The following is a 72089-nucleotide window of genomic DNA, read 5'->3' on the forward strand; positions in this document are numbered from 1 at the left end:
CTAAGTATTTTATTCTTTTCAATGCAATGGTAAACGGGATTGCTTCCCTAATTTCTCTTTCTCATCTTTTGTTGTTAGTATATAGAAATGCCGTCGATTTCTATGTATTAATTTTGTATCCTGCGACTGCCGAATTCATGGATGAGTCTAACAGTTTTCTGGTAGAGTCTTTAGGATTCTCTAGGTATGGTATCAAGTCATCTGCAAATAGTGATAGTTTTACTTCTTCCTTTCCAATTTGGATTCCTTTTATTTCTTTTACTTCTCTGATTGCTGTAGCTGGGACTTCCAAAACTATGTTGAAGAGTAGTGGCGAGAGCAGACATCTTTGTCTTGTTCCTGATCTCAGCAGGAATTCTTTCAGCTTTTCACCATTGAGAATGATGTTAGTTCTGGATATATCATATATGGCCTTTATTATGTTGAGGTAGGTTCCCTCTATGCCCACTTTCTGAAGGGTTTTTATCAGAAATGGGTGTTGGATTTTGTCAAAGGCATTTTCCGCATCTATTGAGAGCATCATATGGTTTTTATTCTTCAGTTTGTTAATGCAGTGTATCACACTGATGGATTTGCAGATATTGAAGAACCATTGCATCCCTGGGATAAATCCAACTTGATCATGATATACAGTCCTTTTAATGTATTGCTGGATTCGATTTGCTTATATTTTGTTGAGGATATTTGCATCTATGTTCATCAGTGAAATTGGCCTGTAGTTTTCTTTCTTTGTGGTATCTTTATCTGTTTTTTGTATCAGGGTGATGGTGGCCTCATAGAATAAATGTCCCTTCCTCTGCAATTTTTTGAAATAGTTTCAGAAGGATAGGTGTTAGCTCTTCTCTAAATGTTTGATAGAATTTGCCTGTGAAGCCATCTGGTCCTGGACTTTTGTTTGTTGGAATTTTTTAAATCACAGCTTTGATTTCAGTACGTGTGATTGGTCTGTTCATCTTTTCTCTTTCATCTTGGTTTAGTCTTGGAAGATTGTACTTTTCTAAGAATTTGTCCATTTCTTCTAGGATTTCTGTTTTATTTGCATATAGTAGCATGTAGTAGTCTCTTATGATCCTTTGTATTTCTGTGATGTCCATTGTTACTTCTCCTTTTTTGTTTCTGACTTTATTGATTTGAGTCTTTTCTGTCTGTTTCTCAATAAGTCCAGCTAAGGGTTTATCAATTTTGTTGATCTTTTCAAAGAACCAGCTTTTCATTTCATTGATCTTTTCTGTGGTTTTCCTCATTTCTATTTCATTGATTTCTGCTCTGATCTTTATGATTTTTTCCTTCTGCTAACTTTAGTTCTTGTCTGTTCTACTCTATCTAGCTGCTTTAGATGTAAAGTTAGCTTGTTTATTTGAGATTTTTCTTGTTTCCTGAGGTAGGCTTGTGTTGCTATAAACTTCTTCTTAGAACAGCTTTTGCCACATCCCATAGGTTTTGGAGTGTTGTATCTTTGCTGTCATTTGCTTCCAGGAATTTTTTAATTTCCTCTTTGATTTCTCAGTGATCCATTGGTTGTTTAGTAACATATTGTTTAGTCTTCATGTGTTTTTGTTTTTTGCAGTTTTTTTTTCTTGTTGATTCCAGTCGTATAGCACTGTAGTCAGAGAAGATGCTTGATATGATTTCAAATGTCTTAAACTTACTGAGGCTTGATTTGTAGCCCAGGATGTGATCAATCTTAGAGATGTTCCATGTGCACTTGAGAATAATGTGTATTCTGTTGCTTTTGGATGGAATGTCCTATAAATATCTATTAAGTCCATCTGGTCTAATGCTTCATTCAGGGCCTGTGTTTCCTTATTGATTTGCTGTCTGGATGATCTGTCCATTGCTGTAAGTGGGGTGTTAAAGCTCCCCCCCGTTATTGTGTTTTTGTCAATTTCTCCTTTTAAGGTTGTTAGCAATTGCCTTATATTGTGTGATCCTATTTGATAATATTTAAAGAACTTGTTGCCTGAGGGGGGGGGGGGGGGATGGGAGCTTGGCTATCAGACAACTAGAATATTATAAGATCTGCTGATAGCATGACTATGTCTAGATACTCATTCGACAGAAAAGTGGAAAAACTTACTGCATTATACATCTAAGATACCTTGCTTACAGTGGAAATAATAATAAAAAAAAATTCTTAACTAGAATTCTAAAAATGATTCATAACACATTATACAATGAAATTCTTTTATCACGTTAAATAAATTACAACTCAAAAAAAAAAAATAAATAAATAAATAAAATTGTTATATCTTCTTCTTGGATTGATTCTTTGATCATTATGTAATGTCCTTCCTTGTCTCATAAAATATTCTTCATTTTAAGGTCTATTTTGTCTAATGTGAGTATTGCTACTCCAACTTTCTTTTGATTCCCATTTGCATGGAATATTTTCTTCCATCCTCTCACTTTCAATTTGTATGTGTCCCTAGAAATGAAGTGGGTATCTTGGAGACAGCATATATATTGGTGTTGTTTTTGTATCCATTCAGCCAGTCTATGTCTTTTGCTTGGGGCATTTAGTCCATTAACATTTAAGGAAATTACTGATATGTATGTTCTTATTGCCATTTTATTAATTGCTCTGGATTTGTTTTTGTTGTTCCTTTTCTTCCCTTCTTCTCTTGTTCTCTCTCTTGTGGTTTGATGACTATCTTTAGTGTTGTATTTGAGTTGCTTTTTCTTATCTGTGTGTGTATCTGTTGTAGATTTTTGGTTTGCAATTACCCTGAAATTTTTATATAGGAGTCTATATATATGTACAAGATTGTTTTAAGGTATTGGCCTCTTAATTGCCAGTTCATCTCCAGCATGCTGCATTTGTACCCTCCTCTTCTCATGAACTCTGATTTTGGTAGCATAATTGTGCATGGATGATTTTCTGTCTTTACTGTTTAGATGCCTTTACTGGTGAGCCTTGTCATTTGTGGTATTTTGTTTCTGGTTGTGGCCTTTTCTTTTCTGCCTAGGGAAGTTCCTTTAGTATTTGTCATAAAGCCAGTTTAGTGTTGCTGAATTCTCTTAGCTTTTGCTTATCTGTAAATCTTTGATTTCTCCTTCAAATCTGAATGAGAGCCTTGCTGAGTAAAGTGATCTTTTTGGAGGTTTTTTCCTTTCATCACATTAAGTATATCATGCCACTCCCTTCTGGCCTGCAGAGTTTCTGCTGAAAAATCCCCAAATAACCTTATTGGGGTTCCCTGAAATGTTATTTGTTTCTGTTCCCTAGCTGCTTTCAATATTTTCTCTTTGTCTTTAATTTTGGTGAGTTTGATTAATATGTGTCTTGGGGTTTTCCTCCTTGGGTTTATTTTATATGGTACTCATTGTGCTTCCTGGATTTGTGTGAATGGTTCCTCTCCCATGTTAGGGAAGTTTTCAGCTGTTACTCTTTGAATATTTTTTTCTGTCCCCTTCTCTCTCTCTTCTCCTTCTGTCACCCCTATAATATGGATGTTGGTGTGTGTAATGTTGTCTCAGAATTCTCTGAGTCTCTCTTCATTTCTTTTCAATCTTTTTTCTCTTTTCTGTTCCATATTAGTGATTTCCACTAATCTGTCCTCCACCTCACTTATTTGTTCTTCTGCCTCCTGTATTCTGCTGTTGGTTGCTTGTAATGAATTTTTTATTTCAGTTATTATATTTTGCATCTCTGCTTATTTAAGTTTTAAATCTTGTAATTCTTTGCTCAGTGTTTTCCTGCAAATTATCCATCTCTGCCTCCAGTTTCTTTCCAATGTCTTGCATCATCTTCAGCATCAACAGTCTCAAGTCTTTTTCCTGGAGGCTGACAACCTCCAGATAACTTTGCTGTTTTTCCAGGATTTTTTCTTTCTCCCTTATCTGAGTTATAGTTCTCTGTCTTTTCATTTTCGTAGGTTTTTCGTGTGGTGACCTTTTTGCATACTAGAGTTGAGCCTCTCTTACTTCTGGTGTCTGCCCCTTCTGGCTGAAGTTGGTATGGGGGTTTTCTGTAGGCTTGCTGATGGAAGGGACTGGTCCTGCCCACTGGTAGGTGGAGCTGATTCCTATCCCTCTGGTAGGTAGGGCTTTGTCTCTGGGTGAGATTAGAGGTGGCTGTGTGCCTAGGGGGTCTTTAGGCAGCCTATTTTCAGATGGGTAGGGCTGATTCCATCTGGATTATTATTTGGCCTGGGGCTTCTCAGCATTGATGGGTGGGGCCAGATTTTCCCAAAATGGCCACCTCCGAGAAATGCACACTGATGAATATTCCCGAGAGCTTTGCCTCCAATGTCATTGCTCCACAATGAGCCACAGTCAACCCTTATTTTCCCAGGAGATACTCAAGAACTACAGTCAGGTCCAACACAGATTCCTATGGAGACTTTGCTCTGCCCTGGACCCAGTGCACATGAATATCTGTGTGTGCCTTTCAAGAATGAGGTCTCTGTTTCCCTCAGTCCTGCAGAGCTCCTGCACACAAGCCCCACTGGCCTTCCATACCAGATGCTCTGGGGGCTCTTTCTCCCAGTGCCAGATCCCCAGGTGTGGGGATTTGACATGGGGCTCAGAACTCTCACTCCTGTAATACAGTTACTGTCCAGTCTGTGGGCTCCCCACCCAGGGTGTATAGGGTTGCTTATATCACAATTGCCCCTCCTACCTCTTGATGCAGCCTCCTCTTTGTCTTTTGGAGTAGGATATCTTTTTGAAAGTTTCCAGTCCATTTGGTTGAAGGTTGTTCAGCATTTTATTGTAATTTTGTTGTTTTTATGAGAAAGTTGAGCTCCAGGCCTTCTATTCTGCTGTCTTAATCCTGTCTCTTCTCAATGATTTCTTGAGAGAATGTCCTTACTTGGGTGCAGGGACCTGGTCTTGTAGCAATAATAGAGTCATAGGTGCTTCAAATGGCAAGTGATCTTATGACCATTCAATTTATCTTGTGCTTTAGAGAGGAAAACCTTGAGACCAAAGAAGCTAGGTGGCTTCCTTGAGATGACAAAGCTAGCTAATGATAGGGTGAGGATTAGAATCCAAGTCTCTTTAAATGATTTACCCTTCTAAAAAATATTATTTGAACAGCTATATGTTCCAGGCACTGGCATAGAGTTGTACTATAAATATGCAGAAGAGTCTCCTGTATCTATCTTGCCAAATACAAAACACTTGTTTCTAGTACTTATAGTTAAAAAAATTAGGAGGCCCACTGTGGACTAGCAGGTTAAATGGCTCAGGTGGCTGCTGAAGTTTGTATTCAGTCTCCAGCCTGGTGCAGTGGGTTAAGGATCCACCATTGCTGCAGCTATGGTGTAGGTCTTGGCTACAGCTCAGATCCAGTCTCTGACCTGGGAACTTCCGTGTGATGGGGTATGGCCAAGAAAACCTGTGTCTTTTAATGTACATAAATATATGACCAATATTTAATTCTTTTCGGTATGTTTTACTTTCTCCTATAGTATTTTCTTCTACTACCTACAGCCCATGCCCATCTGCATTGCATTATGCATTTGACCTGAATTACATGGGGTCAGGGCCCTCTCTTCAGGGATCTAAACCACACCCCTCTGCCAAAGCTCAGATTATTAGCAGAGATGGGGCTGCTTCTGGCTCATTGTCCTCAATCCATGGGCTCACTTATGGCTGTCTTCCAGCCATTCCCTTAAATCATTGGCAGTAGTAGTCTCTAGTTAGATCTTTGAACTTCAAGTCTTGAGTCCAGACCAGCTCTGCAGGATTCAATTACTTGAAGTTTGTTCACAGCATTTCACCTTGGGGGAAATCTGTAAAATACTCTTTAAAAAGGAGGGAGTTCTTGATGTGGCTCAACAAGTTAAGGACCTGACACAGTGTCCCTGAGGATGCTGATTCAATCCCTGACCTTGCTCAGTGTGTTAAGGATCTGGCATTGCCCCAGGCTGCAGTGTAGGTTGCAGATGAGGCTCAGCTATGGTGTTTCTGTGGCTGTGGTGTAGGCTGGCAGCTGCAGCTCCAATTCGACCCCTAGCCTGGGAACTTCCATATGCTGCAGCTGCAGCCATGAAAAGAAACAAAGAATTTGATATAAGGATTTTTTTTAGGATTTACAGAGACTAGCTTGGGCCAGTACATACCTAACCTAATCTCCAAAGGTATCCTGTTTACAGCTATGCAGTCATGCAATTAATCTGTTTCTCAGCTCAAATTGTACCAGAAAACTCCTAAGTATAAAGATTAAATATATACAGGGATATGTGCAAGAAACTGTGATTTCTCTTCTCATCCCTCCTTATTCAGTTTAAGGAACAGAGATGCAGGTGTTGGAATTGCTGATCATTAGAAAGTTCTCCCTGAAAATTGAAAGAGTAGCACACACTTCTCTTTTTGACAACCCAGTATCTGAAGGACTCCATTATGCAATGTGTGCAAAGTTCAGTGTCCTTTCAACATTTCCTCTGTATCTCTGCATTTTAGAGGCCCCTTTATTTCCAGCACATCAGCAACATCAGTTTAGAAAATGAGCAATAGTGATGGATCACAGTCCTACATGATAAAAGATTAAATTGACTAATGTCTACAGCAGTGAGAAAAATTAGCAAATTCATCATCTCACTTATGCTTCTAATACCAGAACCTGTCAAGTGTTGTGTAAAATAAACCTGCCTTCATTAAAACCCATAGAACTAGATTGTGAGTTCTAAGTCTTTAAAGATCTATATTTCCTTCTAGGGGATTAGAATTAGGCAAATACTGAAGATTGGTATAATCAATTAAAGGACATTTAATTTTAAGCTATTTCTTCTTTAAAGAAAGATCCATGCATTTGTAGTTACTGTTTTCTGCTATGGAAGTTAGTTAAAACTTGGTCTTTAGCTACATTCTCTTATGCTTTTTCCATGCATTTAAAAAATTCAACAGGGAGTTCCCACTGTGGCTCAGTGGAAATGAATCTGACTCTTGTCCATGAGGATGCAGGTTTGATCCCTGGCCTTGCTCAGTGGGTTAAGGATCTAGCATCAATGTGAGCTGTGGTGTACATCAAAGACATGGCTCAGATCTAGTGTTGCTGTGGCTGTGGTGTAGGCTGGCAGCTACAGCTCCGATTAAACCTCTAGCCTGGGAACTTCCATATACTGTGGGTGTGGTCCTAAAAAGACCAAAAAAAAAAAAAAATCAACAAATACTTAGTGAATAGTTACAATGTTCTAGGCATGATTCTAGGTGTTGGGGAAACCCCAGTGGATTAATATATTCCTGGCAGTGCAGGAACCAAGGGTGTATCTTTGAGAAGACAAACTTATGGCAGAAGTGATGAATGGTGAGAAAGCATAAATGGAATAAAAAGGGAAATACAACCACTGATTCTACATTTATTTAAAAGATAATGTTTTGTAGACCCAGATGTCATGAGATTAGGAAAAACTAGGTAAAATATGTGAATTTTTAGAGAAAAATAATAAAATTCAATAAGAGATAAAAAGTCTAAATGATCCTATAACTAGTAAAGGATTTGAACCCAGTATTTAAAATCTCCTGCAAAGAAAACATCAGCCCCAAATAATTTTAGAGGTGACTTCTACCAGTAATCCAAGGAACAGGTCCTTCTAAACTTTCAGATAATAAAAAGGGGGAATATTCTCTAAATTGATCTCATGAGGTAACTAAAACCTTGGTGGTTATACCAGACAAGGACATATAAGAAAGGAAAACTACATGGAGGTTTCACTTATGAACAAAGATAAATAAATGAAAATGCTAAATGAAAATGTTTGCAAACTGAATCCAGCAGCATATTAACAAAATATGATAAATTACGACCAAGTTAGATGTTTTTCAAAATGTGAGTTAAACATTAGAAACTATATTATTATAATTCACCATTTAGAAATTTGAAGTGAATAAAAATATGGTAACTTTGATAAATGTAGGAAAAACATTTGATAAAATCCAACAAACATTTTTTAAATAAAAGTGTAGAGCTAGCTACAAAAGTAAGCCTTCTGAACCTATTTAAGAGTAGCTATGAATAGACCTACAGCAAACATATTATTGGCAAAATTTAAAAAATCTCATCCTACTTAAAATCAGGAACATGACAAAAATGTCTGGTTATCACTGCTCCAAAGCAAGTGATAAAGCAAGAAGTAATAAAATGTATAAGGATTAGAAAAAAGAAGCTACAGCGTTATTATTTGCAGATGAAACAAATTTTTGAATAAAAAATATACAGAAAAAATCAATCTATAGGTATACCTCAGAAGTAATGCAGATTCTGTTCCAGACTAACACAACAAAGCAGATGTCACAATAAAGTAAGTCACACAGTTTTTTTGATTTCCCAGTGAATATAGAAGTTATGTTTACACTATACTGTAGTGTATTAAGTATGCAATAGCATTATATTAAATAACTTACATACCTTAATTAAAAATCCTTTAAGATGTTAACCACCATCTGAGCCTTCTGTTTATTATATTTTTTTATGGCGGAAGGTATTGCTGTGATGTTGATGGCTGTTGACTGATCAGGGTGGTGGCATGTAATGCTGTTTGATAGCATTTTATTCACAGTAGAAAATCTTCCAAAATCTGAGTCATTTCTCTCAAACCCCACCATTGCTTTTATCAACCAAGTTCATATAATCTTCTAAATCCTTTGTTGTCATTTTAACAATCTTTATAGCATCTTCACCAGGAGTAGATTCCCTCTCAAGAAACTACTGTCATACACTTCCCTAAGAAGAAACTACTCATCCATTCAAGTTTGATCCTGAGTTGCTGCAATTTAGTTACATCTTCAGGTTCCACTTCTAATTCTAGTTCTCTTGCTGTTAAAACCACATGAGCTGTTACTTCTTCCACTGAAGTCATGAACCCTTCAGAGTTACACAGGGTTACTGGATATTCAAGGGTTGGAATCAACTTCTTCCAAACTCATTTTAACATTGATAGTTTGACCTCTTCCATGAATCGCAAGTGTTCTTAATGGCATCTAGAATAATGAATCCTTTCCAAAAGGTTTTTGATGGATTTTGCCCAGATCCATCAGAGGAATCCCTATCTATGGAAGCTATTGCCTTCAAAATGTGTTTATGAAATAATAAGACTTGAAAGTCAAAATTACTCCTTGATCCACAGGCTGCAGAATAGATACTGTGTTAGCAGGCATGAAAACGTTAATCTTGTTGTATATCTTCATCAGACCTCTTGAGTGACCAGGTGCATTGCCAATGAAGAGTAGGTCTCAACAGTGGGCTTAAAATATTCAGTAAACCATGTTTTAAATAGATGTTTTGTCATCCAGACTTTGTTGTTTAGAGTGCAGGCTGGGTAGATTTAGCATAATTCTTTAGGGTCCTAGGGTTTTCAGAATCGTAAATGAGCATTGGTTTCAACTTCAAGTCACCAACTGCATTAGCCCCCAGCCAGAGTCAGCCTGTTGTTTGATGCTTTGAAGCTGGGTATTGGACTCCTCTGTTAAAGTCCTAGATGGTGTCTTCTTTCAGTAGAAGGCTATTTTGTCTATACAAAAAATCTGTTGTTCTGTGTAGCCATCTTTATTATCTTAGGTAGATATAGCACTTTTATCTTATGGAGACAGCCTCTTTCCTTCAACCTCATGGACCAGCCTCTGCTACTTCACGCTTCTCATTTGCAGCTTATTTACCTATCTCAAGCTTAAGTGGAGACAGGGCTTTGCTCTGTTTTAGACTTTTCACTAAAGGGCATATTGTGGCTGGTTTGATGTACTATCCAAACCATTAGAATTTTCTCCATATCAGCAGTAAGACTGTTTGGCTTTCTTAATATTCATGTGTTCATTGGAGTACCACTTTTAATTTCCTTCAAGAACTTTCCTTTTGCATTGAAAACTTGGCTAACTGGTCCAAGAGACTTAGCTTTTAGCCTATCTTGACTTTTGACATGCCTTCCTCACTAGGAAGGTTTTGATTTAAAGTAAGAGATGTGTGACTCTTCCTTTTACTCGAACACTTAGAGGCCACTATAGGGTTTATTTGGTCTAATTTCAATATTATTGTGTATTAGGGGATAGGGAGCCCTGAAGAGAAGAGGGAGATGGGGAAATGACAATTGGTAGAGCTGTCGGAACATGCAGAACATTTATTGATTGTTTGTTATCTTTGATGGGTGTAGTTTGCCTCCTCCCTCCAGTCACAATAGTAATATCAGAAATCATTAACTGCAGATTACCATGGTAAATATATTAATAAAGAAAAATTTGAAACATTGTGAAAATTATCAAAATGTGACACAAAGACATGAAGTGAACAAATGCTGTTGGAAAAATGACACTAGTAGCCTTGGTTGACACAGGATTGCCACAAATCTTAAATTTGGAAAAAACACAGCATCTGTGAAACACAATAAAACCCAAGGTTCATATATGCTGGACCTAAGCAGATGTCAGGCTCAGTGCTAGATGGTTTATCATTATTATTATTACTACTATTGCAGCTACAATTTATTGATCACTAACTCCTCAGCCAAGAACAGGTTTGATTCTCACAGTAAGGTAATTTAAGTTTGTACAGCTATAAGTTCTCAGAACTGGGATTTCAATAAGGGTCTTTTGGACACTGAACCTATGCACTTTATGACAATACAGGCAGCTCCCCTGAGGTACAGAGCTTGTGTTCTTTGAGATCCTAGATGCTCAATATCTAGGGGCTATTTCATCTGGAGCCTAGGTCAAAATCTTGTCTTACATGGAGTTCCCATCATGGCTCAGTGGTTAACGAATCCAACTAGGAACCATGAGGTTTCAAGTTTGATCCCTGGCCTTGCTCAGTGGATTAAGGATCCGGCATTGCCGTGAGCTGTGGTGTAGGTTGAAGATGTGGCTAGGATTCCGCATTGCTGTGGCGGTGGCGTAGGCCGGCAGCTATAGCTCCTATTGGACCCCTAGCCTGTGAACCTCCATGTGCTGCAGGTGCAGCCCTAAAAAGATAAAAAACCAAAAGAGAGAGAGAGAGAGAGAGAGGGAGAGAGAGAGAGAGGAAGGAAGGAAGGAAGGAAGGAAGGAAGGAAGGAAGGAAGGAAGAAAAATTTGTCTTGCAAAAGGATTGATACTTGTTGTATTTACTTATTTATTTATTTGGTCTTTTTGTCTTTTTAGGGCCACACCTGAGGCACATGGAGGTTCCCAGGCTAGGGGTCTAATCGGAGCTGTAGCTGCCTGCCTATGCCACCACCACAGCAATGCGGGATCTGAGCCACGTCTGCGACCTACACCACAGCTCACAGCAATGCCGGATCCTTAACCCACTGAGTGAGGCCAGGTATCAAACCCACAACCTCATGGTTCCTAGTTGGATTTTTTAACCACTGAGCCATGATTGGATCTCCATAAATTCTTGCCATCAAAATTTTTCTTTTTAGGGCTGTACCTGTGGCATATGGAAGTTTCCCAGGCTAGGGGTTGAATCAGAGATTCAGCTGCTGGCCTATACCATAGCTCATGGCAATGCCAGATCCTTAACCTACTGAGTGAGGCCAGGAATTGAACCTGCATCCTCATGGATGTTAGGTTCTCAACCCACTGAGCCACAATGGACACTATTTCAATACTTTTTAAAGATCAAGAATCTTGACCATTACAGCAGCAATCTCTATTCCAGGATTATTTTGATGACTTTGCTCCTCCCCTTGGGACCAGAAGGGACTTTCTAGGAAATTTATGCTGTTCAGGTGCTAGAAAGAATAAAGGACATCTGCATTACCTTGCTAGGGCTGCTGTAATAAAATAGCACAGACTGGGTGACTTAAACAACATACATTTATTTTCTTACCATTCTGGGGGCTAGAAGCTGAAGAGCAAGGTGTTGGTGGATTTGCTGTTTTTTGAGGTTTCTTCCCCTTTTTTTGTAGAGAGCTACCTCCCTGTTATATCCCTCATATAGTGGTTTCTCTGTCTCCTCTTCCTTTAAGGACAGCAGTCATATTGGATTAGCACCCACCCTAGCAACCTATTTTAACTTAACTCTTGAAAGTCTCTGTCTCCAAATACAGTCACTTGCTGAGGTACTGGGGTTTAGGACTTCAGCATAAGAATTGGGAGGAAACACAATTCAGCCTGTAAAGTCATCCAAGGAGAATAGTGTGGTGGATTTGCAGTCTCAGAGAGGTTGATATTTTTAGGGTATGTATGGTAATGTATCCTTAAAGGCATTTCTCCCTGGACAAAGAACTCCTCAATCCTTGGGCAGCCCTCCAGGCTCCTAGGCAGTTAAGAAGAGCGAGGTAACTCACACTTCAGATCCAGAAAACCACTCTCACTGGACTCACTGAAGAAAAGGCAAATGCAAAGTCAGCTCTCCATTGAGAAGAAACACCATCAACAGGATATCCCTCCCTCCTTGTTTTTCCTTCATCTTTTAGGGACCTGCCAAGGCCTAGTGAGTGGGAGCTTCAAAACACCCACCCAGCTGGCCTTGCATTCAGTAATTCATCAACTGTGATAGCACAACAGGAACTTAGAAGCAGTCTCAAATTCCCAGATGGATTTAGAAAATAATAAATCTTTGACATTTCCTGAAGTACTTGTTAAGGTCCTGTTTCAGCATCAGAAGCCTTACAGGGGCCATACAGGGGAGAGCATGCAAAGAAACCTGCTTAATAAAGCTACACTTGATAACATCCATCTCAGTGCTTCTCCCCTATTCTTAGCCTCCCACCATGTTCTTTACAAAAAAGAAACAAAGCTTTCTCTTTGGAAGATAAATCTGGAGGCAGCCTTGAACCCAATCCAAAGGCCCTTTAAGAGCCAGGCCACTGCTTAGTCCCTGCCTAATCCTTCAGTTTGGTCAAGAGATGTTGAAATTGTCTTTGGCTGCTGAGTGGAGACCATGGGTCTCTAGGGAACTCCTGTAGTAATCACTTGAATTGACATTGATCCTCAGCCTTAAATTGATAGACTTGTGCATAGCTGTATATTTACATTGCCTTAGCCTTGTGCTTACAGAAACACTCAGAGAGAATTGAGGAGTTGGGAGTTAGGTCTCTAGGGTATCAATAGGGAGGATATTTAATAGTTTGAGTGACAGTTGAGTAAGGTTAAATGATAAGCATTTATAGAATAATATTATTTTTTAAATTTACATTTTTGGAATATACCACCTTTGTCATGAATCATTGTAGTTTTTGGCTCAGGATGTGGACTGAGGATATTAAATATTCTCTTACCCTCACCATTTACTTAAAGCCTCAGTGTGATATTTAAAGGAAAAAGGTTAAACTTTCATTTAATGGAGAAGGCAGGAGGCAGTTGACATTTTTCAAATATTTGCTGTATGCTTGGTACTATGCTAGTAACTTTATATTATTTCCTCATTTAATAATAAATAATGTGGGGGTGGCAACATTTAGCACTAAGATGTACTTCCAGAATGGATGCAAGGCTTGGAGGGAGCTATGAGAAATGCAAGATGCCTGATCCATTTATATCCTCACACCTCTCTTTTTTTTCCCACCTCTATTCCCACAGGCATGGGGGCTATACTTCAGTCGCTCCTATTAAATGGTAATTTAGAAGAGATAGCTTTTAGGGAGATGCTCTGAATTGAAAGTTGCCTCCACTGAAAGGCCTTACTTAACCACCCTGTTTAAAGACCAGTATCATCCTATCAACTCCTCATATTTCATCATCTCGTAGGTTTTCTTACAATCATATATTTTTATTGTTTGTTTTGATCTGGATCTCCTTCTGGAATGCATTATATTTTATTCTCTGCTGTGTCTACAAGGTCTCAGACAGTGATGGACACAGAGTAAGTTTCAATGGCTATTTTTTGCATGATGTGTTAATGAAAAGATTCAGACAAAGTATAGTCATCCCAAAATCCAAAGGATAGTCTCCTATACTCTCTTCTGAATGCTTTAAAATTTTTCTTTTCACATTAGTACTTAATCCACCTAGAATTTATTTTTTAAACATGATCTAAAGTAGATAGATGTTTTCACTTTTTTCCCCTATTGATAAACAATTGTCTAATGCCACGTACTAATTAATTCATCCTGTCTTTACTAAACCGCCATGCCAGCCTTGATCATATGTCTGTTTTAAATAATAGCATGAGTCTGTTTCTGAGGTGCCTGTTTAGTCTATTCGCCAATTTTTTTTTTCATCTGTGAGCCGGTGCTTCACTATTTAATTTTAATAGATTATAATTGGTCCTGATACATGGCAAAGGGGCATGTTTGCTTCCTGGTTTTTCTCCAAGAACATCTTGACTTTTTTTTTTTAGTGCTTTCCATTTTAGCTGTTTAATAATTAGCTTGTCAGGTACCATGTAAAAGTCTTGTTAGAATTTCTATTAGAAATTCATTGAAACTTTAGATCAATTTGGGGATGTCTATCTTTAAAAATGTTGGCTCTCTTAATTAATGAAAATAGTATGTCTGTTTATTTAGCATTTCTTTACTGTCTTTCAATAAAGTTTTATATTTTCCATGTATGGTTTACAGAAGTTTCGTTGAATTTATTTTCTGGATCCCTTATGTTTTTGTTGTTAGTATAGATAATATATTTACTTTTTAGTTGCATTTTATAACAATGGTGTCTGTAGAGGGAAATGGAATGGATTTTTGCATGTTAAGCTTATGTCTGGCATCCTAAGTTCTTTTGTTAATTCTAATAATATTTCATAGATCATTTTGAATTTTCTATGTAAATGTTTTATCATCTGTAAATAATTGTTCTCTTTTTCTAATTAATTGTGTGTGTGTGTGTGTGTGTGTGTGTGTGTGTGTATTTTGCCTTATTACTAGAACACCAAGTTATGTAGAAGTGGTGATAGTGGGCATCCTTGCCTTGTTCCTGATTTTAAAGGAACTGATGTTTTCAGCATTTCACTATTGAGTAATATATTTGTGGAAGGATTTTTGTTTTCTTGTCTTCAGCCACTCTTGAGTGAACTAAGAAAGTTCTCTTCTATTTCTAGTTAGTAAGAAATTTATCTTGAGTAGTTGAGTTTTAAGAATTGTTATTTTGGTCTCTATCAAAATAATTAGTCAGGCCTATTTGTCCCTTAATATGGTGAATTATATTAACAGATTTTTTTTAATGTTGAATCAACTTTGCTTCTTAGAATACATCCCACTGGTCATGATTCATTCTCTCTTCCTACAGTCAGCTTTCCATTTTCTAATATTCAGGCTATACTTGCATCTATTTTAGTGGGTAAGGTCACATAATTTTCCTTCCATATTCTGTCCTGTCTTGTATTGATATCAAGGTTTTACTCATCTCACAAAGTATGTTGGGTGAGTCTCCTCCCTTTTCCTAGTCTATGAAAATGTTTGTATAAATTATATGATGCTTTATAATTGCTAGGGTTCTCCTCTAAAATAATGCAGACTTGATACTTTTTTTTTTGCAAAATTTTATTTCCATACATTTTACTGAAGTAGAAGAGACATTCAGAGAACAGTGCAGTCCTAATGAATTGACACAGACTGAACACATCCCTTTAACTAGCACCCAGACTAAGAAACAGAACATTGTCAGCACCACTGAGGTCCCAGCCATCCCTCCTTCCTATCATTCCTCCCACAAGATTTTAAAGGTTAAAAGTAGTCTGACTTATAACACCACGTTATTAGTTGTGCTTGTTCTTGAACTTTATATAAATGAAATTCTAGAGTATATAAATCAAAATGTTTTGAGAACTCAGATTTCTTTCATGGTTATTGAGTACTTTTTATTTTTTAATATTTTTTTGATAATTATACTTTTCTAAAAATTTGTCTTAAAGTTTTCAAATTTGTAACTATATGCTGATTCAAAGTATTTTTAATTATCTTTTTAATCAATGCGGCATCAGGGGTTAGGTTTCCATTTTATTTTATGTCTGCCCGTTATTTTACTGGATCAGTCTTTTTAAAGGGTTGCCAATTTTTATTAGTCTTTTCAAAAACTAACATTTAGGTTTGTTTTCTAGGTGTAGTTTCTATTACCCTACTTTGTTTTATTTTTAGTATTTTTTTTTTACTTTCTTTGGGTTTATTCTGCTGTTTTTTTTTTTATTAAAGTATAATCGATTTATAGTGTTGTGCCAGTTTCTGCTGTACAGCATAGTGACCCAGTCATAACTTAAGTTTTATCCTTTTTTTAAAATTTTATTTTTGTCTTTTAGGGCATATGGAGATTCCCAGGCTAGGGGTCAAATTGGAGATGTAGCCACCAGCCTATGCCACAGCCACAGCAGAGCTGGATCCAAGCTGGTGTTTTCAGAGCTGGATCCAAGCTACACCACAGCTCACAGCAACTCTGGATTCTTAAACCCACTGAGTGAGGCCAGGGGTTGAACTTGTGTCCTCATGGATGCTAGTAGGATTCGTTAGCCACTGAGCCATGATGGGAACTCCATTAGGTTTTATTCTTATATCACTAATTTTTAGTCTGTTTTTTCTTATATATGTAAAGATCATTTCAAAACAATGATTTCTTCTAGATATGATTTTAACTGAATCCAATTTTTTATGAAGCAGTATTTTCTATACTTACCACATGCAAATAAATTATTTAAACATTTTTTTCTCCAAAATAGAATTATCTTTTTGGTTTTGTTTTCTAAACTTTATCTTATCGTACTATGAATATGTGGTCTGTATAACACTGGTTTTTGTATTTTTTTGAGACTTACTTTGTGATCTAGAATGTATTTGATTTTTATAAATGTTTTATGCCTGCTTGAAAGCATATCTCTTTTCTAATTATTGGGTGCCATGTGCTAAATGTAGACACTGATTTGCTTTTTTATTTCTGCTTTTTAATTCTTCTCTATCCTTATTGTACTAGTGAGGATGGGTTAGGTTATAACGTACAGCTCTGCAATTGAAGTTTACTTCTGACTCACACTTACATTGTCTTTGCTGAGAAATCAGGCAGACAGAATCCAACTCTGTACTTCGTGATGGCACAGCAGGAAAAAAAAAAAAAAAAAAAAGGCTTCTGCATTGTCTCATAGTGGCCATGAAAAACTTTGGCCTGGAAGGAACACACATAACTTCTGTAGCCATTTCGTTGGCCAAAGCAAGTCATCTGGCCAAAAAAGCACATCTAACTTCAAGGGGCAAGAAAGTGTATTCTTACCCTGTATCATGAATGAAGAGAATTGGAATTTTGGCAAACAGTGCTAATGACTACCATACTTTCTAATTTATTTTGCCTGCTTTATTGATTGCTGACAAAAAGGAGTTTAAATTTCCTATCATGATGATGAACTAATCAATACATCCTTATATATTCTGCTATTTTTTTATCATACAGTGTAACCCTATGTTCTGAAGTGACTATGTGTTAAAATTCTAATACTGTCAGAGAAATTGTGTAGTGATCATCTTTGTCTTTCAAAATGTTCTTGCCTTAGAGTTCCCATCGTGGCTCAGTGGTTACCGAATCTGACTAGGAACCATGAGGTTGCAGGTTCGATCCCTGGCCTTGCTCAGTGGATTAAGGATCTGGAGTTGCCGTGAGCTGTGGTGTGGGTTGCAGACATGTCTCGGATCCCGTGTTGCTGTGGCTGTGGCATAGGCCGGCAGCTACAGCTCCGATTAGACCCCTAGCCTGAGAATCTTCATATGCTGTGGGAGTGGCCCTAGAAAAGGCAAAAGGGCAAAACAAAACAAAACAAAACCAAAACCCCACAAAATGTTCTTGCCTTAAATTGCATATTTTTGTTATTAATAAAGATTCAAAACTTAGTATTGTTGGAGATCCTTGTATGTAGTTTTTGTCTTTTTATTGTCCAACTTTTAATTTCTTTTTGTCTCAGGTATATCTCGTATCAAAAAGTAAATTAAAAAATACATATACATATGGATATATATGAAAGATATCAACCCCAAGGTGCGAGAAGCCTAATAAACTCTGGGTTGAATACACATCCATTAGGATTCTTTTTTTTTTTTTTTTTGTCTTTTGTCTTTTTAGGGACATACCCATGGCATATGGAGGTTCCCAGCCTAGGGGTCTAATCAGAGCTACAGCTGCCCGCCTATACCACAGCCACAGCAATGCCAGATTCGAGCCATGTCTGTGACCTACACCACAGCTCATGGCCAAGCGGAATCCTTAACCCACTGAGCAAGGCCAGGGATCGAACCCACAACCTCATAGTCCCTTGTCGGATTCGTTTCTGCTGCACCCACGATGGGAACTCCCCATTAGGATTCTTTAACCTGGGTATTGGTATCTTTTGTCAGTTCTAGAAAGTTATTAGTCATTTTATCTTTAAACATTGTTTTTCCTCCTTTTTTCTCTTCTCTCCTTCTGAAACTCTCCTTGTATACGTTGAATCTTCTACTCTAATCACAATCTCTCTTAAACGTTTATATTTTCCATTTCTTTGTGTGCAGTTGCCTTCTAGGTTATTTCTTATATCTGTCTTCTAATTCATTAGTACTCTCTTCACCTGTATCTCCTGAATGGAGTCTATGGCTCACTCAAATATGCACATGCTCTCAGAGAAAATATTAGCTAAAGCACTGGCTTGTTCTTCTGTAATCACACTTTCAGTATTATTTCTGGGCTGAATCTTCCCCTTATTTTATGTCCCAGTTAGCCATGATTTTGAGACTCATTTATAATTTTTACCCAGTGTTTATGTGTATTTTAATCCCCGGATATGTTCTATCCTGTAGAATATATAAAAATAGTAAATAATACTAAATAAGAAAATCCATAAATCTATGTAATCATATTGCCAGAAATGGAAATATGAATTTCTCTTAAATTTATCCTATTTTTTTCCTAGTACCTTGGTTATTTTTAGAGTGTGGTCTATTGCTGTTGAGTTTCATTCCTTGTCAGCAAAATCCTATCTGATTCATTTTGAAGTCCCCAAATTAGCCAGTGTATTTAAACAACATTTGCTCTGAATACATGATTTCAGTAGTTAATGGAGCTGTCTCAAATTATCCAAGACCAACTATGGGGGAATACCAGAAGAGACAATGCTACGAATTTAACCATGAAGAACTCAAGTATGCAGCTTGGAGAAAATACCTGTTCAAGTCCCAGTTTCTGTTTTATCTCCTTTTGGACAGCGTCCCAGGTTGAAGGAAAACAAAATATTTTCTCTGTGCTGATGGAATTGTACAAAAATTTGTTTTCCATGAATTGTTTCACATTTAAAATTATTTTTAAAGGCCTATTAAAATTTTTTCAAGTTCCAGACCACAAAAATCAAAATGTAAATAAATAATATAATCAAAGAGACACTGAAAATGAGATGGCAAACAGTCTTAAAAAGTTATCCTCCCTCTACTCTTCTACCTCATCTCATCACATAGCAGCTCTTGGCCATATAAGTTCCAGCTGAACATGGACTTTCCAATTTTTCCGAATTTAATCAATTAGAGTGAAATTCTAGCATTACATAATGTGTGTTCCAAATATGAACATTTATCATAGCCAAGAAAGGAGAACATATCAGTAGTATCTTCTAAAGATGACCAAGCAATTCAGAGATTAGATTATATGCACCAGTCTTCTCTATATACAATTTAGAGGCCTAGGATAAGGCTTACCCCCAAACAAGTGTCACTCTCAGTCTCCAAAGACTGGTGCCATAAAAGTCTATCAAACTACAGTTATGGCAAAAAAACAAAAGAACCCTTAAGATTATAGGGAAGGTTGTTACCCAATTTAAGGATCTGTTTTTGACCTAAAAGAAGCAAAGGGTGAAATACTCTTTAGGATTTAAAAAGTATCAAATTAATATTGGTGAGCATGATGATAATAATATTTATGTTTATACTTACAGCCTTCTGTCTAATTAAAATACACAAAAAATAACCCTTCAGAATGTTAGGACCACTTAGAAAGTATAGTTCAAAACTCCATTGACAGTATAGAATTTTTTGTGTCTTCTATTCAATTTCTGTAGTACTTGACAATATTGGCCAGGACCAGCTCATCAAAGATACTCACTTCTCCCTTAATTTCTGTGACAGCAAACTTTCTTGGCTTGCCTATCTTTCTGTCTGCATTTTTCCCCTCTCCTCACACCCTACCCCAGCCGCATTGGGGTATGTGAGCTTTGGAATGATGTTGAGATTTTGCAGTTTATCATCTCAAGTATGAGATCCAGGCATTTCATTGAATCTCATACTTGAACTAATTCTAAGTCTTTATTTTTATGCGTTTTATTTATCTAGATCATATTTCTAATTGCTTACTCAATACATCAAATGGGACATCCCACAGATAACTTTAATTCACCGTGCAAAAGCAAAATCATAACTTCTCCATTTTGCACCTATTTACCCATTCTAGAAATCTCAGCTTACTTAATGTCTCACTTCCCTTCACCATTCACATACAGTTATGGACAAATTCCAGTTAAATATACAACCACTGCTGTACTTCTCTGCTTTTGCTCATGGTGTTTCCCTCCTCTTGAAATTTGATGCAAAGTCTTTGGTAAGTCTCTCTCAATACCCCTCTATGGAATTATTCATTTCTCATTTTTAATGTCCCTCTTATTAGTTAAAATATAATTGACACACTTTAGCTATGCATGTAGGTATAAATCCTTTCCAGTAAATAGAAGGTTTAGGGTGTGGCTTGTCTCTTATTTGTTTGTGTATCGCTCACTGAACCTTATATAGTACCATGAAGTGTTTCTTGGGCTTTCAGTGTTTCCTTGAGTTAAAAAGAGTTGTGCATGGGAGTTCCCATTGTGGTTCGGTGGGTTAAGGACCCAATGTTGTCTCTGTGAGGATGTGGGTTCGATCCCTGGCCTCATTCATTGGATTAATTATCTGGCATTGCTGTAAGCTGTGGCATAGGTGGATCTGGTGCCGCTGTGACTGTGGCATAGGCCTCTTCTGCAGCTCCAATTTGACCCCTAGCCTGGGAACTTCCATGTGTCCTAAGTATGGCTGTAAAGAAAAAAAAAAAAAAAAAAAGAATTGTGCATGGATGTTCCAAAATCAATTAGCAAAACCTACCTCTATCAGAAGAAAGAAGACAACCCCTAAAGATAATTATCATGTTTACTTACAGTAAAGCTATTAAAATGAGAGTTGCTTAAAAAAATCATTTTATTTACTATGGGCTCTAAAGTCAATAAAAAAGACAGCTTTAATATGTATCGTCTCTTACATGGTGATGAAGCAAAGCAAGTAAACACCAAACTCTTTTTTTCCCTCTTTCTCGCTTGTTTAGTTTGATCAGTGTAAGAAAGACCCCATATCAATTTCAGTTCAGTTATGTTTAGCATTTATTATATACAAGGCACTAAAGGGAGAAAAAGACAAACGAGATAGTTTTTAAAGGACTTCTTCTAGCACTACTTTGCTTTAGCAAAACATATTCTCTTTAACGTGGAGTGACTCATCTCTAAGAAGAATTATAAATGATATTACTGGATACTCGCAAGGTAATTCCATTTTTGTTAATAATATTGGCTACTTGAAATGTATTTGTATTTTCACAGAAAAGGCTTGAAGCTACCATGGTAATAGAATGGCTAAGGATAGAAATCATTTGGATAATCCCAATAACATTAGGAATGTTTCCAGATAATATAGACTTATTTTTTATTTGTGTCCCAAATATCAAACCTAATTGAATTTGATTCCTCCTTAAATGAGTTGTCCCAAAGTGGTAACCCATAAACTTTCATCAATGGAGTCCTAAAGGATGAGCACTGTCATCACTCATATGACTCTAAATTACATGGAGACTCAAATAAAAATAATCTTCTTAAATTGACTGTTTTTAGATTGGCTACCCACTTTCAGGTTCTAAAAATTGTACACTTTTAAGGCCTCTGTGTACCACAGTGTACATGCTATAATATTTACCTCCATCAGGAAAAAAATATACTTCCTAACACATACAATTGAACAATAATAGCTGGGGCCATTCATGTCTGAGTCCTAGAACTGGAATTTCCTGCATTATGGATATTCCATGTTGGAAGTATTGCTGGTTTGGCAGAGTAAAAAATAGCTGTGGCTCTGTTGGGAAGTAGCAATCTGAACTGGATGACTGTGCCATCCTAAGGCTCACCTTCGAAGTTTGGTAATTTGGTCTGAATTTTGGAAGATGCGCATCTTTGGTAGACACCAGTAGATGTGCTAGAAAAGCAGTTATAAATCAACTATATATTTCTTAATACCTTTTTGGAAAAAAGGGGGATGAAAGAGAGCATCTAAACTGTGAATATATATAATAATGTATTTAAATTAGGGTTGTATTGATAGTGATCCAAAAAGGGAGAGCTAGATCTCATGTTATGTCTGTCAAAACCAACTGATTCATTCAGTAAATGCTTATTATATCATGGGGTTTTGCTGGAGGTGATGACACAGTCCCACATAGCTGTGGCTTTGTTCTTCATGAAGTGTCATGGAGATGATCCTATACTGACTTCATTCTCACCAAATCCTTTAATTGTCAACAAATTAAATATTGCTTGTGAAGGTGAGTTGCATTACTTGTCAAAATATAATCGAGCTTCTGAACTTGCGCAATTGTGTGTCAACTTACCTTCTGCTCATTTGATATTTAAAGCTAGGGTGACCATCATTTGTCACCTAAACTGGGGTAGTTTAGAGAGTGAAAGGAAGAGTTACCTATAATCATGCTGAGGTAGCTGGCATAAAGCAGGCTAGAACCTAGTTTATATATGGTCCCCTTACCTAGAACCAGAGATCTTCCTTTGTCAATAATGTATATTGTGCAATCTGGAGATCTCATCAGGGAGGGCAACTCTAAGTTATCCATTTTTCTTAATGAATGGCTTACAGAATTGATATTAGGTGGAAAGAGTCCAAAAGTCATGTTATTCATTCACTCTTCTAGGTGTTTCGAGTTCATCATTTCCTGATGATCAGGAAAGATCAGAAACCCACATGTATGAGTCATGTTAGTCTAGCCCCCAATATAGTTGTCTTCTTTCAGTGAAGCTTTATTGTTCTGGGCCTGTATTAAACATCAACACAAGAAAGAACTGAGCATCCATGTAATTTCACATTTGGGTGTGCGATAAAAATGTCCATTTTTTTCTCACTGTCATCTCATGGCTTGTTAAAGAGTCCACATGATTTTCCCTAGAGTGCTTGCTCTCTTTGTAAGAACTAATGAGCTACTTTCTATCGCATAAAGGTCTACATAGGCTTTAACTTGTCCTTGTATGCCTGGCTCGCCATATCCATCATAGGAATCCATCCTTGAGGTGAAGAATTCCTATTCTACAGATTCTCATGCTTGGCTTTCTCTCCTTTTTTTGATGTAACATTGTCTTTCTTGTAAATTTGTAACTTTGCCCAAGTTTTAATCTTTTACTACTTTTTTTGGGGGGGGGTCTTTTTAGGGCCACACCCATTGCATATGGAAGTTCCCAGGCTAGGGGTCAAATTGGAGCTGCAACCATAGCAACGTGGGATCCTTCACCCACTGAGTGGGGTCAGGGATTGAACCTGCATCCTCATGGATAAAAGGTTAATTACCGCTGAGCCATGATGGGAAGTCCTTAATCTTTTACTATTTAGTTTAATATTCGATAGTTTCCAATTACCAAATAAAGTTTGAACTTTTTGGCCTGGTGCTTTTTCTAACCCCAGGCTCCTGATCATTCTCCCTTCCTAATGCTATCCCTCATGTACTCTTTTTTCCAATTTAATTATTTTCTTTTCCCAGTAGGTGCTCCATATTTTCTTGCTTTTATGACTGTGTTTATGCTGCTACTCGTCCCTGGGGGATTTGAAGATTTTTTTTTTAATATCCATAGAAGGGAGTCAGTGAGTTAGTGGTGAAAGACTGTCAACTATAACATTTGGAACCCATTGCACAGAAGCTGTGAAACCCCTGAGCCCTTCATCTTGCACGCTCTGGCCTGGAACCATTATTTTTCCTTTAGGAGAAGCCCCTTGTTCTGTAAAATTCACATCTTGACTGAGCAGAGACTCATTTAAAATTTTTTTCCCCTGGTTTGGGAGAAAGTGCATGGCATAGAGTGCACACAGATCTTGTATTGGGCACAGGCCTGCTAAAGCCATTTGCTTCTCTTGGGATGGTCATTCAAACCTCTTAGATGTTTGCCACCCCTATCTCCCATCCCTAAGCCCAGAAGCCAGGGCATATACCTAAGGAGCGGGATCATGGGAATTTGCCTCATGTTTATAATTCTATAATCTTCTCAGATGCGGGGATGGGAGGAGGGAATGCAAAGCCCTTGGGGTCATTTCTGCAGATGACTGTGCATGGGGTCTAGAGGTTTTTGTAAAGAAAGATGTAAAAAGAAAATGTGATGTATAGGGCAACATTCACAAGCTCTAGTTTTTTTCCATGGCTGAGCTTTATTTATTTCCTCCTTTTTTTCCCCCCTTATTCGTCTTGTAGGATGGGCCCTTGGCTCTAGTTCAAGCACATTGCAGTGGAATGGTGGAAAGGGATTGTGGTTAGCTAGGTTTTACTGAAAGACAACAAAGAAATTGAATACCCAACTTGGCAGTGGCCCAAACCCCTTCCAGCGGGTACTGGTTTGCTCTGAGCATAAAAGATCCATGCACAGGGGCTTGAAAATGTGGTCAGACCTATTTACTTTTCAGCAGAGAAGGAAATTGGAAACAGAAGTCTGGATTGCCATTGAGAAGCAATTTTGAGTTAATTAATCAAGTGAGGGAATCCAATGGCCAGGAAATGGCAGCAACAGAGTCACTTGCACACTTTGGGCCTCAGGTGATCCTGGTAACTTGATTTTTGTGTGGTCCCAGAGGGAGCTGTTTGCATCTCAGAATACCTGGTAGCAGGGCTATAGATTGCAGACCTTTTTACTTATTTTTGTGTTGTGCTGTCACTAATGGTTAGAAATTATTATGTGAAGGTAGCTGTATAGTGACAATGGTAATAGGACGGAAATTATGCATTAGTAATGATGACAACAGGAAGTTCCCATTGTGGCTCAGCAATAATGAACCTGACTAGTAACCATGAGGATGCTGTTCAATTCCTGGCCTTGCTCAGTGGGTTAAGTATCTGGCGTTGCTGTGAGCTGTGGTGTATATCACAGACGTGGCTTGGATCCTTGGCAACTGCAGGTATGATTTGACCCCCTAGCCTGGGACCTTCCATGTGCTGCAGGTGGGGCCCTAAAAAAGAAAAGAAAAAAAAAGAAATAGAAAAGAATGATGAGAACAATTAGGATAATAATAAAATGTTAAGAAAAATTTGTAAAGACCAGGAATGTGCAATAAGGTGACAGTGTTCTATTACAATGAGAAATGAATCCTAAAATAATCTTTGTACCAGTTGACAAGTTCACTAAAGGCAGAGGACATGTTTTACTCAGCTCTGAGAACACATTGAGGACACCAGTAACTGAATGACAGATTCTTCTAATACATCTCCTTACCCTTTTCTGTGGTCTGAATGTATGCTCCCCAGTCCATAATGATGGTGTTGGGAGGTGGGGCCTCTAGGAGATGATTATGTCCTGAAGTCTGAGCCCTCATGGGTGGGATTGGTGCCGTTATAAAAGACCCTAGAGAGCCAGCTTGTCCCTGCCACCATGTGAGGGCACCAACTATGAACCCGGAGGTGGACTCTCACTAGACACTGAATTGGTTGGTGCCTTGACCTTGGCCTTCCCAGGCTCCAGAACTGTGAGGAATAAGTTTCTGTCCCTTATAACCCAGGTCTGTGGTGTTTTGTGATAGTTGTCCAAACAGACTAAGAGGCTCTTGAGCTGTGCTTTAACAGTTGTGTGCCTGATAATATTCTTAAATGTTATAAATCCTTAAAGGTCTTTGTGAGAGAATATTCCTTTACCAACTCCAGTAAATTATATACTATTTTATTTTCAGAGCACTTTTTGCATCCTAACCTAGATCCTATCTGCTATTGTTTACAACCTTTGTTTGGTTCTGTCCTTGATGAAGCTAGAACATGTCACCTTCTTCCATATAAAATTCTCTCTTTAAAAAGTGAATGATCCTCCTGAACCACTGCTGTCTTCGGGTGGGGGAAGACAAGAGACCACTGAACATAAAATGTATGAGACCATAGGAGGTTGATTAAGTGCATATGTGAATGACATGTATACACAGTGTTCTAGAGAAGCAACAATGAAAATTGTTTCACATGACTACATAGATTTTTCCTTGGGATAGAATGTTATTTTCCTACTTTTGTTGATACTTTGCCTCTAAATACATATGTCTTTTTTCCTTGTAACTTTTTAATTTAAAAAATTTCAAACTTCAAGGGGATTCTTATATAACCTTCCTAATAATGTCCTTTACAGCTATTTTTTTCCTTTAGCCAACCCAGTATTCAACCCAGGATCCTTTCTTTTTCCTCTCCCCTTCTCTCACTTTCTTACTGTTTATCAACTTCTGTTTTGTTTTGTTTTGTTTTTTGTTATCAATTTATTTAAGAATACATTAAAAATAGAACATTCTAAAAAATAGAGCATTTTTTCTATTTATTTAACCCATGAAAATTTAAGACCACAGATAAACAAACTGCATACCTGTTTATAACTTTATAATATCTAAGAATTTTTTGCCCCCCCGCTTACTCTCTTGTTTTTCTGTATTATTTGTGAATAAGTTGGAGACATTGTACTTTTCCCTTAAATATTTCAGTATTTTTTCTCTAAGTACAAGGACTGCTTTTTACATAATCAAAATATAAATACCAAAATCTGGAAATGTAACATGGACAGGAAACTATAATCTAAAATCCATAGTCTATACTGAAGTATTGTCAGTTGTCCCAATAATGTCCTTCGTAGCTATTTTTTTCCCCTCAGCCCAGCCAGCATCCAATCCAGGATTCCACCTAGCATTTGTTTCTTATGGCTCTTTAGTCACTTTGACTCTGGAACATTTCCTCGGCCATTTTTGACCTTGACATTTTAAAAGAGTCTGGGATATTTTGTAGAATGCATCTGGATTTGGGTTTTCTGACGTTTTGTCCATATTGGTACAGGTTTTACATTTCTGACCAGAATGTGATAAAAGCAGTGTTAATGTCTTCCTCAGGACAACTCATTAGGAGACACATGACACCAGTGTGTCTCAGCACTTTGTGTTTAATTAAGGGGTGCCTACTCCACTTAAACAGTTTCTCTTTTCCCCTTGTAATTAATAAGCAATCTTTGGAAAATACTTTGAGTGTAAATACCTTATTTCTTACAAAACTTTCACCTACTGATTTTAGTTTCAACTAATGCTGTTTTAACACTGTCATCTCTTCTAAAGATTTTCTTGGAGTTCTACTGTCAGAAGCTTTTTATTTACCCTTGTCTATCCATTTTCTTTATTATTAGTATGGACTCATGGATTCTAATTTTATTCACCGAATCTTAATTCATTACTATTTTTTTCTTTTTATGGCCACACTTGAGGCATATATGGAAGTTCCTGGGCCAGGGGTCGAAATGGAACTGTAGCTGCAGGCCTACGCCACAGTCACAGCCATGCAGAATCTTTAACACACTGAGTGAGTCCAAGGATCAAACCCACATCCGCACAGAGAAAACATTGGGTCCTTATCCTGCTGAGCCACAACAGGAACTCTTATCACTGTTTATTTTACTGCTCAAACTATATTGGTTTTGGCCTGAGGGAATCCCTTCAAGCTGGCTGCCGTGTCCACTGACTCTCGATTTTGGGTGGTAGCCATTCTTTTCAGTACCTGAGATAGCTCTTAGATGTATTCACCGGCCCCACTTGGTGGAATTCTACCATGATGAGAGACAAGAGAAGGGGGGCACTGAATCTATAATCAGTAGATCAGGCTCTGTCACTGTCATTTTGAGCCACAGTTTACTCATTTGTAAAATGCAGCTAATAATAGTGTCCTGACTTAGTTGGGTTATTGGGTGGTATCAGGTAAAATATTGCATAAGAAATGCTAGACAAGCTGTAAAACTTCAATCCTATGTGAGATTTTATTGTTATTATTATTAACTTATGCTTTTATGATGATCATGATATAAGCCTTATGTTAGCAATAAAATACTTTGAATGATGCAATAGGCTGTGGCCCAGAAACAGGCATACTTTGGATAAATATGGAGGATTTGGATGTTATAATGAAATCTTTTTGATCAGTTCCATATTCCAAAGGATTTTATATGCACTATTTTCATTCCTTTGACGAAATCCCAAATCTCGAGGCATGGAATTGTCTTTGTAGAGTGTTATTCTCTTAGTAGACCCCTGCATTTCATTTAAACATTGGCCCTGCCTGATGTGCACTTCACTAGAAAGGCATCCACACACATGCCTCATCAGTCTCATTTACCCTATAATGTCAGGAAGCCCAAGTTTGCAGTGCAGATGGGGCTGCTCAGAAGGGCTCCCCTGAGATGAGAACCTTTTTTGCTGCCTCTTTTTTCATGTGTTTGTTCTCAGTGTGGTCCTTACTCTGTAGTCTCAGAAAATCCTTGGAAATTTTGCAGCTCTGGAGGAGAGGCATTTGTTTCTTAAGGTTAAGTTTTTCTTGAAGAGCCTTGGGCTAACTTGCTATCAAGTGAATAAAACTGTCTGCTTGGGTGCAAACATTTACACAATTACCAGGGGAAAGGGAATGAGTTTAACAAGTGGTACATTACAACCAGAAATCTTCCTCTATTTAGGGGGGTCCTAATAGGACCGAGAATTTATTTTGTATCATCTGAGTTGTACTTTGAGTTCTGACAAAACCTAAAAACCCAAGGGCAAATGCCTCTCAGTATAGCCAGAGCTTACTGGCTGTCATGTGAGCATCTTACTAGATCTCCAAGTTCTGGGCTCCAGTTGCAGAGCCCTGAGCAAAATTTAGGTCAGTTCCTTCATTTTCACAATTTGCCTAAGTTTAGTAGTTACTCCTGCAATTACTTTAAAAGTACATAGTAGCTTAAAGTAGGAAAAATCCAAAAAATATTCCCAGCCTGGAAAAGATTCCTGATCGCCAACCTACCTACCCCTTGCCAACGCCATGTGCTAGTTTACTTGGTAGAAAGGCTGTAATAATCAGGCAGCATTGTGGTGATGTCTTTTGATTTTAATAACTATATTGAATGAGCATGAACTGTCTACATAGGGCCCGTGAGGGATACCAGGAAATGTCAGACTAGTCCCATCCCTTGAGGAGCATTTAGTTTAGTCTCTTCCTCTTCTACATCTTCACTTTAATTAGGCCTGACTTAGGCAGTTTTAGTCTTTGGGCCTTTTGAGTCTATGGAATAAATCCCCGAGGATGAGGAATTTTCTGCTACCATCTTGTGTGTACTTTTAGAAAACACTTCTTTTCTCCACACTTACTCGTATTCAGGATTGGGTATATATGGGAAATGGTCACTGGAAAATTGGAGAAATGAAGGCTTAAACTTCCAAGTCACTTACTCTCCCTACTATTTAGAAGTTCACTGTGGCTATGGTATATTGAAAAACAATAGCCACAACATTTTGTAGCTCTTTCCACCATAGCTGGTGTCTCTTTTCCCATCCTTGGCATTTAGGTGGATTTGTTTTGCAGAATGGAACTGTAGCAACTTGTTAGAAACAGAGACTCGTGGTAAGCTTGTGCCTTGGATCTTACTCTCTTGCTGCTTCTGAAGCCCTGTTACTACCACCATGAAATCCAGCTAGGGCTGGCCTGCTGAATAGGAGAGGTGTGTGGCCTAGTGGCCCTCATCACCCCAGTCAGCCAAGCCCCAGAAGCAGAGACATCTAGCTTTGGAGCTGACTGTAAAGGTTATCAGAGCTGAGACTAGCTGGAGAACTGCTCAGTTGATCCCAGCCAGAATTGTCAACTCATAAGAATGGTGTGCTAGAAAAATGATTGTTGCTTTAAGCCATAATTGTTTTAAACTTTTAATTTTGACTTGCAAAAGCTGAAAATATAATAAGGTCTGGTATACCCTTCAGCCAGCTTTCCCTAATGGTGGCATCTTATATAATTGTAGTATAATATCAAGAGCAGGAAATCAACCTAGATACATCACTGTTAACTAGAAAACTCAGTTTTTATCATGTTTTTGAAATTCTGCATTCATTTGTGTGTATGTATGTATAGTTCTAAGCACTTTTATTCCACATATAGATTTGTGTAACTAGCTGCAACTCCACAAAAGCACTTTTTCCTCTTCCCTCTTTCTGTTGGCATCTACCCACCACAACACTCCTAATGTTGTCCCCTTGCAGTCAGTAATGTGTCTATCATTCCTGTTGTCTTGTCATTTCAAGAATGCTGTGTAAATTGAACCATAGAGTAGGTGTACCCTTTTGAGGTCCATCCAGGTTGTTGTATGAGTCAGGAGTTCATTCTTTTTTTTTTTTTTTTTTTTTTTTTAACCTGTGAATAGTGGATTCATTATATGAATGTACCAGGTTTGTCTAGGAATTTGTTCTTTGATGGGTATATGATTTGCAAATATTTTCTCCCAGTCTCCAGTTTATCTTTCCATCTTCCTAACAGAGTCTTTCATAGTAAAAATAGTTTTAAAGTTGATCATGTCCAATTCATTAGTTTTTCTTTTATGTCCTATGCTTTTGGTATCATATCTAAGAACTAACTCCTTACCTTGCCCTAGATCCTGAAGATACTGTTTTCTTCAAAAGGACTTATAGTATTATGTTTTACATTTAAATCTATGATTCATTTTGAATTAATTTTTACATATGGTGTGAGGTTTAGGTTGAGGTTCATTTTTAGCTTACATTTGTCCCAACACAGTTTATTGGAAAAACTCTCTGGGCTCCATTGAATTCCTTTTGCACCATTGTAAAAAAATCACCTAAATGGTTGTAAATGAAATCAATCAATTTTCTTGGTGCTGTATATTGATCTGCTGATCTGTGTCTGGTAATTCACCAATGGCACACAATTATTATTAAGCTATGTGACAAATAGTATTATTATTATTAGGATTATAGCTATATTGTAAGTCAATGTCCAGCACAATGATTTTTTCTAATTAATTCTTTTTTTTTCTCCAAAATTGGTTTAACCATTCTAGTTCCTTTTCCTTCCCATATAAATTTTAGAATATGTTTTATTTTTCCTATGCCTGCAGAAATTCTCGCTGGGATTTTGATAGTCATTGCTTTAAATCTGTGGGACATTTTGGGGAGAAATGACCTTTTTACTATGCTGAGTATTCTAATCCATGATCACGGTACAGTAGTCCCTCTGTATCTACATAGGACTATTTTTAGGACTCCTGAAGATACCATAATCTGTAGATGCTCAAGTCCTTTATATAAAACGGTATAGTATTTGCATTACAACCTGTGCACACCCTCTTGTTTACTTTAAATTATCTCTGCATTACTTATAATGCCTAATACAATGTGAATATTCTTTACATAGTTGTAAAGGCAATGCAACTGCTATGTAAATATTTGCTGGTATGTGGCAAATTGAATTTTTGCTTTTTGAATTCTCTTGGTTGTTTTTTTCTGAAAATTTTCAGTGTGCAGTTGGTTGAATCTGTGGATTTAACACATAGATATGGAGGGCTGACTATGTTTATTTATATCTTTGTTTTCTTTCATCAGAATTTTATAAATTTTATGAAGCCTGTGCATGTTTTGTTAGACAAGCTACTAGTTTTTACTGTGGCTTTCTTGCAAAAATTGATGACATAATAGTAAAAGCAAGAAACTGACATAGGCATATATATCATGGCCTTGACAAGATTACATACATGAATCAAACACTGCTCAACTCTATGGGCCGATGCACTTCATTTTCACAGTGAGTAAAACAGAGGGACAGTGAAAATAACTGCTTTGTCATTGGTGGTGGAGAGGGTGACAGGTGGGTCCTGATTCCACTGATAGCCCAAACTTAGAAAGGATCTCAAGGCTTACATTAGGCTTCTAGGAAAAAGGCAGGACTTTACTTTTAAGAACAAAATTGTTCTAGAACTTTTAAACTAGAGTTTAGATTTTCCCTGTGGTAAAATATGTACATTAAAATTTGCCTTTTACTTTCTCCTCAAGATGGTAAAATGAGCATATACACCAGCTCCTTGGCCCTGAACAGAGAAGAACAATAAATATTTATGCTTATGGAGGCTGAGTCTGGGTGACAAGGACCTCGTGTCTATGACTGTAACTGTATAAGGAACACTTAACTGGGACTCAATTATTCCTACAATGATAGGTTAGCACTAGGGATCAATTATATTTTCCCTTATCATGTTCATATAGCTGCTTTATCCCCTATTTGTACCCTGTTTCTCATTTTTAAAAATGAGAAAACAAAACCTAAGAAACTTGTTTTTAATTGTGTGTGTGTAAACACAGTCACTCAAAAAAAAAAAATGGAAATGGGATAAGATCCAATGATGTGGAACTAACAGAAACCTATGATGGGGAACTGAGGCTAAAGGCAGTTGGCTCATAGGAAACAGGTAATCTATACAAACAGTAGAGGCTGAGCTTTAATGATGAAAGACAAAGATAAAGCTTTAAAGATTTTGTGATGAAGGCATTGCTTATCCCCAAAAATGCAGAAACTCGAGCTTAGCTTCCCAGATGAAGCTTAGGTCAGTGTTTACAACATCTGATAGTCAGTAGACATGAAAAAAATTCCACTAGCTACCCATCTTTGGATCCTGCTTTCTGTGGTTCTGAGATGGAGAAGAAACATCTGGATTAGAATGAGAACCAGGTCCTGCTGCACATAGCTATAGTGTCACTGTGACACTACTGGTAGTGGCTGGGAATAAGATACATCTTGGCTTGGTGATACATGTCTGGAGTGCCAGGGTAAAATAACCAGCAGTAAAACCACTTGATAGGAAGGGGAGTTAACCAGAAAAAAATTCTCCCAAGGAAGATAAGCTTTCAGACTAAAATTAAAAAGATACACAAGTTTTCTGTCATGAGGATAGGTAGCAGACTCAATAATCTACAGATTCTACACATAAAGAACGAGAAATCTATAAATTTTCCAATAGATTCTATTGGAAGTAGAAATAATGGTGCAATATGAAAATATGTTAAAATGAGTACTTTGGAATCATCAAATAAGTCAAAGAGAGAATGAGGATGAAGGATTATTAATCCAAAACAGTAAGGTATTAAAAAGGTTCATTTAGAAACCTTGAAAATGCAAAGTGTACTCACTGAAATAAAAATCAAAGCTGATAAGGTAAACTATAGACTAGTCTTCTGGATCAAGACTAGGATAAGGCAAGGGAGGCGCTCTGGGAGGCCCTTATGGTCAGGTGCAGACTTTGAACTTACATGAGCCTGAGAGTGAATCCCTTAAATTGTACACTATGGGCACCATGCTTGCTTCACCCTTGTCCCAGTTCTGGCAGACATGGTTGAAGAGAAAGTTAAGAGTTAGAAGATAAAACTGGATTTCCCGTCATGGCTCAGTGGTTAACAAATCTGACTAGCATCCATGAGGACTCGGATTCGATACCTGGCCTTGCTCAGTGGGTTAAGGATCTGGCATTGCCATGAGCTGTGGTGTAGGTTGCAGATGAGGCTCAGATCCTGGTGTAGGCCAGCGGCTACAGCTCCGATTAGACCCCTAGCCTAGGAACCTCCATATCCTGCAGGTGCGGCCCTAAAAGACAAAAAAAAAAAAAAAAAAAAAAGACACATGCAAAAAAGATAAAACTGAAGGAATGACCTAGGAGGCAAATGATGAGGTTTAACATATGAAAAGAGAAGTTGAGCTACATAGAGGAAAGCTCCAAAAGAAATGTCTTAAGAGTTCCAGAATTAGAGAATAAAAAGAACAAAGAAGAAATACAAGCAATAACCTGAAAATTTTCCAAAATTAAAGATATTTATTAATCTTTCAATTGAGACAGTTTCATCTTTATAAAATGAGACTTTAAACTATTCATTATTCATGGATGAAAATACAAAAGGCTCAAATTTCTGATTGTCCCCGACCCAGTTTAATTGGATTTGCAAAGTTCTATTTAATCTCAGGACATTGGCTCATTAAAGAGGATTGGCTCAGAGGGATTATATTCTTAATTTTATTTATCTGACTGGTAAACATGCCAGTTTCCAGTATTCAGTTGCTTCTAAGCAGCAGTGCATCAACAGTGACTGGGCTCTCTCATCACTCATTGAGGAAGGTGAAAGTCTTGTTTGCAACTAGTAGTTTGGAGTTAGGCTGGGTGCATGTTAGGGAACCATTTCAGGGATAGGTCTTTCTCACTCACCAGTGTACATGAAATGCTTTCAGCCTCTTCTTTTTTCTCTTTAGGCCTGCACCTGTGGCATATGGAAGTTCCCAGGCTAGGGGTTGAATCAGAGCTGCAGCTGCTGGCCTATGCCACAACCACAGCAATGCAGGATCCAAGCCACATCTGTGACCTACACCCAAACGCATGGCAATGCCGAATCCCCAACCCACTGAGCAAGGCCTGGGATTGAACCCACATCCTCATGGATACTAGTCGAATTCATTTCTGCTGCTGCACAACAGGAACTCCCAGTTTTCAGCCTCTTGTGCCTCTTTGTTGTCGTCTGCCTTCTTTGGCAAGGAAATGTATTTTCCCTGTCAGGCTACAACACTAATAGCACAGATTTCTCGGTAAGGAGAGAAACACTCCAATCCTTAAAGCTCTTTGCTTTTCTTTGCTCCTTATCACAACTAAATATGTAGCTAGAGGCAGAAAGCCTGACTATTTTGGCTCAGTCAATGCACAATTAAAGAAAAAGATAGGTAATTGATTATTTCTGTGGTCATTTTAGCCCTCATGCAAATTTAGTACTAGTGATGGGTGCAAAGATTACCTCCCCTTTTTAATGGGTCCTTTACCACATTGGGAGGGGTGGGGAATCGGGTAGAGTAAACAAAGGCTCAAGTCATGAAAAACTCTGGGGCATGTAGAAATCCTTAGCATATAGAAGAGGGAGAATTTTGAATAAATAATCTGGTTAGCCTTGCCAAGGTTTCTTTGTTTATTTCAAGGTAATTAAAATGTTCTGGGTTTGGAAGAGAAGTAATACTTTGGGACTTACTCATTTGGTGTTTTTAAATTAGGGGTTTGGCATCTCTTGCCAGGAGTGAGTAATTTCTTTTGTGGTGTCTGTAGGCAAATAACACAACAATCAAAATAATCCAGAGCCTGCAGTAGAAACGTGCTTGGGAAGAAGTGAAGAATGTCACGTTGTAAACTGGGGCTCAGCAGAGGCTCAGTGAAAAATATTACTTGGAAAATATAGACTCTAAACTAGGACAGTATAGGATTGGAGATATGTGCATGTGTGTGTGCGTGCATGCACACATGCCTGCGTGCGTGCACATGTGCATTCGCATAAAAGACAAAGTAACAGAATCAGAGATAGGAAGACCAAAAGACCATGAGATAAAAACAGATAACTCTTGAGATCTCAGATAAAAATCAGGAAACTGAACTAGGTGGGATAAAAATCACCTTTTTATCATCAAAGCACAGATGTAAGACATAAAATATGATCATTCATAACGTATCAGACGTAGTATAGAGTGTACAACATACACAAAGTCGTGGCCCTTGCTAAGCAGGAAGACTGGGGTATGGAGAAAAATAAGACTGGTCAACTGACTTTTCCAGTTACATCTCAAGACCTTGCTTCTGCTTCCTGGGGTGCTCATTGTTCAGGGCTGCAGCAAGAATCATCTTGATGCAGTGCAGTGATCTGGGGGACCTCACAGTAACTTAGCGATAAACTTCCCTCTAAATTTTCATCTTCTAATTCATGCCATTGCTAACAGAAAGTATATTGTGTGGGGATTTCCATGGTGGGCTAGTGGATTAAGGATCTGACATTGTAACTGCTGTGGCATGGGTTCAATCCCTGGCCCAGGAACTTTGACATGCCATGGTCACTATAAATAGATAGATAGATAGATAGATAGTCTGCCAACTAAGAAATATACTCATTTTGGACTTGGTTAACAGGATAATAAATAATATTCATATTAGAAGTGAGATTTTACACCTCAAAAATTGCTTTTACTTATAGCATCTAGTCATGTCTTTGACAGGTCTGTGTAGGGGAGATGTCATTGTTTCACAGGAAATAGACTGAAGCATAGAGATGTTGACGTGCTTGCCCAAGGTTGCAGAGCTAGGAAACCACCAAGCACAGCTTGTCGCACTGTGCCATGTGTCTGATTGCCTGCCATACGAAATGCTCTTTATGATTCTGCATTTTATTCAATTTCTTATTGTAACTATGTTAACAAAACAAGGCTAGGCCAGGCTTATATAAAATTGCCATATCTAAATTCTCTGATGGAAGTTTATAGAGACCTATAGTAAGTGGTGTTTGGGGGTTTCGTTTTCTTTTTTCCAGTCACAGCTTTTACAGAGGGCCAAGAGCTTTGGTGACCTTATGTGTTAAAAATCATTGCTGCCTTAATCATTTCAACATAACAGATTTTAGGAAGGCTTTTATGAGTTCCATGTAAGATAGTTTTTTTTAGTGTTGAACAAGTTGTTTGACTTCCTGTCACACTACTTCTCTGGCCAAACAGAATGGTGACACTGGACCTGGCTTGGCTTTTCTGGGGTTTGTTTCTGTAGCTGGAGGAAAATGGCTTAGAACATAATATAGAAAGAGTGCATCACTGCAACACTATATACAATAGCCAAGGCATGGAAACAACCTAAATGTCCATGGACAGAGGAGTGGATAAGAAGATGTGGTATATATATGCAATGGAATATTACTCAGCCATTAAAAGGAAAGAAATAATGGCATTTGCAGCAACATGGATGGACCTAGAAATTATCATGCTAAGTGAGGTTAGCCAGACAGTGAGACACCAACATCAAATGCTATCACTTGCATGTGGAATCTAAACAAAGGACACAATGAACTTCATTGCAGAAGAAATACTGACTCACAGACTTTGAAAAACTTAGGCTTTCCAAATGAGACAGGTTGGGGGTAAGGGGATGTTGGGGGTTTGGGATGGAAATGCTATAAAATTTGGTTGCTATAAAATTTGGTTGTACATCTATAAATGTAATAAAATTCATTGAGTAGTAAAATTTAAATTTAAAAAAACAAAGCTAAAATAAAAGAGTGCATCATGTGTTTTCACCTCAACAAGGTTGGTTTGGTGATTAGAGCCTCATTCCATTGGAAACTTTTAGCTTTGTAACTTCAGATTTTTCATTTGGGACTTAGAAATAGACTTAGAAACAGAGGCTTTGAGAATCAGAGGAAATTTAAGGAAGGCATGTTCACTTTGAACTTGGGCCTACATTACACATCTTAAAGATAGGAATAATGGATAGAAGGCTGAAAAAGTGGTTAGAGATAATGTTAGCCTCTTGTCTTGCACTGAATATTAAATTCCCCATATATTTATCCCATGCGTGGTTGTTTCACATTGATGAAAATTCATGATAAATTAATTAGTTTGGAAAATTGTTTTTCTCTTGATTCACATGTATATTCTCGGATAAATGGCTCTCCAAGAAATAGTATTAAGCATTTGAATCTCTTATGGTTAAGGCTTTGGCAGAGCCAGCACTAATCCTGACCCTCAGGTCCTCTAAAACCATTATGTGGGCTGCTGGATATGTCTTAGAAGATGAGATTTTAGAAGGGTGACAAATTCCATGTATCTGAGGAATCTGTATCTGTTTTCTTAAAAAAGGGCTGCTTGAATGTTGAAGCCTTGTTGTGATAGAAAGCTGAATCAGGTGCAAGAAGTTCTTGTTTTTCAATTCACTATCAGCTGTGCATCTGGATCTCCCCTGGGTGATTTGACAATATCTTACGGGTGTTTGGGAAGTTGTTATCACCTTTGTTTCACAGCCTGAGGACAAGTACAGTCCGAGATGTGCCTCTGTGACAGCTCACAGGTGGCTGAGGCATGATGCCTGCAGACATTAAGGCTTTGCCCTCCCTGCTACCCTGTGGAGTCAGGGGACTTCATGTGGTCTGAGGCCAAACAAGTGCTAAGTCACTAGGGAATCTTTGCTTCTTCCAAAACTATTTTTCTAGAAGGCTGGAGAAGAAGTATCCCTAGAACTTGAGCATCAGGACACTGGTTTTCTAAAAATCACTTGAAGTGGGAAGGAGGTTTACCGGTCCTTACCTTTTTTCTCTCTGAGGACTTTATCATTACAAAGTATGATCTAAAATGCACCTCATGGAGTGCTTCCAGGGGAAAAAGAGAGTTGGTAGGTTATCTGACTAATTTACCAAATGCAAAACTGAATTGAGAGGCATTTGACACAACTGATTTGAGGCGTGGAAAGACTTGTTTAGCAGGTGATTTAAATAGCAAAAGAAGGGTGAAAAGAGTCCAAGAAACAAATAAACAAAAAAACAATTGTAAGATGCTGCTTGGCTTGGCAATGAACTATGTTTCCATAGTTATAATAATAATTGTGATAATACTCTACTGGGGGGGGAGGTCCCATTGTGGTGCAGTGGAAACAAGTCCGATTAGTATCCATAAGGATGTGGGTTCTATCCCTGGCCTCACTCAGTGGGTTAAGGATCTGGCATTGCTGTGAGCTGTGGTGTATGTCTCAGACTTGGCTTGGATCCTACTTTGCTGTGGTTATGGCATAGGCTGGCAGCTACAGCTCCCATTCAACCCCTAGCCTGGGAACCTCCAAATGTGTGGGTGTGGCCTTAAAAAAAAAAACTCTGCTGGGAAGCTGTGGGAAGGACGATAGGTATTGTGATGGAGAGGATGTGGTGATGTTTAGGTCTCTGATGTTATCACTCTTATCCAAATTCTCTGGACTGTGAATACAGTTTCTGGGTAAAATTTCTCTTCCCTGCCACCATCCCCTCCCTCCCCGCCCCGAGCAAACAGTCCATTCTCTAGATGGCTCTGGAAAACTGTTCTGTTTGTTTTTTCTGTCCTTATAAAAGGACCTATAATTTTCAGCCTATATTCCGAAACTAGAAAAACCCTTCTCATACAATTTCTCCACAACTTAAAATTTTAGAAACTAACCAGAGAGACCGTTTAAGATTTTTTTGTTTCTCTATACACAAATATTAGATCTTTAATTACTGACATGGATAAAAATGGCTTTAGCTAAGTCATCTTTTCTGGATAGAAATTTGAGTCATAAAACAATCAGCTACGGAAAGAGCTGCCTCTATGTAGGCCGGTCCCTTCCTCTCTCTGGGTCTCAGTTTGCTCATCTGCAGAATGAAGAATTGTGCCCCTGAATCCTGACAGTTCCTCTCAGCACCACAATTAATAGTGGCTGAAATGGAGACCCCCTGTGTTTCTGCAGACCTGGCCCCTGACCTTAGTACTGATAGGGTGGCCTGGTCCTTGGTATACCCCCAGCAGGTTCAGGCTGGGCCTGCTTCTGTGGAAGTGCACTCCACACCTCATTGTTTCCAGCCGGAGAAGACAGGGCTCTTTAGCCAGCCTCTGAGGATCAGTGAGAGGCTACAAGAAGCTGGAGCTCGGTCTCCACCACAGACATGTGTGTCATGTGAGGGACGATTGTGTCCCAGCGGGCTGACATCCAGCAGCACTTTTCTGGGGTCTTTGCTGTTATCAGGAAAAAGAGGCCAACAGTATTCTTGAATGTTCACACTTTGCCCTCCATCTGGACAAGGGAGTAATTTGAGCTTGCACAGAGAGTGTTTCTACAGACAACAGCCAAGGAAAAAAGTCTCTTGGAGCCACAGATCAACACAACATGGCAAAAGGCAAAGCCTTGCAGAATTCCACTGTCCAGCCAGGGGCCAACAATACTGCAGGAAATACTTCTGCCTACCAAACTGAGCGCCCTCTTGTTCCCTAGCCAGACTCATTGACTGCCTATATCCCACCTAGGACTGGGAGAAGCTGTATGCTCTGTGGGTAGCTACTGTCTATGCTGTGCTGATCCCAAACCCCCTAGCTGCCATCATCTGAATGCCAGGGCTACTTTTAGTGCTGTGTCCAAGCTGCTTAACAGAGGGGAGGGCTCCCCTGACCCTGGGACCAGAGGCCTTGGAGAACTGAGTCCCTCTCAGGGGTGGCACTACCTTGTAGATACTTGAGGGCTGGTGTTTTGGTTTGCAGGTCATCCTTGGTGGTGGGAGGCAAGAGGTTGAGAGACAGTGGGCGGGACACTCCTACCCACCATTCTGGAACCAGCCATCCTGGCTTAGGGCTTTGAAATGAGCCTCTATTTCATTTCCCTTTTTTTAGTCTTTTCCATCCAGCCTCATTTTCCTAAATCATCCTCTCGTGCTTCACTGAAACAGGGCTACTTCCTGTCCCCAAGGCTCCTTGCATTTCTCCATATGTGTACCTTGGCTTGGGTAAGCTCTGTCCTGAAATGCCTATACTTTCTTCTTTAGCTACCAAAGTTTCTGATTTCCTCCAAATATTAACTCTCGAGGATTTTTTATTTTTATTTTTTATAAACTGTCCTTTCCCCTGTTCTGAAGAAATGCCTCTTTCCTCTGTAAGCCTTTGCATGACCTTTATTTTAATGCTTCTGATGGTTGGAGTCAGGCCGCCAAACAGATGTCTTGCCTCTCCCCTCACTCACTACACTGGCTTCTGGCAGTCCTTCAGAAGGACCACATGAATGTTGACCTTTTGTGAGAAGTCTTTTGCTTTACACATGTGGTTCCCCTGCCTAGAATGTTCTACCCTCTTACCATTCCATCATACCCCTTTGACTAGATAACAGCTGCTTATCCTTCCAGTGTCATCTTCAACCTCGCTGTATCAGGGAAACCTTCTGGAGCCCCCATACTAGCTCCTGACCCCCCTGTGATATGCTCTCACTGGACCCTGAATTTTCCTTTATAGCATTTATCACGTTTCAGTGAATTATTTAATTCTAGGAACTTTCCCTTGATGACTATTTCCCAAGCTAGATTAAAACCTTTATAAATTAGTACTCCATCTTTCAAGGTCTTCTCTGACTTCTTAGCATGCAGTAGAATAAATGTTTACTGAATTAATGGAGGTGTGAATTGTGTTTCTGCTCCTTGACTCTGAGTTCCTTCCCAGCGGGCTGGGGCCATGGTTGGACCTGGGATTATTATTTTTTTTATTGTGGTACACTGTACATAAGATTTAACATTTTAACTATTTTTAAGTGTGCAATTCAGTGGCATTCATGACATTTGAATTTGAAGCCATCGCTAGTCTTGGGATTTTTGTTGCCAGGTCTGAGCATGAGAAGCTGGAAGCAAAGAGGGATTTGATGCTGTGGTCAAAGAGAGCTTTGGGAATTGAGGAAGAAATGAAAAATGCAAAATTTCAAGCCTGCAATGTAGGTGCTCCATAAGAAAATCTAGATGTCTATGAAGGGGACTTGAAGTGAGATCAGAGAGCAAGTAGGTACCAGAGAGACCTAGGGGACCTATGTGATAATGGGAGCCTTCAGTAGGCTTGTTGTAACTGAGTTCATGGACAGAGGTGCTGGGAAGCTGAAGCTGTTGGGACACCGGCAACCATGTCTTACTCGGTCCTCTGTACCTAGGTCTTCCCCTATATGAGAAGGTATATAATGAATATTTTAAATTAAATTGAACTTGGAGTTTATGGGAATGCAGTGCAATGTTCAGGATAGGATGGTTATTCAGGATGTGGTCCTGCCTTCTTGAACCATTGCTCAAGGATGTTTAGGACACTCAGTTGCCTGTAGCCTCTCCTTTCACTCACCTCAAAAACTTTGGCTCTTTTATTCTTGAAGTGCTGGTTCAGCCTCTTTATTTTTTGGATAATAACAATGCAGAGGGAATTATAAGGGTTTTGAGGATGAGAAATCAGGTTGGCCAAATACACAGTTTTTACCCAAGAGTGGGTCAGCTGGGAAACAGGAGTTAAATGGTTGCAGGTAACTTTTTGCTAACCTCTAGTCAATCTGAGTCTATGAACTTCCTTGCCCCTTTCCCCTACCCACCCCACTGAGCTTGAACTTGGGTGTTGCAGGAGTGTGCTGAAGGGGGGACCTCTTTGTGGCCTCTGATAGATTTTACTTGCTCCCCTTTGACTCTATTCACATAATTGATAGACGTGGACTCACTTGCCAAAACCTTAGGATGGAAAGATAATGTCCTTTTGCTGACACTGGGAGCACAGAGGAGCTGGTAAAGCTTCTTGGGGGAGGCAAGAGGAAAATGGCCATCATTCCTCAGCCACTTCTTCTCTCTAATTGGGAAAGCCTACACAGCTGGGTGCAGAGTCAAGACCCTTTGAATGAGGGAAAAATGGAGACATTCCAGGCAGTAGATACTGGTGATAAGCATGTGAAAATGGAAATTAGCACAAGGATCATAGGGCTATGAAGAAATGAGCTGGAGATATGCAAAACAAGGAAGTGGCAAAACATCAAGGAATAGGATTAAGTACATACATCTTGGCCAGATGGTGAGAGATCATGAAAGCTGAGCAGAGACAAAGCGGCTTGATGCAACCAGTTACAGGGAGGCATTGAAAGCTTTTGAGAATTTATTAAACACATTTTCTTGGATGCTATTTTATTTCAGACACTAGCCTCTAGGGACACAATGTAGGTGAGCCTGCCCTTAAAGCGTGTACAGTCTAGAGAGAGAGAGACTGTTAAGCACCGGGCAATTATAATGCAGAGCCTACATGAAAGTGATAGGTTAAAATTAATCTAAAGATATGAATGGATTAGACAGAGTAAAAGTAGAATCATGGAGCCCTGATAGGAAGATTTTGCAGTGATTAAATATGAAAGTTATGGATATCTTGAGTGTGTGGTGTTGGAAACAGGAAGGAATGGACAGAGAAAGTGTTTCTAAGAAGGGTTGTACCTGCAACATAGTTTGGCTCTAGTCTGCATTCAATATGATATTTGAATGAATGCAGAAATTTGTGGTTCTAGATTTTTAAGGAAGTGGCAGAAAAAACAGCTAAAATTTGAACTTGAGTGATAGAGAGAATGAAAATATGGATGACTGAACCAAGAAGTTGGGCAGAAGGGAAGGAAGGAGGGTGATGGGAAAGGAAGGGAAAGGGAGGCATTGCGTTTGGCTTAAGAAGGTGTGTTGAGTTTAAAATGATGGTGAAACATCCCATAGGAAATGTCTTGTTTGTAGACAGAGAATAAGGCAAGCAAGCAAAGAGACAAACAAGCCTTGGAAGGAAGTACTGGCAAATGCATGTTAGAGCAGGCATGGGGAGCCTCTTTTGGAGTAATTAGTCAAGTAATAATAATGGAATAGGTCGAATTGAGTTTGCTGAGAAAGAAAAATAAAACTGTAATAAAGGACTGAGACTTAGAATTATGACCTAGAAATTACTCACACTTCTCTCCTGATGACTGATGTCTGATTTCAGTCTTGCTGCTTGATTTCTTAGTCCAGTGAGCCTGGGCTGTTCTTCCCCTGGTTGCTCCCAAGTTCAGGCTCTCCGCTCCATTGTCTAAGATGACCTACTCCATGTGGGGCTGAAGCTCTCAACCCAGATTTACACATAACTAACTGAACCTCAGCTAGTGATTTCCAGCCTATTTTCAGCTGCTGGATCATGTCACAGGGTTCCTTAGCTGTGGGTAGGAATCTTATTTAAATTAGCTTGAAACCCTCCCTCCACAAATGATCTCAGATTCTATCCATTCCAGACATTTGTATTTCACCAACAGCCTAGAGATTGCTACTGCTGTTTTTCCCACATCAGACCAGATGGCCTGGACCCAAAAGCTGGGGCACCCTGTCCCTCGCCCCATTAAGGTGAACATCCCCACCCTGCTTTTATCTTCTGCTTCCTTCTCCATTGACCCTCAACTAAAGTTCTGGCATCACCCCAAGGCTGGAGCAAAATGGAGAATGTGTAATTATTGCCATGACTTCCTCTGGTCCAAGAGAGAATTGAAGCAGAACCAGGATGACCTATGTCTGAATTATTTTACCTCCGTTTATTTTCTGTAGACAACTAAGCAAGTTTTGAGGAGAACAACCTTTTCTGTGATATCCCCACCTGGCCTGGAGATTTGTGAAATTGTGTGCATTTCTTTTCCCCTCTGTATTATCACTGAAAAATTCATGAAGGCCTGTTGCAAATGAGGTGACAAGTGTAGTGTAACTCTTCTAAAGAAGTCAGTATTCCAGATTGGAAATAGGAAATCATCATAGAAAGTAAGAACTGTTGTGTTTTAGATTTTCTGAAAGAGAATGTGTTTTAGAACATATTAGTTGTATAATTTTCCAAAAGTTCTACTTATTAACAGTCTGTAAAAACACCTGAAACTGTAATAGGAAGACTCATTTGTTAACTTTGTTTACAGAAAATTACTTGGAGGTAAGGTATATTTCTGACCCAAAATTTTGAATGAATAAAAGAATATACAGTAAATTACAAGCTTACATTCTATACCCCAGTTTCCCATTCCCTGACTCATGTCAACCATCTCATATAATTATATAACTATATATATTCTACAATTCTCTCATATAGTTTTTCCATAGGTAGTCTGAATGTATAAGCACACATGTGTGCACAAATAAATGTACACATATCATCTCTTTTTACTTCAAATAGAAGTATATTATGCAACATTCTGTATTGTTATTTAATTTTCATTGAAGTATAGTTGATTTATAACATTACATTAATTTTGAGTGTACAGCATAGTGATTCAGTATTTTTATTCACTATATCCCATTTAGGTTATTAAAAATAATTATATTTCCCTGTGCTGTACAAGATATCCTTGTTGCTTATTTATTTTATATGTAGTGTTTAGTATCTCTTAATTCCATACCCATGTCTTGCTCTTCCATCTTTCCCTCTGCCTGCTGGTAGCCACTAGTTTATTCTCTATGTCTGTGAGTCTGTTTCTGTCTTATTATATTCACTCTTTTTTATTTTTCAGTTCTACATATAAGTGATAATATATAGTATTTGTCTTTCTCCATCTGACTTATTTCACTAAGATGATATTGTCCAAGTCTATCCATGTTTTTGCAAATGTTAGAATTTCATTATTTCTGTGACTAGGTAATATTCCAGTGTGTGTGTGTGTGTGTGTACACACCACTTTAAAAAAATTGTATTGGAGGAGTTCCCGTTGTGGCGCAGTGGTTAACGAATCCGACTAGGAATCATGAGGTTGCGGGTTTCCTCCCTGCCCTTGCTCAGTGGGTTGATGATCCGGCATTGCCGTGAGCTGTGGTGTAGGTTGCAGACGTGGCTCGGATCCCGCATTGCTGTGGCTCTGGCATAGGCCGGAGGCTACAGCTCCAATTGATGCCTAGCCTGGGAACCTCTATATGCCGCAGGAGCAGCCCTAGAAATGGCAAAAAAAACAAAACAAACAAAAAACAAACAAACAAACAAAAAAACAAAAAAATTGTATTGGAGTATAGGTGATTTACAATATTTTGTTAGTCTTAGGGCACAACAAAATTAACCAGCCATATGTATATGCACATCTACTCTTTTGAGATTTTTTTTTCCCATCTGGGTTATTTCAGAATGTTCAGTAGAGTTCCCTGTGCTATACAGTAGGTCCTTGTTAGTTATCTATTCTTGATGTAGTATGGTATATATGTCAATTCCAAACTCCCAATTTATCCCTCCCCATTGTGTTTCCACTTTGCCAACCTTAAGTCTGACTCCAAAATCTGTGAATGTTTCTGTTCTGTAAGTTCATTTGTGTCATTAAAAAAATTACATTCCACATATAAGTGATAGCATATGATGTTCATTTCTCTCTGATTTAATTTCACTTAGTGTGACAATTTCTAGGTCCATTCATGTTCCACAGATGACATTAGTTCATTCTTTTTATGGCTAAGTAATATTCCATTCTATATATATGTCATGTCTTCTTTATCTATTCCTCTTTGTATGGACAGTTTGCTTGCATGTCTTGGCTATTGTAAATAGTACCATGATGAATATTGGGGTGCATGTGTCTTTTCAAATTATGGTTTCTTCAGGATACATGCCCAGGAGTGGGATTGCTAGATCATAGGTAGTTATATATTTAGGGTATATATATTTAGGGTAGTTATATATATAGTTTCTTAAGGAACCTCCATACTGTTCTCCATAGTGGTTGTATCAATTTACTTTCCCACCAACAGTATAGGAGGGTTCCTTTTTTCCACACCCTCTCCAGCATTTGTTGTTTGTAGACTTTTTGATGATAGCCATTCTGACAAGTGTGAGATGATACTTCATTGTGATTTTGATTTGTATTTCTCTAATAATTAGTGATATTGAACATCTTTTAATGTGCTTTTTGGCTATCTATGTCTTCTTTGGAGAAATGTCTATTTAGATCTTCTGCCCATTTTTTGATTGTTTTTTATATATATATATATATATATTGAGCTGAATGAGCTATTTGTATAGAGATTAATCCTGTGTTGGATGCTTCATTTGCAAATATTTTTCTCTCATTCTTTGAGTTGTGTTTTCATTTTGTTTATGACAGTGCAAAAGCTTTTAAGTTTAATTAGGTCCCATTTGTTTATTTTTGTTTTTATTTTCATTACTCTGGGAGGTGGATCAAAAACAATATTGATGTGATTTATGTCAGAGAGTTTTCCTTTTAAGAGTTTTATGGTATCCTCTCTTACATTTAAGTGTTTCATTCATTTTGAGTTTACTTTTGTGTATGGTGTTAGAAAATGTTCTAATTTGATGCAGCTGTCCAATTTTCCAATCACCACCTATTGAAGGGGTGTATATTGTCGTCTCTTTTGTCATGGATTGGTTGACCATAGGTGCATGAGTTTGTCTTTGGACTTTCTATCCTTTTCCATTGATCTATATTTCTGTTTTATCACCAGTACCATACTGTTTTGATTACTGTAGCTTTGGAGTATAGTCTGAAGGCATGGCATGTGATTTCTCTGGCTTTGTTCTTATTTCTCAAGACTGTTTTGGCAATTTGAGGTCTTTTATGTTTCCATACAGATTTTATTTTATTTTATTTTTGTTTAATTCTGTGAAAAAAAATGCCATTGGTAATCAAAATTGGTAATTTGATAGGGATTGCATTGAATCTATAGCTTGTCTTGGGTAGTATAGTCATTTTGACAATATGTATTTCTTATTTGTAGATACTTTGATAATAGTCATTCTGACAGGTGTGAGGTATTACCTTATTGTGGCTTCGATTTGCATTTCTCTGATGATTAGTGATGTTGAACACCTTTTAATGTGCCTTTTAGCTATCTGTATACTTTCTTGGGAAAAATATCTGTTCAGGTTCTCCATCATTGCAATGCCAGATCCTTAAGCCACTGAGCAAGGCAGTGGATTGAACCTATGTCCTCATGGATACTAGTCAGGCTCCTTACCACTGAGCCACAATGGAAACTCTGATCCTTTCAGTTTTTTGAGGGGGGAGTGTGTCTATATTATATTTATTTCCTATGATATTTATTATTTCCTTCCTCCTGCTGACTTTGGGCTTTGTTGTTCTTTTTTATAATTTCTCTCAGTGGTGGGTTAGGTTGTGTTCATTTGAGATTTTTCTTGTTTCTTGAGGTAGTCATATATCAATATAAACTCTTTCAGAACTGCTTTTGCTGCATCCCATATATTTTGGAAAGTTATATTTCCATTTTCATTTGTTTTGAGGTATTTTCTTATTTCCTCTTTGATTTCCTCATTGACTCATTGGAGTTTTATTAGCGTATTGTTTCATCTCCATTTGTTTGTTCCTTTCCCATTTTTCTTCCTGTAAATGATTTCTAGTTTCATACTATTATGGTTAGAAAAAGTACTTGATATAATTTCTACCCTCTTAAATGTGTTGAGATTTGTTTTGTGGCCTAGCATGGGATCAGTCCTGGAGAAAGACAAAAACAAAGAGACATATACAAGTGAAATCCCCTAAGGTTATCAGATGATTTTTCTGCAGAAACTTTGCTGGCCAGCATGGACTTCACATGGAAAAGAAAAGTCTATAATAAAAGTATGAATCTAGAGAAAAGGACAAATTGGACTAGTTAAGGCAAATATATACTAAAGGCTGAGGATCAACAATTTCAATAAACTGGTGCAAAGATTAAAATACAAAAATTTTAAAAGTAACAATAATTACAATAAAATTAAAGAGATAAACATGGCAATATGAAATAAAACAAAAAATACAAAATGTAGATATTTTAGAATGTTTTTGAACTTAAACACTACAATTTAAAACAAGTATGTATAGTTATAGGCCAATAAATATGAACCCTATGGTAAACACAAATCAAAAAACTACAATAGATACACAAGAATGAGGGATAAAGGAATATAAGCATACAACTGAAGAAAATCACCAAACCATAAGAGGAAAATAAAAAAAGAACTACCAAAACAACCATAACAGATGTTTAAAAAAGGCAATAAGTGCATACCTACCAATAACCACTTTAAATTTTAAAATCACTTATGCCTGGAATAAATGCTCCAGTCATAAGTCATAGGGTAGCTGATTGGATTTTTTTTAAAAAACAAGCTATTTCTATGCTGCTTATAAGAGACTCACTTAAAAGTTAAAGAAAAGTGAGACTAAAAGTGAGAGAATGGAAAAAGATATTTCATGTAAAAAGAAATTGCTGGAAAGCAGGGCTAGTAATACTCATATCAGACCAAACAGACTTTAAAACAGAAGCTATAACAAAAGATGAAGAAGGGCATTATGTAATGAAAAGGGATTAATATAACACTGGTTAGTATATATATACCTAAAATAGAAATGCCTAAATATATAAAACAAATATTAATGGACATTAAGAGAGAAATTGCCAATAATAAAATAATAATATGGTATTTTAACGCCCAACTTATATCAATGCACAGACAATCCAGAGAGAAAATCAATAAGGCAACAGTGGTCTTAAATGATACAATAAAATGGTTGGACTTGGTAGATATATACAGGACAGTACATCCAAAAACAATGGAATAAACATTCTATTCACATGAACATGGAATTTTTTTTTGTCATTGTTTTTCTATTGCTCCTTTAGAATTTTGTCTTTAATTCTTCATGTTTTAATTATGATATATACTGATGTGGTTCCATTTGGGTTCATTTTGTTTGAGACCCTCTGTGCTTCCTATACTTGGATATCTGTCTTTTTTCTTCAAGTTCAGGGAATTTTCAACCATAATTTCATAAAATACATTTTTATCCCATTTCTCTCTCTCTCTCTTCTCCTTCTGGGACCCTTATAATGTGAATGTTGGTAGGCTTGATGTTTTCCAAAAGGCCCCTTAAAGTGTTCTCATTTTTTAAAATTTGTTTTTCTTTTTGCTGGATAATTTCTGTTATTTTATCTTTCAGGTAACTTATTCATTATTCTCTATCACTTTGTTGTCATTTCCTTCTAGTGTGTTTTTCATGTCAGTTATTGTATTCAGTTATGACTGGTTCTTTTTTCATGTTTTCTGGTTCTTTGTTAATGTTTTCACTATGTTCATCTATTTTTTTTTAATCTTTTTGTGTTTTTCTAGGGCTGCACCTGCGGCATATGGAGGTTCCCAGGCTAGGGGTCCAGTCGGAGCTGTAGCTGCCAGCCTATGCCAGAGCCACAGCAATGTAGGATCTGAGTTGCATCTGCGACCTACACCACAGCTCATGGCAACACCAGATCCTTAACCCACTGAGCAAGGCCAGGGATTGAACCCACAACCTCATGGTTCCTAGTCAGATTCGTTAACCGCTGAGCCATGATGGGAACTCCTGTTCATCTATTCTTTTCCCTAATTCAGTTAACATTCTTATTATTTCATGCTTTGAACTCTTTTATCTGGTAAATTATTTATTTTTGTTTCATTAGTTGGGTTTTGTTCCAAGGTTTTTCTCTTATTCTTTAGTTCGAAACAAATTTTTCTGTCTTCCCATTTCCTTAACTTTCTCTGCCTCTTTGAAATTAGGTGGAATAGTTACCTATCCCAACCTTGAAGGTATGTCCTTGTGTGGGTATATCCCTGTACAGTTTTGTCTGTGCCCATTGGCTTTGGTGGGAGAGCTGATCTGATGAGAGAATGAGTCACATCTTTCCCCAGAATGTGCTGTTAGTTATCACCTTGGCAGGAAGTGAGGATAGGGATGGAGGGGCTAGAGCCACAGCCAGGTGTGAGCCAGGGCTTTTCCTCTGCTCAGTGGCCAGCACCACCCTATTGGTGGTGACATCAGGTCCCAAGGTGCTGTAGCTGATCCCTGGGGGTAGGGTTTCAACTTGACTCCATTCCCTTTAAGTGTGTGCTCCAGGTCCCTTACCCCAGAGGGGAACAGTTCTGGAGGAAGAGGGGTTGCTGTGGGCATTCAGCATGTGGGCTTTGTTGACCCTGGCTGTAGTCAGTGTCCCTGACCCCTGTTGATGAGCTGCCTCTTTAAGGGCCCATAATGGCCACTCCACCCTGCTCAGAATCCACTCTGGGTCTGAGCTGCCTTTGTCCCTCACTGCTTAGCTCTCTCCTTGGCCACTGCAGCCCTTGCTTGAGTGAGGAGCTGTGTCATGAAGCAAGCTGGGCCAGAGTGTGTGCTTGGCTCAGGCTAGAGCTTGCACCTGGGCTGTTTGGGAAACTGAGAAGAGTCTTGTGCAGTTTTATTCTGCTTTCCCCACCTTGTTTCAGGAGTAAGCAAGTGTATGTGCATTCTTTGTGAGTGGGGTCTTGGTTTGTTACAGCTTTCTTGTTAGTCCCTCTGGGCTTCAGATTATCTAAAGGGTTATTGTCTTCCTGTTTTTGAACCCTAGGGCTAGGGCTCCCAATATATGGCTTGATCTGTTCACACCCCAGGGAGGATCTCTGCCCATGTAATCCTCTCCCTTTCTGTGTCCCCTCCTATGGGCACAGGTTCTGGCCTGGTCCCTTCTCTTTCCTTCCTACCCAATTCTGTGTGGATCTTTCTTACAGCCTAGGTTGTACAAGAGTATTTCTGCAAGTCTTCAGTTTATTTTCAGTGGGGATTGTTCCACATGTAGATCTTTGGTGTGTTTGTTGTGGAAGTTGATCTCTGCATCCTCCTACACTGGCATCTTGATCTCTCCCCTCCAATTCTGTATATATTTTTTTCCTTTTTACTCTCTTGGAGGCTATTCCCTGTAAGTTTAGAATGTTGCATTATTATTTTTAAAAGCTGCAGCACACTGCTGTTTTAATGTATATAACTTTTTAATCATTTGTTAGTAAATAAAAATGCATTAATTTATTAAAGATCATTTATTTTGTTTCTAATCTTGACTCTTAATTTTGAAATTAATATTTTTGTACCCACTAAGATGACCACAGAAATATTAGAATAGTGTGCTTAGTAAAGTATAACCATGAGGTAAATTCCTGGAAGTGTACGACTGGGTCCAGTGGTGAGGCATTTAAAATTTTCATGGATATTGCTAAATTGTTCTCCATTTATACTAAGTTTCTTGCCTCTGTTTTTACTCCATCAGTTTTCACTATGGTTTGAAAACATCTGTTCCTTTGCATCATAAAGATTTTACATCAGAAAGAATCATAACAGCATTTTCTATATAACGTTAGCTTAGTAGAATAAACATTTATATTATCAAACAAGCTAAATACTTCTATTTAGAAAATGTGGGACATTTAACCTAAGACTAAAATTAGTCTCAGGTATGAATAATGGAATAAATCACTCTACATAGTATGATTTGAAAGGTCTAGAATGCTTACTTGGTAATTAAAAAATATATATTTGCTATGGACTGAATGTTTGTGTTTCCGCCCCCACTCCAGTTTTATGTTCAAAACCTAATCTCCAGTGTGATATTTAAAGATGACACTATTGGGAAGTTGCTAGAGGATGAGGGTAGAGGATGGGATTAGTGTCCTTATAAGAGGAGCTAGGGAAGGCCTTGATTCTTCTCTCTGCTTTCAAACATGTGAGGACAAAAAGAGAAGGTGGCTATCTGGAAACCAGGAAGAGGGCCCTCACCAAGAGCCTGACTCTTTTGGTACCCTGGTCTTGGACTTCTAGTCCTGAACTATGAAAAATTTCTGTAGTTGAAGCCAATTAAGCTATGGCCATTTGTTGTAGCAGCCCTAAATGACTAAGACAATATCTTATTGATGCTATCTACTAATATTATGTAATAAATACATGATGTTTTTTAGTTAACAAAATCCTCTTAATGTACATTATCGCGTTTTGCTCACCAGAGTCCTCTGAAAGAGGCAAGGCCTCATATTTCTATTCCTTTGTCCAGGAAGTACCTGAGGCTTAAATGCTAACTGATTTATTAAGAACACCAGGCAGCAACAACAATCTGCTTGTTCTATGACTCCCTTTTGTTTTTAGAACCAGACTTGTTTATGGCATGCAAAAGTAAACACTCTTTCGCTACTTCTTCATTTTTCATCTGATATTGAGGGTTCAAAGATTTTTTTTTTCAGAGATATACCTGTGGCATATGGAAGTTCTCAGGCAAGGGGTTGAATTTGACCTGGAGCTACCGGCCTTTGCCACAGCCACAGCAATGTGGGATACAAGCCGCATTTGTGACCCACACCACAGCTCATGGCAATGCTGGATTCTTTACGCACTGAGCGAGGCCAGGGATTGAACTTGCATCTTCATGGATCCTAGTTGGGTTTGTTTCTGCTGAGCCACAATGGGAACTCCCAAGGTATACTTTTCTTAATGCTCAAAATAACCTAAAAAGTTGAAAGTATAAATTTTGTTAATTGAGTCAAAAGGTAATACACCAGTAATGTGCTTAAAGCTCTTTAAAAAAACAAACAAGGAATATAGTAAATCCTTTCAGAAAGAAATGTTTTTTGAGGAAAAAATAAAGCTCACTATTTTATATATAATAAACTATGAGTTATACATTGCTTAAAATGAAATATACTGGCTAGTCCTCATGTTTTTTTTCTAATGTTACCAGTATAACAGAAAACAATAGATACTTAGTGAATAATACTCTCTGACTCTATGGATTATTTTATGGGTGATTATTCTCACTTCATGTACCTAATACTTTTCTATTCTTTAATCCATTTTGAGTTTATTTTTGTATATGGTGTTAGATAGTTTTCTACTTTCATTCTTTTACATGTAGCTTTCCAGTTTTCCCAGCATCATTTATTGAAGAAACTGTCTTTCTTCTATTGTATGTCATTTCCTCCTTTGTCATAATTAGTTGACCATAGGTGCTTTGGTTTATTTCTGGGCTTTCTACCCTGTTCCATTGATCTCTATTTATGTTTTTGTACCAGTACCATATTGTTTTGATACTGTAGCTTTGTAGTATTGTCTAAAGTCAGGAAACTTGATTCCTCCATTTTCATTTTTCTTTTTCAATATTTCTTTGGCTATTTGGGGTCTCTTGTGTTTCCATACAAATTTTGAAATATTTTGTTTTATTTCTGTGAATAATGTCTTTGGTAATTTGACAGAGATGGCATTGAATCTGTAGATTGCCTTGGGTAATGTAGTCATTTTGACAATATTGATTCTTCCAACCTAAGAATATTGTATATCTTTCCATCTGTGTGTGTCATCTTTACTCAGCCGTAAAAGAGACAAACTAATGTCATTTGTAGCAGCATGAATGGAACTAGAGACTCTCATACTAAGTGAAGTAAGCCAGAAAGAAAAAGACAAATACCATATGATATCACTTATTTGTGAAATCTAGTCAGAATGGCCGTCATTAATAAGTCCACAAATAACAAATCTTGGAGGGGATGTGGAGAAAAGGGAACCCTTCTGCACTGTTGTTGGGAATGTAAGCTGGTACAACCAATGTGGAGAACAGTATGGAGGTATCTTAGAAAACTATACATACAACCACTCTATGACCTAGCAGTCCCACTCTTGGGCATATATCCGAACAAAACTCTACTTAAAAAAGATGCATGTACCTGCATGTTCATTGCAGCACTATTCACAATAGCCAAGAAATGAAAACAACCCAAATGTCCTCTGAAAGATGATCAGATTAGGAAGATGTGGTATATATACACAATGGAATACTACTTGGCCATAAAAAAGAATGAAATAATGCCATTTGCAGCAACATGGATGGAACTAGAGACTCTCATCCTGAGTGAAGTGAGTCAGAAAGAGAATGACAAATACCATATGATATCATTTATATCTGGAATCTAATATATAGCAGAAAGGAACCTTTCCAAAGAAAATAAAATCATGGACTTGGAGAATAGACTTGTGGTTGCCAAGGGGAAGGAGAAGGAGTGGGAGGGACTGTGAGCTTGGGGTAAATAGATGCAGAATGTAGCCTTTGGGATGGATTAGCAATGGGATCCTGCTGTGTAGCACTGGGAACTCTGTCTAGTCACTTATGATGGGACACTTACTGTGAGGAAAAATAATATATACCTGTATGTGTAACTGGGTCAGCATGCTGTATAGTAGAAAAAAATATATATATAAATAAATGATAAAAAAAGAAAAATTATGGAACAGATGATCCTAAAAAACAAAATAAAAAAAACCATACAGAAACAGATTATATTCAAGGAGAGCAGGCTTGGGGGTGTGGGATAGCTGGGCATTTTAGGTGTTTTTTTGGATGCAAACTGTTATATTTGGAATGGATAGGCAATGGGACCCTACTGTATAGCATAGGGAAATGTGTGTAATTGGGTCACTTGCTATAAAACAGAACTTGAAGAAATATTGTAAATCAAATCTATTTTAATAATAATAATAATAATAATAATAGCAGCAACAATTTCTCTATTCTTGTGCTCCTACATAGATTTGTCTTTTGGGACTATATAATACATTACTAAAAATCTGTTTTTCAGTTTAATATGATTAGGAAAACATCATATCAATGACCTGTGTAGGGGGGAGCCCATACCATTTGCCCCCCAAAAAGGAATTCATTTATTGGTAAGTTTTGTTGGCTACCAGAAGATTGACATGGAATCATTTGTGAGGATATATCTTGCTTTCTCCTTTCCAGAGTAGATTCTGATTTTACCATTTGTTTTATATGACATTGTGATATTTTGTGTGCACCACATCTGTGGTGAGAATGAATAGCCTAATCCACTTTTATGTTTAAATAGTCAGTCTTGGGTTTCTACAAATTACCTTATATGTTATGAAAGCATAGACACTAGAGTTCTTACTAACAAGATTTTCCTTCTTAAGGAGAGGGAGAATAATGGAAATTGAAAACAAATGTTTCTTAGGCATTTTACAGCCCTGTAGAATTTCCATTTGGCTACACGTTAAATTGTTGACCAATTTAGCTCAAGAGTCAGGGATTCTTCATTTTAATAAGAAAGACATTAGGATGGCTGCATGAGAGAAGTTCTTTCTTATAGTCGAGGCATCTGCTGAATTGCCGCAATCATCTTAACATCCCTCCTTGCCTGAATCACTATTATATTTGATTTTGGTGAAATCTTGTTATTGAAACAAGAGGCAGTGAAAATCCTGAAATTCAGGAAAATGCTTAACCAAAGCCTCGGAGGAGAAGGTGAAAAGCTAGATACCGTAAGGTGATTCAGAAATAAGTGTGAGGAATTCCCATTGTGGTGCAGTGGAAATGAATCCGACTAGGAACCATATGGTTGTGGGTTCAATCCCTGGCCTCGCTTAGTGGGTTACGGATCCAGCATTGTCGTGAGCTGAGGTGTAGGTCGCAGACACAGCTCAGATCTGGTGTTGCTGTGGCTCTGGCATGGGCCAGCAGCAACAGCTCCAATTAGACCCCTAGTCCGGGAATGTCCATATGCCACGGGTACAGCCCTAAAAGGACAAAAAGACAAAAAAAAAAAAAAAGAAAAGAAAGAAGTGTCAGCTGAACAGATGAGGCCTTCACATTGTGATCTTTGACTTCAGACTTGACTGTGCTGCCTCAAGGAAAAAAATTCAGAATCTTTTTTTTCCACCAGCATCTTCACCTGTGGTACTGTCCTTTATTCTTTCATCAGTAAACTGGAAGAGATTTTATTTGCATAGACCTCCCTGTGGTATTTGCATTCTGGCTACTGTCCAATTATTTAGTGGATATTATGTTTTAGAGCAGAGATTCGAACGCTTTTCCTGCAAAGAGTCAGATAGTAAATATTTTGGGTCATAGTAAATACAGCATTATTTATTATTATAGATAGTAACTATTTAGATACTATTTAGGGGCCATATGGTCTCTGTGAGATCTATTCACCTCTAAAAGCAGAAGAAATTCAACTTCAAAAGAGAATATGTGCAAACAAATCAGTGTGGCACTAATGCACTTTTTTTTTTTTTTAAATAATCAGAGAGGGAGCTGAATTTGGCTCATGAACTGGAGCTTTCCAACCTTTGATCCAAGGATGGGTAACTTTCCAGTCATTCATTATTAATTTATTAATAATTCAACAAGGGTCACTTTTTCATTGCTATGTACTGTGAATAACTGTATTCTATATTTTACTTTGCTATAACAGAAGAGAATCAGCAAAGCATACTTACCAAGTAAATTAACAGTTGTAACTGTATCTGAAAGAATTAATCCCTTAAAAATTGAGTATTAGCCTGCATTTATACTGAAATTTGTTGGCTCAAAGCATCGTCAGAATACCATTGATTTATAATGAAGGTTTGCTTGAATATAACAGAGCAGGATTAAATACTGTGTGTGCATCTCACATAATTTAAGGGTATGTGTACTGGTCAAAAGGGATAATAGATAAAATAATAATATTTATAATAAAATTTAGTGATAGGTTTAAAGTCTATTCACACATTAATATTAAGGATAAAGTATAATTATGTATAAATAATATGTATGTGGGGCTTAGGATGCAGAGTTGGTACATATATTACTGAGTCAAGTTTTAAGGGTGTTCCAGGTCCTTGAAGTTGGTTTTATCTAAGCCAACTTACCCTTTTATTGTTCAATATGTTTTCCTCTAAAAGGCAGGATGTTTATAGGAGAAGAAAAATGGAGAAATGTGCATTTCTGGCTAAAATGGAGATGGCTGGATTACAAACTTTCCAGAGTAGAAAAAGTCAGAATACTTCTCATGAGTTCAGCCCAACTTAATATCAAAACTTGACAAATATACCGTAAAAAAATAATTTCACAGGTTAACTTTTCTCATGGGCATGGATATAAAAATGATAAACTATAGCAGAATGAATCCAGTGACCTATGAAAATGATTTTATATCATGATCAACTTGAGTTTATTTTAGGAATGCAAGGTTGGCTTAGTACTCGAAAACATAATTTACCACTTATAAGGGAGAAAAACTGTATAATCATATCAATGGATACAGAAAAATTTGGTAAAACTCAACACTCATTCATGGCTAAAATAGTTTAAAAAAAGATTCTTGGCATTTACAAATCTATGGGAAACATTGTTGTGAAATATTATGGAATATTGTATACGGCATGGGGAATGAAACAGTGATATCAGTTATCACCAATTTGATTCAACATTGTATTAGAAGTTACCAGTACAATAAGTCAAGAAAAATAAAAGTATAAGAACTGGAAAAGAAACAAATGAATTGGTATTATTTGTGTATGTAGAGGATGTAAATGATCTACAGATAAACTATTAAAATTTATATTAAAATTCAGTGACTTCAGAAAGGTCCCTGGATACACGGTCAATTTACAAAGATTAGTTGCTTTTTGTATATATCTAGAAATATGAAAAAACAATGCAAAGAGTATCTAAAACATTAAATACCTGAGAGTGAATGTAAGAAAAAAATATAAAGCCTCTAACCAGAATATTAAAAAAAAAACTCACTGAGAGAGATTAAAGAAGACCCCAGTAGATGGAGTTAAATTCTTTATTCACAGGTTGAAAAACTGAATCCCATATGACTTCCTTAGAGGTGAGAGGAAGAAGTAAATTTTTTCTAAAAATAGGCATGTGTAGGGATAGATGTTACATGTTTCATTGTATAATTTAAGTAGCCTTCGTTCAATGTAATATTTACAGAGCACTTGCTAAATGTTGGGCACTTGGAATTTAGACAGGATGCAGTCCAAATCCCCCAGGCTTCAAGAAGTAAGTGCATGTGGGTATATATGTGTACAGGGAGAGCAGCTGCTTAACACAAATTCAACACTATGATACAGTGGGATTAGGAAAGGCAAATGGAAAGTATATAGTGCTATGAAAACACAGTAAGAGAATCGTGCATTTTACCAGGAGTTGAAAGTGTCTAGGAAAAGACAATAAGATAATGATATGTGTTCTGGTCTTTAATAGATGAATCAGAATTTTCCACATGGGACATGTATATGTGTGCATGTGTGTGTGTGTGTGTGAGTGTGTGTGTGTGTGTGCACATGCTCACGCACATATAGGGGTTTGATTGGGAAAGAAAGGTTGGGAATTCTAGGGAGAAGGATTTGCATAAAAATGGTACGGGAGAGTGAAAATCTCTAGCTTGCTCAGGGAATGTATCTTGTGTTACTAAGACATGAGGTCTGGAATATTATAATGGCTTCAAATGAAGTTAGAAAAGTAGGCTAGGATCCAGCGTGAAGGGCATCCAACCCTGTCAATAAGCTTTGCAATTCATGGGCCACCTTTCGAACTATGAGTGTGAATAAGAATTGCTCTGAAATAAGTTTAACAAGCAAACTCCAAGGCCCTACCTCCAGAAATTCTGATTTGGTAAATATGGAGGTTCAACTGTACCTACATGGCTCTTGAACTACCCTTGCAGGCAGTTTTCCAAGCAGGTGTGTTACAAATAACCCTAGCACGGGTTTGGAGAATGAATTAAAATAGGGGTCAGGGGCAGCAGGGGGATCTGAGGCAAGAGGGAAAAAGAGGAAATTATTGCAGTATTTCAAGTGTGAGATGACTTTATAGAATCACTTCTCCTGCGATTTATATTTTCACGCATCTGGTACCTCCCTTGTGGGGAGCACCCCAAGTGTGGGAAGCTAACCTTTAGGTGTTTATAGTCTCTGGTGCCCAGCATGGTGTTTTATTACACAGCTGGTGCTTTTGAGTGACTGTGGAACGTGGCCTATCCACCTCAACAGTATTCTGGGGGCATAAGTATTTTATTTTCTGGAATTCTCTTTTCCCATCTTGGATCTGGTGACACCACCTTCCAGGTGACAGGCCCCCAGTCATCCCTAAGCCTTGCCAGGCTTGCTTTTCTGTAAAAGTTCTCCTCAGTGAAACTGAACAATGAATGCTTCCAGGGCACTGATACAGCAATTGGTGCTGATGTTATCATGGATTCTAATCAGCCTTCTGCTGGGCAGCATGTCAAGATGCACTAATGATGAGAAGTTGAATAAACCTGAAGACTGATTCTGGCGATTGCTTATTCACTGATACACCATCAGTGTGTCTAGCTTCATGCCTGGCACATAAGCGTTCAAAGAATAGTTAAAGAAGTCCTGATGAAATATATGAATGAATAAATTAATTGCGAAGGCAGGCAAGCTTTTGAGCATGTTGAGTGTTCACCCAGGAACCCAGCAGAATGTCTGCTCTGAAGGCAGTGAGGGAGGAGAGGATGAATTTCGGCAGTAAAGTGACCCACAGCCCCAGTGTGAAGGAGCAGAAAGAGCTCCTGCTAGCAAGCAAGGTAGATCTAAAAGTCTTCATTCCAGACCATTCCCTGGACATACACACCCTTCTGGCTTTTGGAAATGACAACTTATATCTGAAGCTGGACATTACTTGATTTATGGAGATTTACTGGGTTTCAGATATTTCATAGGATTTTGGAGTCCAACATTTGTTCTTTGGATTTAAAGAAGAAATAATGAAGATATAATCCAGGGCAAAGCTCTGCCTCTGGGAAAAGATACATGCATAGGATCCCTAAGTAAGTGCTGGAAATAGCCAGGGTTGATGTGCTGACTCCTGGCAAAGCTGGCTTGGCCCCAGTTGGATGGCTAGGCAGCTGGGGAGTCCTGTGCAGGGTCTCTGCATGGATGGACCCCAACTTTCTCAGAAGGGGCTTGAAATCCCCAGGGGCTTCTGCTGATCATTCTCTGTGGCCAACTCAGGAAAAGGATTAAGTAAGAATTTCTTCCTCTTCTCCCTGCTCCCCAATTTAGACATGGATATGGTAAAACGATCATTTGAAATGAAAACCGCTTAATGAATGTTTAACTTTCTCTGTTTTGCCACAAATTATTTTAACATTCCTTGGAACCTCTCCCCTCCTCCTCATTTTAAGAACTCTCACATTTTAATGTCAAAACAACTCCAAAAAGTGGGAACAATTTGCCCATAGAACCTGGCTCTGAGAAACTAACCTGTTTTGCAGTCAGACTCCTGTGGTTGGGGTGTTTAGGGTCAGTTTTAATACTTTATGTCTTGCATCAGCATGGAGTTGGTTTTCCATTTCAGAACCCATCTCCAGTTTCACAAAGATTTAAAGTCACCCATTTTTGGTGTTAGTTTACTCTCCTTTCCCAAGTTATTCCTCCTTTCTTGATTCCTATTTGTGATCGTGGGGATTTTCTTTGACCGATGTTAAGTCCCAGTTTCTCCCTCTGTAAGATGTAGACAATTTTTCTACCTTCCTGGTGAACTTGCTTTGAGGATGACATTAGATTAATAGGTTTAAAGCCCCCTGCAAAATGCCTGGCACACATCAGTCACTCAGTAACGTTAGCCATCAACTTGGTTCATCATTCCTTCCTCATAGAGATGCTGAGTCAAATGCAATGCTAAATATGGAAAGTCATGGCTCTTTCATGAAGAAAATATTCTTTAAGGTTTTTAATTGTGTTCTATTTAGTTGCGTAAATGTATGCATGTGTTTATGATCATCTCCTCCTCTAGATTGTACTTCTCCTAGGCAAGATGGCATCTTATTAAGCCCAGCACCCATCATGGAGCCAACCACAGGGTTCACATTTAATAACAAGTATTGGGTTAAAAGCAAAAGTGCAGGGATCAGATAGGCCTGGGATTTATTCCTGGACAATTCTTTGGCAAATTAACTCTCTGATTGTTGATGCCTGCTTTGTAAAATGGAGCTGATAATGCCTACTGTGCTGAGTCAGTAGGAACATTAAGGAGGCAATGAATGGCAATGATTAGTCAGGCACTTGGCTCTCAGGGTGTATGCTAAATAAATTATAGTTTATACCAATTAAGGAAGAGGTTGAGAACATACCTTTTTTAAACCACTATGTGCTTTTCTCTCTATTGCATAACCACTTTATTTTCATTGATGGGGGAACCTGTCAGAGCCTGGTCTTATGGAAGGGAGCTTTTTCTTCCCAGAATGAGAGATCAGATCTCTGAGAACCACACTGCGTATTTAGGATCATGGGTCTCTGGTGTCAACCACCAGTTTCCTACTCCAGACCCAGTCATTTCCCAGGCAGCAGTCAGTATAGGCTTTTCAAAATGTTAGTCTGAAAATGCTACCACACTGCTGTAAATCACTTAATGACATGCCACTGTTCTCAGGATGGATATAACTCCCAAAGAAAGTCCCACCTTGGTCCCTGTGCACCTTCTTCTTTCTTCTTAAATTTTTCTCTTTTCCTCTCCCAGTCCTCTCTGCCCCAGGACTTTTGCACACATTGTTCCCTCTGTTCATCATGCCCTTCTACTCCCTCCTTGGCTTGTTAACTCCTGCTCATCCTTCAGATCTTAGTATAAACCTTGTTTCCTCAGGGAAGCCTCCCCTAGTCCATCTGAAATGGTCAAGTGACAATATTGGAGGTGCTTCTTGTCAGCATGGTCAGGTTCCAGAAAAAACTAAAAAGGGCCCTCTTTCTAATTGAATACTTTTCATTATGTCCTACATGGTGGACAGGACTAGGGAGCTGGATTGTGTCTCTTCTATAAGAGCACTAATCCCAGCCATGAATACTCTACCCTCATGACCTAATCACCTCCCAAAGGCCCCACCTCTTCACACCATCAACTTGAGGGTTAGTATTTCCATTTATGAATGTGGGAGGATACATTCAGACCACAGCACTGAGTATCTCCTCCATTGCACTGTGGGATCCATGGGTCAGAGTCCTCTTTCTATGTTGTACACTATTGTAGCAAAGTCTCCTATCCAGGGGCCTTGCACTGGCATGGCTGTGTCAGTTAATAAAGTACTATTTGTGTATTGGCATGAAAAGAGTTCCATATCAGTTGGCAAGGATCTGACCCCTGAAGGCCCTGAGTGTCCCTTCTGCCATCCAGCTGCTCTGGTCATTCATTTGAAACACCTGTACCTCCTCATAATCTAGCAGCAAAAGAAGTAAATCCTGGCACAGAGGAGCCCTTCCAAAACCTGCTCCTGGACTCAGAGGCTGGCACCCATGTCATGCCTCTCTTGTGCCCATTCTTGGCTGTTTTAAATATCACTATGTATTGTTCCTGGTAACCTTAGGGTAGCTCCATGCCAAGTGCTGGATGAAGTGGATGGTGATTGAAGGGAGACTGCAGAGTGGGGCTCAGCTTGCCCTGAGGCTGTGGCTTGGGCTGTACCACCTCGTTCCTTTATTCCAAAGGGTCCCAGGAACTTCCTGATAAGAGGCTTTTCTTCTGAATGTGTCTGCCATCCCTAAAAAGGCTGGGTTTGGGGGCCTAGGATTCAAACCAGGAAGTGCTGCAATTGGGGAGGGAAAAAACAAAAGGAATTTGCAACAAAATGGATGCAACTAGAGATTCTCAAACTAAGTGAAATTAAGTCAGAAAGAGAAAGACAAATACTATATGATATCACTTATATATGGAATCTAAAATATGGCACAAATGAACCTATCTACAGAACAGAAACAAATTCATAGACATAGAAAACGGACTTGTGGTTTCCAAGGGGGAGGGGGAGGAAGTAGGATAGACTGGGAGTTTGGGGTTAGTAGATGCAAACTATTACATTTAGAATGGATATGATGAGGTCCTGCTGTTTAGCACAGGGAACTATATCAAGTCTTTTGGGATAGACCATGATGGAAGCTAATATAATAAAGGGAGTGTGTATATATATATATACACACACACATATATATGATTGGGTCATAGCTGTATAGCAGAATTGGCACAACATTATAAATCAACTATACTTTAAAAAAAAAGAGGTGAGAAAAAATGAGCTAAGGACAAGTTCATTTTCTCTCCTCTGAATATTTGCTCCATGAATGAGTTGACGGGTAAGAAATGCCTTCCGCAGATAGTTCTGCTTTAGGCCTACCCTTTTATTCCCCTATATAAAAAAATTAAATGTTGAGAAAGTTCAATACAATTTTGTTTCTTGGGTCAGGAAGCAGGGCAAATAAGAGCCATAGCTGCCCAGGTATGTGGAGGAGAGGACAAAATGAAGTGTATTGTCAGATCTGTGTTGGAAAATTGTGCTCATCATGAAGGCAAAGACAGAGGGCAGGGAAGGAACTGAGGCTCAAAGGAACCTGTATTTCGAAGTTCTGGGGGGCAGAGTCCTTTTAGCTAAGCCCTGCTTGCCTGCCATGGAGTTTAGGAATCCTACAGTGACAAAGTTTGCATCAAGGCAAGGGAATGGCTGCCCTTGGCTCTTAAGGCTTTACCTGTATTTGACCAACATGGGGAGAAGTGGTAGAAAGACATAGAGAAATAGAAGAAGCTTTCAAAATCAAGTAACAGCATTCATGCAAGGGAGTATGCTTCAAGTTAAATCTTACTTGAATTTTATTCATGAATTTATTTCTGTTTTCAGTGGGATAAAAAGGTAGATGACATACCCTTCTTGCTCTCAAGAACTGTGATTTAAAAGGGAAGATAAAAATGCACAGAAAGAGTAATGTCAGGTACAGTCCAGAAGAGTCAAGTGCCCAAGGGGCATTTAGAAAAAAAAAGCAGATTATTTTCCATAGGGGAAGGCAATGCTTCATGGGGAAGGTATTATTTGGGGTTTGAAGGCTGTGTAGAACTCAAACGTATTATAGTGGAGAAGTGACCATTGTAAGCTTCTAGCAGGGGAATAATCTGACCAGAGCTGTGACAGTCATGTGCTGGAGGGGTTCAGGGTGGGAGGTGACAGACCTGCAGGGCAAGGGGAGACAGTTCTTTTGGTTGGAGCCATAGCAACCAAGGGACTGTAAAAGTGATGGTTGGCCAGAGAACTTCCTCCTTACTGGCTTTGGAACATGATTTATCTTGGGAGCAGCCATGGAGAAAGAGACAGTTAAAAGGGGAGTCTAAAGTCTAACTGAAAGTCTGCAAGAACAATAGCAATTATCATAAATCTGACATACCAAAGGAAGAAAAAGATCAGTAAAGAGGTAACATTGAGTTTGGTTTAGTTGTTGAGCTTAAGAAGCCAGCAAGATAGAGGATGAAAACATCAGATAGACAGAGTAAAAGACTGACGCTGAGTGTGAAGGTCAGTACTGAGCTACAGATTGGGGGGTGAAATATGTGATAATGAAAGGAAACCACAGGCAGTGATGGAGTCACCTAAGGATCTACTTTAGAGAGAAACTGGGCAGTAAGGGAATGTTGATGGCAATCCCAAAGGAAGTAAGCATAGTGACCCAGGAATTCCCTGGGCACTGGTGGCCACCGTCTTTGAAGGCAATGACCCAGGTGAGGTGAGCTGAGAGGAGGTCTGCTGAAAGATGTGAAGGTTGACTCTTGGAATCTAGGCCATGTCTAATCCCAGTTTGCCAAAAACTTTTCCTGGTTCTCATGGCAAGTCCCATGTCTCAGCAAACCCCACTAGTCGCAGGTTAACTGGGACAACTGGTCACCCTTGTATGTCAAACCCTTATCATAAACTTTTGGCATAAATAACTTTTCTTGCTTTTTTACCAAAAGGTCAGGTCTTTTCTACTGAGGCAAATGTGCGTGAGAAAAGCAGTCTTATCCACAACCTACCTAGCAGCCCTACTGTGTGTCCAAAGGCTGAGGCTTTACTTGGATGAGGCTGATCACATTTGCCCCCTGAGGGCCAATACCTGAAAGTAGTAAAATAGCCTCCTGCTTTGATGAAAAACAGACAAACCATTTATGTCTGGATGTTTGGTGCTATTAGATTTACAAGAATGGACTCTGTCACTAGTGGGTGTTTGTCTGTGCATGTCACCTGCTTAGAATATGGGCCTTTGGTAATGGGTGACTGACAGAACAAACACCAAGAAATGCCAGGTTTGATATGTTATTCAAAGCTTCAACTTGAAAGGAAACTGAAAACAGGTGGTCTTGGACTGAGGTCCAAGCAGATGGCTTAACCAAGTCCCTCCCCAACCCCAACCCCAACCCCCTGCTGCTGTAAATAAGCTGTCAACTCTTCTGGCTCTTCCATGGGTGGCAGCTCTTAGGAAAAGTCACAATCAGAGATACACACTAGATGTTCTTGATATGTTTAGTTCCAAAGTAGGCTGTGTGGGAGAGCCAAAAGAAAAATAATATAGAGGTCTTGTTCTAAGGGAATCAAAATTTGGTCATGCAATTAGATGAGAACACCTGAATCGATTAGAGAACAATGTCAAAGGAAATCTGAAAAAGCTCCATGTTGCAAGGTGTAAGAGTGGGTGCTTGAGGAATTCGGAAGATAGCGCATGGATGTGGGCAGGGAAGCTCATGAAGTCTTCAAGAAGGAGAGGGCCTTTTGCTGGGCCTTAGAGAAGAGAGAGGAAGCAGTGTCTTGGTGGGGTCACAGAAGCAGTGAAGGCTTAAGCCTCCCTTTCTGGTGGGGCCCAGCTTCACCTCTATCACTTGCTTTTGCTTTATCATTAACAACTGTGTTTGGAGCATGGTAGCTCCTGTGCTGGGTGGCAGAAGTTTCAGTTTGCTTCTCTTACCTGCGGTCACTCCTAGGCTGATTTCAAGTCTAGTTTGTTTCTCACTCCATTTCCAAACTTTTGATCCAGTCATGTGCCATGGGGTAGATAATATTGTCATGAGTTTTTGTTATATTATAGATAATGAAAGCTGTTGATGTTTGTCTTTGTTTCCTTTTCCTCTGGTATGTTTGCTGAGGCAGAAGAGTTAGGATAAATTCTCTGAGAATTGTTTACTTTCCAACCACACTCCAGTGAGATACAATAGACTTTACTATTCATCCTGTCAATGTTTGGTCATTTATTCAAATTATACCAACAAGAAACATAGGATTCAGCTTGGCCCTGTTTGTCTAATGTTTCTTTGGGAGCTAATTTTTAGGGAGTGACCCTCTCAGGCCCTCAGCTGAACCCACTGGGCTTGAGTGGGTTGCACAAGGGCTTGCATTTAACAGCGTAAAAGGCAAAACAGACAGCACCGAGTGACTTACCTTGATTTCCTTCTGGGGGCCCAGCTTGCAGCACTTTCTTGGTAAAGCAAGCCTCTTTATAACATGTCACAATCACCATGTATTCAGTTTTTTGCAGAAAAGGGGAAATGCAATTGGGCATGTGGTTTATTGGGGGAAGGCTTGGAAATGGAATGGATATGCCAAGGTGAGTGGTAAGTGCCTGCTTGGGGAGTGGTGGGGATAGAGATGGGCTCTGAGGGCAAGTGGTAGGGCCAGGCAGCACTCCTCTTTCAGAGCAATGGATAGAGAAAATCTGAGAGCTCTGGGACACTTTGCATCTAGTGATGAAGCACTAGTGATGAACACACTCTTTATGTGTGTCTTTCACTGACCTTGCACAGTTGGGCAGATGGTATAGTTCCTCCCTGAAGGCCGATGTCCCGACTTTTGTGTTGGTTTAGCTTGGCTGATATGGAAAAATGTTCTAAGTAAAGAGCTCATGCTTAAGAACCACTGGGGCTGATGATCCTGGCTTTGACTTTGTGTGTCCCATCCTACTCATGCTCAGTGCCTGGCATTCAGTGAATATTTGCTGATTGAATGAATGATTGCATGAAACTCACCAAAGAACCACTTCTTGTCCAAAAAGGAATGAATAACAGATTTGCCCTTGTCTCAACAGTCTTTATTGTGAAAAGTCTCAAAGACAAAAAATCAATCAAATCTTTTAGGCACTTTAGCTGCCCATCACCACCTTCCCCATCACCCCCTCCTCAGTCTCCAGGGTTAAGCTGAGTTTGGTAAGTGAGCAGTATCTCAAAACATGACAGAGTAGGTCTTTGATATAAATGATTTTTACTGAGTCAGCTTTTGTCTTTTTTTTAAAGTAAGATCAGTGAATCTATATATGGGCACAAAGGATTCAGTCAAACTTCACCTTCTGTTTCTGAGGTCTCCATTGCTGCTTGCCATCGGGGCAGGGCATCAGGAGGTCCCGCCCTTTCTGTTTACAGTGGGAGCCCTCCTGCTGCTATTATATTCTTGTCTGGAATTGCAGGGAAGAAACATCAGAACTTGAGAAGTCGCATGTGCTGATGTGTTCAGGGTTGTTATTGCTTGGTGGAAAGTCTTGCATGTCTCTTAAAGTCTGTGAAAAATCATGTTTTCACCACCTTGGTGGGGGAGGGGTACCAAGCCAAACAGTTAGTACATTTCTGCCCAAGTCTGTCTGGAGGCTTCTAATGGGTGAAAGATGCATACTTTACAAACACATCACTGCTAGACCTGGGTGGTAAGGTTTTCTTTAGCTTAAACATAGGCAGACACACACACACATGTGGTGAAAGTGGGGGGAATCCCTGACTGAGCTATAAAAATATTGTCAAAAAGATCTCCTCATGTGGAGGTAGCGTAAAATAAACAGGAATTCCTGCTGTGGCTCAGTGGGTTAAGAACCTGACCTAGTGTCTGTGAGGATGCTGGTTCAATCCCTGGCCTCGCTCAGTGGGTTAAGCATCCAGTGTTGCCATGAGCTGTGGCACAGGTCCCAGGTATGGTTTGGATCTGGTGTTGCTGTGGCTGTGGTGTAGGCCAGTGGCTGCAACTCTGATTCGACCCCTGGCCCGGGAACTTCTGTATGCCACGGGTGCAGTCCTAAAAAGAAAAAAAAATAAAATAAACAAACCAAAACGTAGCTGTAGAACAGTTGGAGACACAGCCCTGACCACGTCAGTCCTGACCAAGCCACTGAGAGCTTCTATTGAATTCTGGCTGGGTTTAACTCATCTCTGTGATGACACGGAGTGGGTATGACTGTGCAGCCTGCCTCATGGTAGGAGCCTTGTCCCGCGCAGTAAAACCCAAACCAGGAAGATTTGAAAGCTCAGGGTTGAAGTTTAATGATGGGGCTCAGGCTTGATATAAGAATAACACTAAATCCATGTCCACACTTTGTCAGTGAGAGTCGGTGCTTTTTCAGTTAGTGCCAGACAAAGCAAGCCCATGACTTATGGTTTGTCAAGGTGCCCCCACCTCATTCCACCTTTTCAGAAAGGTCTTCTCAGACACTTGTTTAAATAGATCCTGTCCTGTTGGCCTAAGGTTATCACAGAGGCAGCACTGTAGCCAGATTATATTATCCTTCAGGAAGTTTACTTCTAACAGAACATGCACCCAGTGCCTGAGGGCATCCACTTCTCTGTAATCATAGCAATGAAAATTAACCTCTCCCTTTAGCAACCTTGGATTGTAAAGGAAATGGCAAAAACAATGCCTCTGAAGTCTGCCAGCCGAAAGGATGAGTCTTGTCCATTGTGAAGAAAAACGTCCTCCCTGTCTGGATGTCTGTTTTTATTGGGAATCATAGCTTTTTCTTATTTGAACTTATGACCTAATAATAAGCTACCTGGCTGTTAAATCCATTTCCTATCCGGAACCTTTTGCCTAGGCCAGCAATGAGGAAATACGCCTCTGGTACTGCTACTGGCCTAAGCCTGCTGCCTACCTCAGCTCTGAGTGTGCACTAGAGCTGTGCACGAGCCCTTCTGACACCATTGTGGCTGGTTGGCTGGTGTGTGGGTGGAGAAGAACAGAAAATCCGACTCCTTTCTTTCTCCAGCAGGGCTGATTCTGACCCATGTCTACCCTTTGGCTCATGTAGGATGGATGCTTTATGAATCCAGTTTAGTAAGCACTGCAGTCTTTCTACATGAGCCTGACCTGAGCTGGTCATGAATTATGGTTTGCTCTCTGCATTCACTGGAGGGTGCTCCTATGTAAGAGTCACAGAAGCCCATGTGGACCCTAAAACATGGGAGCTACCAAAAGGCCTTACATTAACTTCCTTTCTATATATTTGTTTCAGGCCAGTCCTTGTGCCCCTCAGGTGTGTCCATGTGGCCCAGGCTCCCCATAACTTCCTCTGCTGGCCTTTCAGAGACCTGAAGATTTCTTATGTTTTTCCTTTCACCTAGAACAGTCTTGGCCAGCTGCTCTTTTCATGGCGGGATCCTTCTTTTCCTTCAGGTCTCAGTTTCTCCTGAAAGGCTTTCTCTCACTAAGCTGCCACCCCCCTGTTTGCAATTTTCATGCCATAGCACTATGCTCGTTTTCTTTGAAACACTTATCACGGTTAGTTATGATGTATGTGGTTCCTGCTTCATTCTCTTTCTCTCCAGAGAGAGAGTAAATGACCAAATCTTTATTATCCATCACTTTATACCTAGCACTTAGCATATGGTAGGTTGGCAATAAATATATGTCGACAGAGTGGATGAATGAGGCTACTGTTGGTCCCTGGAAATGACCAGAACTCTGCTTTAGTTTTCCCAGAAAAGGCTAGAAAACAGCTGTGTCTCTTTTTCCCTTTGGCAAACTAGGAGAGCAGAAAGAAGGGTTAGCATAAGAGGGAATAGAAAGATACTTCCAGCACGACTTTCATTGTTGCCCAAGAAAAATATTAGTAGGCTAAGCTGACACCTTTGTGCCCAGACATGCCTGCCCCTGGCAGCCACTGTGCCAACATTTCTCACTCTGCCTGGCCGGGCAGCTCATGCCTGAGCCCCTGTTTCCCTGTACGGGTAACTCTTAGAGTTGATGAGAGAATTCTTGGCACCTCACTTGCCCCCTGGCATCCTCACAGCCAGGATTAATCATTCCCAAGAGACTTATTTATGTGCTTGATTGGTTTTGATAATTCTTAGGGCCTTTAGTAGGGGAAGGCCCTCTGCACAGAACTCGTGGACGGCCAGGGTGCTTTCCTGTCTTGTAACCTAAGTGGCTCTCAGTAAGAGCAATGCAGTTCCTTCCCGTGTCATTCACCCCAATCCAATCTTTACTGAACTCCTGCAGTGCCCATAAGTGGTGGTTGATGCAGCCTGTAGGGGAGCTCTTCTAACAGGTGGCTGTGGGGTTGGCTGGCTGCATTGGGAAGCTCTGGTTGCTGCTGCACGGCCCTCTAGACCTCCGAGTGGTCTTGCCCAGATGGCTTGTTCACCCCCAATTTCCAGAGTGATCAGTCAGGACACCACCCAAATAAGGTCATCTGAGCCAACAGACTCTTATTATTATTATTATTATTATTATTTTTTTTTTGCTTTTTAGGGCTGCACCTGCAGCATATGGAAGTTCCCATGCTAGGGGTAGAATCAGAACTATAGCTGCCAGCCTGCACCACAGCCACAGCAATGCAGGATCTGAGCCGCATCTGTGACCTACACTACAGCGCATGGTAGCACCGGATCCTTAATCCACTGAGTAAGGCCAGGGATTGAACCTGCATCCTCAGGGTTACTATTTGGGTTTGTTACTGCTGAGCCACAGTGGGAACTCCCATGAGCCAAGAGACCCTTAAGTCTTTTCAGTATCCCTTTTCTTCCTCGCTTTACTCTCACTTCTCTGGCTTGGATGCTTTCGTTCCTTCTCTTTCTAAGAAGGAAAGCTAAAATGATGCACATTGATACATTCAGGGGTATCAGCCCCTACTGGGGCTTTGGGGTCTAGATCATGGTGGGATCTGTACCAGGTCAGGAGTGCAGTCTCAATGCCTTACTCACATTTTCTTTATTTCAGATCATTGCAAGGGATTCTTTGTTATAAACTTACTATGATTTCTCTTAGAAGCCTTAATTTAGCACCTATTTTGGGCCAGGGGCTCTGAGCCTTGCCTTCAAAATCACTCGCAATGCATTTGAAGAAAATTGATGCTTAAACAAGTAAGCATAAAAGTCAAAGTCCCCTGCTGCCCTTTTACATACATGTGTACCTATATGTGTACGTACATACCGTAATATTCTATGGTGGCTGCTATTAGACCCTGAAAATGCCCAGGTCCCTGAATTAGTTCTTCTTCTTGTATTTCTGACTGGTAAGAATTTAACTGTTTAGAGTGGGGTTTGCAAATCCAAATGTCCTCATGACTCAGGGAGAAAATATAAGTGAAAGAAGCTATGGGGCTTTGGTATATTGGCGAGGGCAGGTCCAATCCCAGGAAGTGTGTGGCTACTCCAAGAGGTTGGATTATTGCTACTCAGGACTGAGGAATCTCTATTACCTGGTCTTTTGATTGTTCAAGAGAACATGGAAAATCAGATTTCTCATGTGACATTCCCCAGCATTGACATCAGTCTATGGCCACCCCCCAAAATCCCATCTAGATCTGAATATAGCTCATAGTCACCAGTTTGTAAGACTAATTTGCAGCAGGCATGCAGACTTCTTTATGAATGTTTCAGCTCAACTGGAAAGCATGTGGGCTGATTTTATGGGCTTCCAGCCACCATGTGTCAGTTCATCTTCTGGGTACGCCCAGCCTTCAGGCCTTGGCTACCACGCATCACCGTCTGTCCTCTGAGGATCCATTTTTCTCTTGGAGGTTCACCTGACATGTTGTTCTTCAAGTGGCAAGGGCCTCTCAGGTGCCTCCACAAATCACAGGGAGCCTTGTGGTTGCTCCGAATGCCCCTGGGTTGCTCTGGTTTCTATTTTCTCTTCCTTTCCTCATGTGAATTCTGCCTTCCCTGAATTCTGCCATAGGATCTCCTTCTCTTTCTCCTATTTCATCTTCTCTCCTGACCTCCTGGCAATGACTGGTTAACTGTTTATGAAAACTGTTTCTTCTTCTTCCTCCTGTGCGCATGATGAGATTGCATTTCCTAGCCTTCCCTGCAGTTAGGGGAGACTGTGTGACTGAGCAATGGCTTTTGCATAGACTGACCCAAACTACCTTCTGTGTCCAGCAACCCCCACCCCCCAGCTCCCACCTCGCCTTTCCTCATCCAGTGGCTCCATGCAGATAACAATGACAACCTTAAAAAGCCAAGTGTTGACTATGGCAGAGCCACAAAATAGAAGTATCTTGGATCCCTGCTTCAATACTTGGGGGACAGCTGCTTTCTTCTCAAAACCTCCTGTTTTTTGCTTTGTTTTGTTTCCATTTTTTTACTTTATATGAGTGAGAATTTAACCAGTACTGCATTTGAGTCAATATCTGTTTCGGCATGCTTTAGTGACTCTCAGATGTCTGCTAGATTATAAGCAACATAAAACCAGAGAGACTGCTCTATTGGTCTTTTCTAGTCATGTTCCCAGGACTCTAGCATAGAGGCAGACCTACAGAGGTGCTCAATAAATGCTTGGGT

This window comes from Sus scrofa, chromosome 1 (assembly GCF_000003025.6).
Source record: "Sus scrofa isolate TJ Tabasco breed Duroc chromosome 1, Sscrofa11.1, whole genome shotgun sequence".
Taxonomy (NCBI): Eukaryota; Metazoa; Chordata; class Mammalia; order Artiodactyla; family Suidae; genus Sus; species Sus scrofa.